The sequence below is a fragment of the Prunus persica genome, chromosome G6 (assembly GCF_000346465.2).
Source record: "Prunus persica cultivar Lovell chromosome G6, Prunus_persica_NCBIv2, whole genome shotgun sequence".
Classification (NCBI taxonomy): Eukaryota; Viridiplantae; Streptophyta; class Magnoliopsida; order Rosales; family Rosaceae; genus Prunus; species Prunus persica.
In genome coordinates, this window is record NC_034014.1 from 13,121,499 (window position 1) to 13,193,189 (window position 71,691).

General features: G+C 37.3%; 6 protein-coding genes across 7 annotated transcripts; 2 read left to right on the forward strand and 4 right to left on the reverse strand.

Annotated features, from left to right (window-relative positions):
* Nucleotides 20,288-22,353, forward strand: LOC18773653 (protein RESTRICTED TEV MOVEMENT 2). Its single transcript, XM_007206496.2, has 2 exons — nt 20,288-20,532; nt 21,306-22,353. Exons 1-2 carry the CDS (start codon nt 20,421-20,423, stop codon nt 22,187-22,189), a joined length of 996 nt encoding a protein of 331 aa, XP_007206558.1. The 5' UTR covers nt 20,288-20,420; the 3' UTR covers nt 22,190-22,353.
* LOC109949627 (double-stranded RNA-binding protein 1-like) lies at nt 22,561-24,716 on the reverse strand. The gene is made up of 5 exons (XM_020565709.1): nt 24,485-24,716; nt 23,925-24,130; nt 23,606-23,825; nt 23,034-23,192; nt 22,561-22,919 (listed from the first exon to the last, which is right to left on the reverse strand). Exons 1-5 carry the CDS (start codon nt 24,714-24,716, stop codon nt 22,561-22,563), a joined length of 1,176 nt encoding a protein of 391 aa, XP_020421298.1.
* On the forward strand, nt 25,597-29,416 carry LOC18773473 (protein AE7). 2 transcript variants are annotated; one of them, XM_020567495.1, is made up of 6 exons: nt 25,597-25,894; nt 26,146-26,277; nt 26,488-26,588; nt 26,686-26,785; nt 28,133-28,178; nt 29,057-29,416. In XM_020567495.1, the coding sequence occupies exons 2-6, from the start codon at nt 26,170-26,172 to the stop codon at nt 29,155-29,157; spliced, it is 456 nt and encodes a 151-aa protein (XP_020423084.1). In that variant the 5' UTR covers nt 25,597-25,894; nt 26,146-26,169; the 3' UTR covers nt 29,158-29,416. The 2 variants fall into 2 exon arrangements, with proteins under 2 accessions (XP_020423084.1, XP_007206060.1); XM_007205998.2 differs by having other exon boundaries at nt 25,605-25,894; nt 26,483-26,588.
* LOC18772986 (5-methyltetrahydropteroyltriglutamate--homocysteine methyltransferase) lies at nt 32,028-38,003 on the reverse strand. The gene is made up of 12 exons (XM_007207568.2): nt 36,874-38,003; nt 36,137-36,490; nt 35,948-36,035; nt 35,423-35,550; nt 34,942-35,333; nt 34,696-34,859; nt 34,014-34,094; nt 33,757-33,923; nt 33,560-33,665; nt 33,200-33,450; nt 32,915-33,116; nt 32,028-32,637 (listed from the first exon to the last, which is right to left on the reverse strand). Exons 1-12 carry the CDS (start codon nt 36,984-36,986, stop codon nt 32,269-32,271), a joined length of 2,415 nt encoding a protein of 804 aa, XP_007207630.2. The 5' UTR covers nt 36,987-38,003; the 3' UTR covers nt 32,028-32,268.
* On the reverse strand, nt 45,047-48,048 carry LOC18774519. Its single transcript, XM_020565710.1, has 4 exons — nt 47,040-48,048; nt 46,639-46,943; nt 46,191-46,460; nt 45,047-45,379 (listed from the first exon to the last, which is right to left on the reverse strand). Exons 1-4 carry the CDS (start codon nt 48,046-48,048, stop codon nt 45,047-45,049), a joined length of 1,917 nt encoding a protein of 638 aa, XP_020421299.1.
* LOC18773396 ((+)-neomenthol dehydrogenase) lies at nt 48,946-51,440 on the reverse strand. Its single transcript, XM_007205552.2, has 5 exons — nt 51,360-51,440; nt 51,035-51,281; nt 50,173-50,250; nt 49,897-50,082; nt 48,946-49,468 (listed from the first exon to the last, which is right to left on the reverse strand). The coding sequence occupies exons 1-5, from the start codon at nt 51,389-51,391 to the stop codon at nt 49,091-49,093; spliced, it is 921 nt and encodes a 306-aa protein (XP_007205614.1). The 5' UTR covers nt 51,392-51,440; the 3' UTR covers nt 48,946-49,090.

Consider the following 71,691-nt stretch of genomic DNA (forward strand, 5'->3'; position numbering starts at 1 on the left):
CACGAGCTTTCTCTGATTCTACATAATTGGATTTACAAGGTAAGAGCTTTGACCATATAGTTTCTATATTTGGTTACTCAAACTTTTTGAGAAACATTGATTGTAGGGGAGCTTGTTTTTATTTTTATTTTTAATTATTTATTAAAGACAACAGTCTAAATTTTTTGATTTTTTGGTGTGGGTTTTGTAGATTCTACCTTTTGGGTTCAAATTGGGAGACAAGAAGGAAGATTCAGTCCAATTGAATGGTAAGTATCTTATTTGGATTTTCAAACATTCTTTTCATATGCATGTTTTCAAACATTTTGGATTTTCAAAATGCCTTATAGAGGCTCTTTTGTTTTGATGTGTTGCGCAACTAATGTGTGCCTCATATAGGCTCTTTTGTTGTTGTCTTGGTTTCCAGATGCTCTTTCGGTAAGCATTCAGTTTGAATTTTATAAATAAATAAAAATTCTTTCGAAATACATTATAAATGGCGTAGTTTTACAATCAGAAACAAAGATTAGGTTTCGTCTTTTTGAGAGAGTTCTTATATACATTAACCCCAAAAAGCTCAGTATACCGAGTCTGTAAGTGCAATCTATAAGATAGAAGAAGCTCAAATTGGTATTATAGATAGAAGTTGAGTAGGACTTGTATAAAAGCTCAATATTAACAGACTCTGTATAAAAAGCTCAACACATGCAAATTGGTCCTTATATACTTTAACCCCAAAAAGCTCAAATTGGTATTACAGACCGAAGTTCAGTAGGACTTGTGTGTTTCTATTTTCCTTTATGTGTTCTAATTGTTTATGAATGTTACTACACTTAAAGGATTTAGATGTTAACAAGCTTGAACCATAACAGATTGTTTTGTGGGATGCTATCATGAATTTCCACGTAAATCTTGAACCATAACATATTATTTTTGTTTTGCTGATGTGTGTATTTTTAATGCAGCCAACATTCTGAGGTGTGCATTTTTAATAAGTATTTGAGGGTGTGAAATTCTATTGGAGATTCTGTAATCACAAAAGGAAGGGTTTTTTTTTTTTCTTCCTATTAATGGATCCTCAAGATTATATTGATTTTGGTGAGCATTCTGATAATAATTTTGAACATCTTAATCCTAATGACATGCCTAATCATGAGAATAACTTAACCTCTAATGATGTGGAGCAACTTATGAAGGGAATATTGTGGGAATGGTGTTGTGTAGAGATTTCTAAAAACTCTACAACCAAACTTTGAGAGTATAAATCACCTAGCAAGCCATATCTAATATGAAATCAAAGTAAGAGCGGATGCATTAAATAAACTAGGGATTTATGCAAGTCTCATTTGGTCCCAATTTGAGAGAAAATAAGATGTTCATACCCTTGGAGCAAATCTTGAAACCAAGAATGGTGTTCAAGTAGAGGGAGTGATCCCTTTGTTGTTGGCTCTCCCTTTGATGTTGAGTCTCCACCTTGTAGCTCTTCAAATAGGTACAAAGATATGCACTTCCCCATAGCTCTTCACCAAGGATTGAATGGGATGAGAGAATGAGTAGACGACAAGTGAAGAGTGGTGCTAGCACCCTCACTTGATGTGATAGATTGAAGGGGTTAGGGAGAGAAAGCTTGATGTTTTCTCTCTTCCAATTTCACCAACTTGAAAACCTTAGGATGATAGGATTAGCTACACACTTATAGGATCAAAAATGTCACAAGAGTGACAAAAATGCCTCTAAACCCTAGTGTAGCCACACCCCCACTTTGTGTGTTGCTATCTTGGTCCAACACATCCTATAATGTATCACATATGTGCCTAAGTTCATATAGTCAAATCCCTTTTGAATTTTCAAGTCATATGAGACCTTTAATTAAAGTTTCATAACTTAAATTGAATAATTAATTAAATTAATCTAATCAATTTAATTACTCTAGTGATTTGATTAATTCAATCACTCACTTGTCGAACGAGTGTTAGTCCCCGTCATCCTTAGTTGACCGTGTCAAGTGTCGGGTCAACTGTTTGACCTTTGACCTTTGATTTTTGACTTTGACCTTTGACTTTCGCATTGACTTTGACTAAGTCACAAAATCATTCATTCTCTTCATAATTTCCCAATCGATTCTTTTTCGGTGTGCGATCTTATAGGAACTAATTAGCGAGGCAGTGAGTATGAATGATTCACTCTGAATCAAGTGTGAATTGTATCCTTCCATACAGTTCTCCCTATTGGTGAAAGCTAATTATAATTAGTCCTTACAGGGTTTTTCACAAAGCCATTAGTGACATCTAGGAGTATGTCATGGCTACCCAAGCTAAAAAGAATTCATTTAGAGAACTTAGTCAATTTGTGATGACAATGCAATTCGATCCTTCTCTAATTCAATACTTTATGTCATATTCTCGAGTTATGTTAAACTTGTTTCAAAATTCCTAATATGACATCTCTAGATTATATGATTCAATATGATGAAATTTCAAATGTTCTTGTTTCAATTTCCATCCAATACTTTGTCCAAAGATTCACGAATCATATTTTTAGAGTATTCTATCTTCTTACTAAGAGCAAAGATTCCTTGTTGTACATTCACCTATCTCTGCATACAAACTGAGAATCCTGAGGAACACCTTTAAGTCACATCATTTTGATATGACCGTATAGTGCTCTCAAAGAGAAACAACATGTACACAAGACAACTGTGATATCTTAGGTCTAATGATTAATTTTCATTATCACAACTTAGAATTCTTTGTTTGACACTTGTGAGTAAGACTTCCATATAAGAATTCTAGAGTTGATCCAATTCAGGGGACTCCATCTTCTATAGAGCACCTACACATCTGTCTCAGTGTCTCTGCACGAATGACTTGAGACTAGTCATCCTCCTAATTGAGCAGACATAGTGTGTACCAATCTTTGCTGGTCACCATTGTTCAATTGGTGATCCTGTAACTAGAAACATTTTAGGATACGATATTTATATGTATGGAAAGGTCTCGTGCACCTAACTTCTTTAGACCACTTTCCATTTATATCTTAATCCATGGACTTGTTACTTTGTGTACGTTATGTATCTAAAGCAATATATTCTTACCCCTTTGATTATTATATATTATTTTCTTAGAATGATCCATTTTATGTTGGCTTCTCGGGCATATATCTAACGACCTATGCATGCTGATATGCCTCTTGAATCAAATACTCAAGAAGAAAACATTGATCAAATTGAGGTTAAAAAAAGAGAAAAAATTTATGAAGTTTGGAAACATTTTAAAGTTTGTGACCAAAAACTTGATGATGAGACTATTCTTCCAAAGGCTATGTGTATTTATTGCAAGCATGCTTTGACTTGTAAAACTACAAATTGTACTAGGCATTTTCACAGACATTTTAATGCATGTCTTAAAAAAATGGTCATAATCATGCTAGGCAGTCTCTATAAATACTGAAATCTCCTCATTTAAGTACTCTCAAGTTAAAATGAGAGTTGAGTTAGCTAGATTTATTGCATGTGTTGAATTGCCTTTTCTTTTTGCTGAAAATCGTTGTTTTGAAAGATTTGTTTAAGTGGCTTTACAACCAGAATTTAAGAAAGTTTCTCGCAATATTAATAGGGGTGATGTTGTGAAACTTTTTGATGAGGAAAAGAAAAAATTGATAAATGTTTTCTCTAATTTGAAGGGTTCTATTGCTGTGACTTCTGACATGCAGGATGGTGGTAATAATTTGCCTTTTATTTGTGTTATTGCTCATTATATTGATGAAAATTGGTTGTTGCGGAAAAGAATTATTGCGTTTCGTCTTCTTGAATTTCCACATACTGGTAGTTCTATTTTTCATGCTATGATGAATGTGTTTGAGGAGTATAACATTACTCATAAAATATTTTCTATTACTTTTGACAATGCTTCCAATAATTCTTTCGCTATTGAGCAGTTTAAAAATGTTTTGCATCCTTCTTACGGAAGAATTTTTTTTTCATATGAGGTGTGTATCACATAATTAATCTAATGGTGCAAGATGGATTAAAAGTTATTAAAACCCAGCTTCAATTGATTAGGGATGCTATTGGTTATATTTCATCTAGTAGCTCCAGGCAGCAAGACTTTGCTCACCTTTGTATGTTTCATGGCTTGAAACCTATAAAATTGAAAAAAGACATGCATATTCGTTGGAACTCAACTTATCACATGCTTAAAAGTTGTAAAGGTTACACCAATGTCAACAATTTTTATTACAATAATAAAATGAGTGACAATCTATTGAGGGACGAAGAGTGGAATGTATGCTTTACTTTGGTAGACTTTTTCAAAGTTTTTTATAATGCTACATGTAACTGTTATGGTGTTTATTATCCAACATCTCCTATTGCACTTCATGATTTATTTCAATTAGTGTTACCGTTGATAAATACAAATTTGATACTACATGTAATTTTACAAAGATTTGTGAGCAAATGGAAACTAAATATAAAAAGTATTGGACATAGATTCCTTATACTTTTTGTTTTGGTGCAATAATGGATCCTAGAATTAAAGTAAGTGGTTTGAAAGTAATATTGACTGAAATTTCAAGAAATTTATCAATTAGTTTACCACTTACAATATCCAATATTTAGAAGACATTCAATGATACTTGTTTGTTGTATGAGAAGAAATATAGTGTTGGTACAATAGCTACACAAATTGCTCCAACTGTTCATTTATTTGGTTCATCTTCATTTAATAGTGTAGCAGTTTTTGGTATGCTTGCTAGCAACAGAAAACAAAGGAGTGTAATAAGTTCTCGTACTGAAGTTTTTAAGTATTTGGATACTGCATTTGTTGAATTTATGACTGAGGAAGAAACAAATAATTTCAATATTTTGGATTGGTGGAAAGCACATGAAATTTTTTTTCCTGTGCTTTCCATTATGGCACGTGATTTACTAGCAACTCCGGTGTCCATAGTAGCTTCGGAGTCTGCTTTAGTGCAGGTGGTCGTGTGCTGGATGAAAAGAGGACGAGACTTACTCCTTAAATATGCGAGGCACTTAGGTGTTTTAAGGATTGGGAAGATGTTGATTTTCGAACTCAAAGTTTTGTAGATGAAGATCTCTTATATTTGGAAGATGACAACACAAGTTCCCTTAATGAAGAAAGTAAGTTGAGGTTGGTACTTTATTTTTGCTGGCATGTTGATACACAAACCTATTAAGCAAACAAAACACCTACCTATAAGATATTGTATGATAGTCTAAGTATCTCTTTTACCCCAGAAAATAATTGTTTTTTTTCGGTTGACTGATGTAGGAATGTGAAGTAAAAGCTAAACACCAACAACTGATTAGTAGGGTATGTTTGTTTACTGGTAGAACAACCATCCTGTTGTAATTTTGTTACTGATACTCATAAAATTAACTGAATTGTAATATCTTAATCCTCAGGTTTCTATACTTTCATACTTGCATTGGCATGTCTTTAAACTTGTATTCTTCACTTATTTTTTTCTTATTGAAATTTGAGCGTTCAACTTCATTTCATTGTTGAAAATTTTATAAAATAATTGATGGGAATGTCGTCATTCTTTTTTGATCAAATCAGCAAACAGTAGCAATCAAAATGTTTAATGAGATTTTCTTTGTTGGTGTCTGCTAGTATAGAGGAATATTTAATTGACTGCATATTGTACTGTAGAAGTTGATATTAATACAAGATATTGTGCTAATCTCTTACATTCTCTGTTAGCCTATGCATAACTGACTTAATGATTCTTTCTATATTTAGAAGCCTTTTGTGTGTAGGTGTGTGTGTGCAGGCAGACACTCCAAATTCAGGCTTTGCAGATGGTTTCCTATGGCAGTTGATAAGGTTTAGTATGCTTCAACTTTTGAGGAATCTAAGATCTCGCTCTCGGGAAAAGGAGATGACAAATGCTGATATTTTACCCGGTGTCCTAAATTAATTTTGTTTTCCTTTTTGCGTAATTTGGGAGGGCAGTAGTACTCTTTTTCCTTGACCGGATTTTCCTCCTTTGGGGGTTTTTAAAGGCAAGGTTTTAACGAGGCCACATTTTTGCCCTCCATCCTTTCATATTGTTTGGATGTTTGATTGATTAAGGTTTTCAGATAGTTCATCATTTCTTGCTTCTAATTATATTTTTTATGTTTATAATTTGAATTATCTAGTGGGAAAAAAAAATCAAGTGAAAAAAATTCAAATTAAATGGACTTGTTCTTAGACCCAAGTATGGCCCGAACACGAGCACAGGCTCGGCCCAAGACCAGCATGGCTCGTTTCAATGTGGACTTGGGCTTTGGGCCGGGCTGAGATCATTGATTTTACTAAATGGGCCAGCACAACGCGGCCCAATAAATTAAATGGGCCGGCCTGGCCTGGCCTAACACGAATACATTAAGGGCACGAGTTTAATGGGTTGGGCTAGCCTGGCACGGCCTATTTGACACCTCTATTTTCCATGCATGATTAGAAGAATTGACTGCATGCATTGGCAGTGGAAGAATTGCTTAACTGCTTGGCAAAGAGATTATGGTAATAGGAAGGGCCAAAAAAGTATAATTCTGGAGGTCGTTGCACCATTCAGGGGTCGTTTGGCACAGCGGACTGTCATGGACTGGATTAAATTCTGGGACTGTCTCGGATTAGCTCGGATTGGCCTAAGCTGGATTAAGTACTGACCTACGTTTGGTGCTGCGTTGGACTAAGAAGCTGGATTGTAAAAATAGTCAAGACCTACGTTTGGTGCTGTGTCGTCGGATTAAAAAATAATTATTGTAATATTTAAATTTAAAACAATAATTTTACATAAAAAAGACAACAAAAATTCTAAATTTTTTTAAAAGCTAAAATTATCTTATACAAAAAAACTCATTACCTAAAAAACTCATTAGATGTAGACCCAACTCAACCTCCCCATTCTTTTTAATTTCTTTTTATCTTTCTTTTTTTCCTCTCTATTTTTTGTTTTGTTTAAGATAATTAGGTTCATTGCATTGGAAGACAGATAGAAAAAACAAAGGTTTTGCCTCCTATGGATCAAATCATCAATGCCTGCTGCGATTCCCCTACCCCACTGAAGCCATCTTCTCTTGCTCCCTAGGATTGATAGATTCATTCTTGCCTCTCTCTCTCTCCCCCATCATAACCCACTTCCACATCCCCTTTTTCCCCAGTTCTCATTCTCCCCTTTTGACTCGTTTTTTTTTTTTTTTAAATTCAATCAAGAAAGCTTCAAACATAGGCTTTAGCAAAGGTGTTCTCCCAAGCATGCCGCACATCCTCTTCGATCTTGGCAAGCCAGTGATCTAGGTTTGTTTGGTTGCAGAATTAGATAACTTCATGAGGAATCAAAGCAGATAGAAAGGGCTCTCTGGGTCAACTGATTGGGTGTTCAATTGGGTGTTGTTGTTGCTGTCGATAGGGTTGGTGGGGGTGATAGTGAGGTTGAGCGATGATAGTGCGAAGGTTTAGTTCTGCGATGGTTTAGTTCGAACTCCCGAGTTCAATATAGTGTGGGTGTTATATTGCGAGCTGCTTTTCAACCTCGCTAAATTGGAGCAACGAGTGAGGGAGATTTTTCACTGTTGGACTATATAATCTCATTTAAGTTAGTCCCTTATCTTAACAAACGTGGGTTTCAAGTACTATTTAAGATAGTCCAATCCAGTGAAGCCTACCAAACACACCCTCAATACCTTGGTTTATCCTGCCTTTTTGGGAGTTGCCGATCTCAAAACGACCTCAATGTGCTTGGTCAATCATCGGTATTCAATGATGTCTTAAGAGGTCATTCCTCCCAGATCACGTATCAAATCAACAATACCATATACTTGGGTGCATACTTCCTAGCAGACGAAATTTATCCCAGGTGGACGACATTCGTTAAAACAATTCTGAATCCCCAATTGGAGAAGGAAAAAAGCTTTGCTGCCTTTCAAGATGGTTATAGGAAAGATGTGGAAATGTGTTTTGGTATCCTGCAAGCTCGTTGGGCAATTATTAAGGGTGCTGCTCGTATGTTTGATGAAAAGGTGTTTTAGAGCATTATAATGCCTTGCATCAGCCTCCATAACATGATTGTGGAGGATGAGTATGTTTAGGATGCTCCAGAGATGTTCGAACTTGATCCAATGAACACGGTATTGACAAGAATTTATGAACGGCCTATGGGAGCAAATGGACAACCATTGGAGTATGAACCGTTGATTAGGGACGGTCGATACAACAACCCTATGATTGACCGTTATCAGAACACGAGATACATCAAGTTGACTTGATATAGCACTTATTGGAGATGAAAGGCAATCACTGTGGATGAAATCAAGTTTAATGCTTTGTTTGGAATTATGCTTTGTTTTGTGTGTGGTTTGTAATGAATTAAGATTTGTTTTTAATTATGCTTTGTTTTGTCTGTGGTTTGTAATGAATTAAGGTTTGTTTTGATGTATGAAATGTTTTTAATAAATAGCTATATTATTTAATGCTTTCTTTATTCAATAAAAGAGAAACAATACAACAAATTAATACATATGGCAACTCTTTCAATACAACCTAATGGTTTTGATCATTTAACCAATCTGTGTTGCTAGGTCCATGGTCATGGAAAAGCTTTCTTCTCATAATATCCCTTCGTTTTAGCTTCCAATAAGATTTTGTTTTGGGAGACATATGGCTTGTATCCATGGCCATGATTTTCATCTCTCTATCCTCCATTTCTTGTTCTTGTGCATGTTGCCTTTCAATTGCATATGCTTCATATTGTGCCTTGTTTGCTTCTTCTCTTTTCAAGTCTCTCTCAATTCTCAGTGCGCCGTTCTTAGCAATTTGGTCCAAAATTTTTGCACATTCTATTTTTGAAGTGCTCCATCTCTTGACCTTTGCCGCATTTCTCCCAATAGACCTCGGCTGATGTTGGATTGGTGAGTCTTGATCCATTAGGGAGTCCAATAGCGAATCAGTTGCTAGTGAATCGTGGATTGGCGTCTCATTCAACACAACCATCTGACCAGTGGAAATAGTTTTGAATCTCAAACAATTCTTCACAATGTCCCAACATTGGTGATTGATGAAATTTTTTTTACCTTGGCTAATGGCACCGAACCACATTTGTGCCTGAATAATCTTTTTTAAAAAATGAAAATGCAAGAAAATATAATTAAAAAAATGGAAATGCAAGAAAATATTTAAAAATGTGACATTAAATTGAATAAATCGGCATTTCTAAATATTTTACCTCGTCGGCAAGATTTTGACGGCTTCGAATGTTGTCCCTCGGTTTTGCCAACGCATCTCTCCATTTTCTTAACTCTTTATTCAAAATTTTCCACCTACTAGCCAGTGTCATTTCCGTACAAGCCGAACCTGATATTTCACAAAATTTTCCGTGAATTTTTCTCCACATATGAGATGACTTCATCTCATTGCCCGTGATAGGGCGATGACCAACTTTGACCTAACACTCACATAACAAAATATCTTCTACGGTTGTCCATGTGCCTTCGGCTTCGATGGAAATGTCATTTGTATTTTTACACAAATGGAATTTAGTAGAGAAAATTTTGTGTAGAAAGTGAAAAATATTGGCAGGAGATGAATTTGTATTAAGATTTGGTGTGGAAAGTGAATAATATTTATAGGTATTTACAGAAAAAAATTTCCAGAATTTTTTGATATTTTTTTTTATTTTTGATTTCAAGGTTTTTTAGCCAAAATTTGGACAGCCGTTGAATTTTACAAGATTTTTGGATCGAAGGCTCCAGGAGAAGCCACGTGGCTTGTAGCTGTTGGTTTCTGATAACTATGGGTCAGCGCTGACGTTAGCAACCTGAAGGCAAGGTGACGGGCCATATCTCCCTTTGGGCTTGCCAAGGCTCGTGGATCCCAAGCCTTGCCCGAGCTGGATGTTGCAGGCTGGAGTTGCTCCCGGGGCCTAGGGCCTCCTCCTGCCTGGGCTAGCCTCTTGCGCTGGAGATGCTCTTATCACCAGTTGGCTCTGGTTCAAAACTCTATCCCTCTCTTTAAAATACAATATCGTTGTAACTCAAAAAAGAGATATAATACATAATGTGGTCTCACTGGCATTACTCTTTACACATATAATAAAATGTTGCAAATGTGGATCGCCCAATACTTTCTTTTTTTTCCTTATTCTATATAGTGTAGCATAGTTTAAATATCATATTCATTTAGTATACCTACTTATTTATTTCATTTTAACTTTCCACAATAGGAATTATGACTCATTTAGTCCAACATCCACATAATTATGTGCCTCGTGCTAGGGTTGGGCATTCAAACAGGGAAACTGGAAAACCTAGCCGAACTGGACCGAAAGAAAATCAGAAAAAACCGAGTTGACGAAAGACTGGACCGAACTGACCAAAAATCGAACCAGACCGGTTTAACTCGGTTCCAATTTTTGTTCTTATATTGAAAAAACCGAACCGATCCAAACCAGACCGGTCATATTAAATATGTATTTTACTTACACATGGCATTCTATTATTTGTGTTTGTATTAAAACATTGTAATTAAAAGGCAAGTTGGGTTTGCATTCATGATGTTGATGTCTTGGGCAGAGAAATAGAATGGTGTTGTAAAGAATAAACATGTGGAGCCCACATGTATGGGGCCCACAAAGAAATTAAGCAAAATATTTTGGAAGCTTATCACATGCACACTCACGGGCATCATTTTCTCTGCCTATAAATAAGGCATTATCTTGCCTTTGCAGTGTGACCAAGAGAAAAAAAAAAGAGAAAAGAGAAAAGAGGAAAGAAAGAAGGGAAAAGAGAAGAGAAGAGAAAAGAGGAAAGAAAGAAGGGAAAAGAGAAAAGAAGAGAAAGGGAAACGGAAAGAAACAAAGAAGAGGAAAAAGTGAAGGGGAAAGAGACAAGAGGAAGAGAAGGAAGAAAGAGGGTGAATGAGTGAAGAGAGAGAGAGCAGAGAGAAAATTCAGTGAGCCACACATGTTGTAAACACTAAAGTTGTAGCCATATTATTTTATATAGTGAAAAGTTACTGCTGCTGCTCTCCGAGGACGTAGGCATAGCCGAACCTCGTTAAATGCTGTGTCTCATCTACTTTACGTGGAAATATATATAATGGAGCCCACCTCCATTTAGGAGATGCTTGCCTATAAGTAAGGCATACCTCCTACTTGTAAGATACACACAATCAGAAGACAAAGATTGAATGAAAATTCAGTTTCTCTACTTTCTCTCTCTCTCAATTTCCTCTCCAATTTCTCTAGATTTATAACACGTTATCAGCACGATTCTCTAACCAGCTGAGTTCTCTGATAAAACCCACCTGAGACCAAAGAAAACCGAAGCTAGGAACCACCAAGGAATCTCTGGTTCTTTGAGTTCCAAGAATTCCTTTCCTTTCCTTTCCAATGAAATTTTCCATCAAATACAAGACATGGGACAAAGAGGGAATTGCTTATCTTTGTGAGCTTTGAATTCTCAAACTTGGATTGTCACCTCCCTATTGTCTTTGCTTGTGGTTTTCCTTTGAATATGGTCCAAAGAAAGGTACCAAGCAAGCTTGGAATCCAAGCTGATCATGTTAAATTTGAGAAGCGGTTGGCAAACCTGAAAACATCTTCTCAGTTCCAGGATGGCAAACATAGGGGAGCTGATTTGAAGGAAAAAAAAAATGAAGAAATCTAGATCAATCAAGCTTTCAGATATTGAGAGCTTGAGATCATCACCTTTGAGAAAGAACATATCCCAACCAGGAAAGCCACCACCACCATCTCTCAATGTTCCAAACACTGCAGCTTTTCCTCAGAAGCAGCCTATGAACAAAACAACTTATGGCTCACCAAACTATATGAAGCCCACCAGCTGTTCTGATGCAAGGAAGGAGCAATCCCAGAAAGAACTTCAACAAGGACGTCTAGTTTGAAGCTGATATGAATGTTCAGAGCATGGGCCGAGCTCGAAGAAGTTGCCGATCATGAAAACAACCACCTTGGAAGCTATGAGTGTAAGCTTTGCTTGACGCTACACAACAACGAGGGCAACTACTTGGCCCATACACAGGAGAAGCGCCATCAAACTAACTTGGCAAAGCGAGCTGCTCGTGAGGCCAAGGAGGCTCCTGCTCAACCCCAGCCTCACAAACGCAAAGTCAACTTGCGAAAGACAGGTGTGTATTTCATATTTGTTTCACACGAATTTTGTCGAACAGTTAGTGGGCATCACCTTCCAGTTCTCTGCAAGATCCAATCCAACCATGGCTGACGAGCCCTCAGTGGCACCACCTCAACACGGTTTCATCTCTGCATAGGCAGCTTTGATGGAAGTGATGCCAGCAAAGAGCTTGGCCAGCAGAGCTTCCATGACTGCTCTGTTTCTGGCTTTGAATTCTTCTTCCTTCTTGTCCAAATGCCTATGCTTTTCGAAATGTTCACGGTCCTCCTTGACTTTGGCCTGTGGCTTCTGGGCAAGAAAGTTTTTTTTTTGAATTTACTGATATGAGTTTCTTGAATTTCTCAAAAAAAAAAAAAAAAGGAGAAGCTGGGTTTTGTTGTTAAGGGGCAAAGACTCACTGGGTAGCCCAAAGTTTGGGTTGTTGAAGCCTTCAAGCATGGTTTTGCTCACAAATGAGCAACTATGGCTCTGTTCTGCGAAAATAGAGTCTGGCTCGATGAATTTGATGGCTGTGTCGAGATCCCAGTTTGCAAATTCCATTTCACGGATCATCAGCCTCACGAAGCTCCTTATGGATCTTAAAGTGTGTTGCTAAAACTGAACAAAAGCTTTTGCTGCTCGTGTCCACTGAGGAAACAAAGCTAACGACCGAAATGATGAAAGCAAAAGAAAAATAACATAAAATAAAAAGATGCTTCAGCACTGCAAAACCCACCAACCCACCGAAAGAAAGAATAATAAATAGCGATAAGATCTCTGCTCCCTGATCTTCCCTATTATTTTCTATTATATTTATCTGCTTTTCTATTACTAACCATTAACAAAAATGGACCCTTGGTAATACTAAACATATTATCAGTGGGAGACCGTTACTAATACTAACATTTTTCTTATTTTATTCGGTGGTGGTTTTAACCCCACATTTATTTACTGTATGGTGTAGGATTATTACCCATACGACAGTATTTATTTAAAAGGGTGGTGCGGGTTTATCGTCCACGCCTTTACTTTTATTTAAATGTATGGAGTAGAATTAGTGCCCATACAAGCACATTTACTTTACCGCACATTTAATTTTATTTAAGGTATGGTGCGGGATTAACGTCCATATAGCAAGCAATTTAAATTATGAATTTACTTTACCGCACATTTATTTTATTTACTGTATGGTGTAGGTTTATTACCCATACAACAATATTTATTTAAAAGGGTGGTGCAGGTTTATCGTCCACGCCTTTATTTTCATTTAAAAGTATGGAGCAGAATTAGTGCCCATACACGCACGTTTAATTTATGAATTTAATTTACCGCACATTTACATTTATTTAAAGTGTGGTGCGGGTTTATCGTCCATACCAGTAATTTATTTACCAGCAATTTATTTTATGGATTAAATGTGCTGTATGATGAGTTTTTACAGTAAGCAGATCAGGACCAGAAGTTCCTTGATCCTCATCATACAATTACATCAGGACTTGAAGATCCTTGATGAGCTGGCAGTCTCTCCGGTACTATTTTTGTAAACATGTGATCGGACTTGAGGGTTCTTGATCCCTGACATGTAAATAAGGACCTGGGGTTCCTTAATGATGTAACAGTACCGTATTGGTTCATAATGTCGTACACATGGATGATAACTGTACTGGCAAATGTACTGTACACATGAATAGTGCCGTATACATGAATAGTGATGTATGCATAAATATTTACCATTTTGGGTAAACTATCACTATTCAAAAAGGGAACCTGCAGTTCCTTAAACTCATGGATGAGCGATTAAATGAGATGCCAGAAGTTCCTCAAAATATGGACAATTATGTAATGGCTTGAAGTCCAGAAATATGTACAGAAAATTGTAAAAAAGTCCATACCATGAGAATATGTGATTTTGGCCCGAAGTTCAAAATCTAAGGGGATTGAATGTCCATACCATGAGAATATGTGATTTTGGCCTGAAGTTCAAAATCTAACAGTGTTGAGAACCTGAAGTTCCAACAATTAAATGGACAACTCTTGAGGTATTATTGCAAATTGTGGTATGCCACATATTTCTTTGGCATAAGAAAATGATGAATTTAATAAAGTTCGATTCTGTTATAATCGACACCTCAAGGAAGAAATATATTTTGTGAATTCCGGTTGTTAAGAATACACCGCGAAATGGATAATATTAATATAAACCTCAAATAATGAATTGAGGCTCCCCACATATTTGTTATATCTGGGCCGAAAGCCCATGGATCCAAATATATGAGAGATCCTGAACTTGAAGTTGTGGGTATATAGTAGTTAATGCTCTTCACTACTATATTACGATATTATCGTAGCTTTTACTCAATTCATATTTCATGTCCATTTCAAAAGGGCAAATAAATTCTGAGTTTGTGTTTAGCCCAGGCCAAAAGTTCCGGGCTCCCATACGTTGAAATATCAAATTTGGGAGAGTCGATGTGGTTATTTGAACCTATAAGGCACAAGGTTCCAAACCGTCATTTTGAAAAGACGTAAAAACCACAAGTGCAAATTTTAAGAATGTGCGCAATTATTATAACAGGAAAGGAGCAAGTTGAAATGCAATTGCTCCAATCAAGTTTTGCAAAGGCCATATCTATAGGAGGAAATATGGCTACAGTTTCCATGATCCCAATATTATCTCAGATCCCCATATTATCTTTTTCTTTCCTAGAGTCCAAAACTTCACGTGGCCTCTGATAATGCTTGTCGGCACTTTCGGCGTTTTCAAGTATTATTTTCGTCAAAGCTGATCTTGCTTTACGGATTTCACGGAGCTACTTTTTCAAAAGTGCCCTGAGAATCTCGCAATTTTCCTATGGTTAATTTGAAATTCACCGGTTCTACCTATTCATTGTATTTGTGTATAAATGTGTTACTAACGAAATTTTCTTTGCAGAAGACATCCAGTTTACTCCATACCTAGTGATGCGATATCTACTTATTTTTCTTATCAGTGAACATTCAATATGCCCGAGAAGCAAGACTATCTCTGATCATCCATTCAGGAAGCGAGACTATCCCTGATCACGTTTCCGCCACATCCGGGAACTGTGAAGGCGACCTTATGCTCTAATCTCCTGAGGTCCTTCTAGACTAGGAGAAATGAGAGCTTGTTGTTTGCTCCCACCAGCTTCCTTCCTTGATTGCTTACCTTACCTTGCAATCAATATCACAATCTTTGTATCTTTTCTTTCTTTTTATAACTCTCTGTTCATAAGGGTTTTTATTTCTTTAGAACGAACATCCGAAGAAAGAATCCATACGGTGATCCTAACTCTGAGGGTTATTTATTTATTTTTGACAGAGGGAAGAATTGTGACTTTTTGCTCTTGCAGGATATCACTAGATCATCAAGCGTTACTGGGCCGATACGAGCTTGAATGATAATTGAGAAAAGTTTCTCCCACCTAAGGATGTAAGCAATACTTGTGTTATTTTATGCTTATATACCTATTTGATATTTTATCTTGAAAGGTAACCAAATGGGGAGATAAGTTCGTTCCAAAAGACTGGCTTGTATGTATCCATGAATTATTAACGCAGATTTTACAGATTGTAAGTTTGATACATTGATAATACACTGCACAGATTAAAATCTCATAAGAACAGAATATAGGTATAGCAGTGATCAATATGATGCACGCCTGTTGCGTAGCAAATGATGTGGATTGAAGTCCCGAAAGGACAATCCTTTGACATGTCAATATTGATATTGTGCACGCCTAATGCATAGCAAATTATATGGGTTAAAGTCCCATAATATGGGTTAAGGTCCCAGAAATTAATTGACATGTATGTATTAATCTGTGGCATGCCTTCAGTATGACAGATATATGGGTTCTAAATGTTCCAACTCCCTAAATCGAGATTATCCACGCCCTACTGCTAAATAACGCTCCAATGGAGGTTATAATCCACATTCTCACATAATAAAAGCCCCATGAAGTGGCTTGGGTACCCAAAAGCAAGGAAATGCTTATAATTGATGCATGCGCATGCACATGAGAATGGTGGGATCATGAATTGATGAATGACAATTTTTGATCATGAATTGATGAATGACAATTTTTGATTTTGGAGTAGCTACTCAAATCATCAATGGGCTGTGTTGATTGGAACCACGTTCAATTATTAAATGTCGACAATATTATTGGCCAAAATGGAATGAGGTAATTCCATTATAGATGAGAATGAACGTGAAAGAACAAACCCACAGTACGAACCCCAAAAGATGTTAATACTGAAATTTATACTTGGGTGTTCGGAATAAAAGGGAATATACCTGCTTTGTATGACACACTGTTTCTGGCAGAAACAAGGAATGTTGGGTTTTTCTCCATATTTACAGATTCAATTGTGCCCCCCCTTATTACACAATTACGGAGACCAACATATTATCTTTAAGGGTTATTAAATGCACGGAGCATATCGCCAGAAGCAATTTCCTAAAGATGTATAAATAGTTGGGTTAAAGCTATATAATGTGTCATAAAGTTTAATCCCTTTTAGACAAAATCCGTTGAGAGGATTGACATTGCATAAAGCAAGTCCCTAAAGGACATGTGCTTGAAGCACAAAATTTGTACTCAATATTAATATGCATAAATTACCTCAGTGAGTACATTGATTATAATGTGATTGCAACACATTAAAGCTTCTGCAGAATTCACGAAATATTTGTCTCGATCGAGCATTATGCCAACGAGATTCTTGCTTATACTAAGAGAGTCTTATCCGTTGGTCCTTAAATGTTTTTCCGGAAGTATACTAGACCAGATAGAGCTCAGCTCCATCACCACCACTTTGGGGTGGCTGGTCATAAATTTTTCAGGGGGAGATATTCACAAATGGGAGCGTGGTTTTAATAAAGACCTCCATACACTGTACTCTTTTTCCTTCATCCAGGTTTTTATCCCACTGGATTTTTCCTGGTAAGGTTTTAACGAGGCAGTGTGGCTCAAGATTGACTCACAGAAGCAGTGTCAACTACGATATTCAGAAAGGTGGTCAACAGTATGACCTAAAGATATTTTGCCAAGCATCAGGGGGAGCGTGCCATCAATAAAAATCTTCACACACTGTACTCTTTTTCCTTCGTCCAGGTTTTTATCTCACTGGGTTTTTCCTGGCAAGGTTTTAACGAGGCAGTGTCGCACGCGCGTCAATATACATAGAATTTTATGTTACACATGATTATGTACTCTTTTTTTCTTTGACCAGTTTTTGTCCCACTGGGTTTTTACTGGCAAAGTTTTTAACGAGACATATTCCATATCGTTTGTGGTCTCCAAGGGGGAGTGTTGTAAATATATATAGTGGAGCCCACCTCCATTTAGGAGATGCTTGCCTATAAGTAAGGCATACCCCCTACTTGTAAGATACACACAATCAGAAGACAAAGATTGAATGAAAATTCAATTTCTCTACTTTCTCTCTCTCTCAATTTCCTCTCCAATTTCTCTAGATTTATAACAAATGGTTCTTTTTTATTTTTTCTATGAAACCTGTCTTACTTTTTGTTTGAGGTCCATGCCTATTCTCTCACTTTCTCTGATCCCATGCCTATTTGTATTAAAATATTGTAATTAAAAAGCAAGTTGGGTTTGCATTCATGATGTTGATGTCTTGGGCAGAGAAATAGAATGGCTCTTTTTCATTTTTTCTATGAAACCTGTCTTACTTTTTGTTTGAGGTCCATGCCTATTCTCTCACTTTCTCTGATCCCATGCCTATTTGAATTAAAATATTGTAATTAAAAAGCAAGTTGGGTGGGCATTCATGATGTTGATGTCTTCGGCAGAGAGAAGAGAACGGCTTTTTAAATTTTTTTTAATGAAATCTTTCATATTTTTTGACGTCTCTTGTTTATCCCTCTCATTTCTCTGATTTCTTCTTTCTCTCTCATTCTTTCTTTCCTCTCTTCTTTGTCACCAGTTCTTTCTTTCTCTCTTTTCTCTGATTTCTTTCTTTTCTCTAGTCTCATCCCATTTATTCTTTCTTTCCTCTCTTCTTTCTCATTGATTATTTCTTCATCTCTTTCTCTTATTATTATTATTTTTTATTTCTCACCAGGTCTTTATTTCTTCTTCTCTTCTTCTCCTCTTTGTCTGATTTCTCTTTTTGTTTCTTACTTTCCTTTGGTGCATCAATTGGATATGTTTTGCTGGATAGTTTTTTTTTGTTTTTTTGGTATGTATCTTTTAAGGTTCAGATATGGTTTTTCTTGTATGAATTCGGCGATTTGCTCCATTGCTTTGTGTAAAAATATCAGTTAGGCTAAGAGCCAGTCCAAAGCGTGAAAAACCAAAACCGAACCGGACCTAAACCGGCCCAGGTTGGTCTGGTTTTCTTTGGCATTTTAGTTAAAACCCGAACCAGATGAACAGTACCAGTTATGATTCTAGTTTTGCTTGAAAATCGGGCTGAACCGGACCGTGCCCAGCCCTACCTCCTGCTATAAGTTTTTCTCTAAATGAATGCATATCATATTTGAATTTGAGATATTTAGTTATATACCTCATTCTGAACACTAGTGTTATAGATAAACATCAGTCCTGATCTCTTGGACCCCTGTAGTCCAAGAGATTTATGGTCACCCACCATTGGATGTAAATTCAACGGTTGACTTGAATCGGGTAATAATCATTTATGTCATATTGCATTTATATATATCATTTTGAACCATTGGATTAATATCCAACGGTGGGTGACCACAATCTCTTGGACTCCTGTGGTCCAAGAGATCGGGACACTATACCATTTAATTTGTATAAACAAACCCAAAAAAAAACTCTACTATTGCCAGCTATCCTATTTTTGAGTTTACTTAATATATTAATTTTCGGTTTTACCCTTTTACTTTGAATGTTTTGGGTTTTTTTTTTGGTGAGGTTTTGAAGTTGGACTTGTTTTAAGAAAACTAATGGCAGTTTTGTAAATTATAGGAGTTCAAAGCTTCTTAATTATGTTGTAAATGAGTTTTGGGTGTATTTTTAAAGTCCATTTCATGTAAGTTTTATTTTATTTTATTAATAATTTAGGCCCCTATATTGAGCATAATAGTGAAAAAACTTCCTTTTAATTTTCAATCAAAGTTAGACTATTGTTAATTCTCAGCATACATAACTTCACAATTTTACAGTTTAACAATTTTTTTAAATCAAACAAAAAAAAACAACAATTTTTCGTTATATGAAATAACAAATCTCAAAAGCCGAATAATTTGTACAATTCCTAGAGGCTCATTCCCCCGGAGAAGTAATCATTTGCATAGGCCATATGCATGAAAATCAAAGAAGCAACAATCCATAGAGGCCCAATCATTTACACTATCCAAAAGAGCAAATCATTTGCAAGGATTAATGATGACGTGCTACGTTCATATGCTCTAAAATATAGAAAATATGTAGCCTAACATGTTCTTTTCTTTTGTGACACTCACATTTTGATACTCAATAAATTATCATTGAATAAGGTTGAGGTCACACTCACATTTGTAAAACTCTCTTAACCTAAAATAACTCTACATTCATTCATGTAAATGTGAAGTTTTTGTGACATAGCACGGAAACACGATAAATAAAAAATTTAGGGAAAACAAGTGTTAACTCTAACATTGATAAACTACTGAAATACATGAGGAAACTAATAACGAAAAGTACGTGAGTTCCATATCACATTTCATAATACAATACGTGAAAAAATAGAAATTAGATTAATTTCTACCATCCCACATAATCTAACACACAAATGAACATGCAATTACATTTTTTTTTTTTAACCCTAGAGCGTGGTCAGAATTTTCACATCCAATGTGAACCCATCTTTGAGAAATCCCCATTCAATTTTTTCACCAACCATAAACATTCACAAGGAGGTAGGAAAGCCGTAAATTCAAAATCCAAGTCTCTGTCCAAGAAGATGCTGAAATTGTAGCAAGAAAGTATTTGTAAAGAGTATATGAAAGAGACAAGGAACCTTCACTTTGCCAATGCATGAAGCCACCAATTTATGATGCGTATAACCAATCAAAGCATAATTGAACATCTTAAACAAAGAAAAGCTAGCAACCAGAAAAAGGAATAACTAAATCCAAAGAAAACACAAGGCCAGAAGGACCTCTCGGTTTCCAATCTCTTCATGCCAATGTGTGTACTATAAATCCAGCCAACCCTAGAGCTTCCATCACATCGCTCACAAGGTTTCAAACAGAAATCTAATCATACACAGAAAAGAGAGAGACCACTGCAAATTAATAAGGCTAATTTAGATGGAGGGAAAGCCATTTGCTGCCAATACCAATCGTGTTTTCCAAGACATTGAGCCATTAGAAGAATGGGTACGAGAGCAAGCATCCGACGCTTTCCTCGTCCATCTGTCGGGTTTGTTGCTTATGAATTTCATTTTGTCATGTTGATATTTTTTTCTATATTATTCTTGTTATTTTTTCAAAACCAAGATGTTGGCAATGTAGAATCCTCTTTGTTTTCTACATCTTGGACGTCTCCACTTATAGCCAATTATTTAGTTTTGTATGGAGCTAGATTCACATGTTAGCAGTTCGACACAGAAAATGGGGGAAAAGAAATAGGGTCAAATCCATATACTTTGCTAGGGTTTTCAATTTGGTCCATGCATTTTTAAAACATGCAATCATACTCGTATAATTAATTTACATTAGGTTGCAATCAAGCCCAAAAATCTTGAATTTGATAGGTTTTCATGTTCTTTTTATTTAGTTAAAGGTTTGGATTGGACCAAGAATTTGACATTATTGTACTTCTTCAACGTGAATATTGTTGTATCTAAAAAATGTTTAAAATGTGGGTTAGGTCAGTTGGCTAAGACAGTGTGCGAGTCCCTTTAGCACCCAAGTTCGATCCCGTGCAGAATATCACTTCGTCAAAAAAAAGAAGTTATGTAACAAAGTGGTCACTTTTGCGATTCCACTCATGATTGGAACCTAAATCTTAAACATTTTTTTTATTATATATAAAAAAAAAAAAAAAAAAAAACCAGAAAATCTTACCAAATTCTAGCCAAAGAATAACGTACAAAAGATTACCTGTGTGTGAAGTTTTGAGTTGATTTTCTTGCTCTCTATATTTTGGAATTGATGGAAGAATATTGGATTGGCGTTGATTTATTGTGACAGGATATAAAAAGGAGAATCTGAAGATCCAAGTAACATCAGCTCGATACGTAAGGGTGCTTGGTGAACGCCCACTTGGTGACAACAAATGGGAGCGCTTCCGCAAGGAATTCCCAATTCCCTCAAACTGTGATCCCAATGACATTTCTGCCAAATTTGAGAACAGCGTTCTTACTGTCAAGCTCCCCAAAATGATAGCTCCAGCAGTTGATACAAAAGTATCAAGAACCCCCACCACAGAAGCCCCAAAGCCACCCACCCAAGAAGCTCCTAAGCCACCCGCCAAGGAAGCTCCTAAGCCACCCGCCACGGAAGCTCCTAAGCCACCCACCACGGAAGCTACAAAGCTTCCTAAACCCATGAGCACCGGTGGGCCGCAGCCTCAAAAGACTGGTGCTAATAACCAAGAGCAGATCAAGAAAAGCAACGAAGCAACTTCACAGGGGAAAAATAGTAATTACGCGCCTCCGCAGACAACGGAAAAGGAACCAAGTAGGGTGAGTAAGAGTAGCAACCAAGTGGAAGCTGAGGCTAGCAATGCTGCTCAGAAAACAATGCGCAAGGACAAGAGTGGTGATGGGTTGGACAAGATTGCTGCTAAAAGCACCGAAAAACTTGAGGAAGATCGCGGGAAAAAGGTTGAGGATTCGACAAAGGAGGAGCTTAGAAGAGCAATATTTGGGCATCCTGAGGACAATGCTGGTGTTGAGAAGTGCTCTTTTAGCTGTAACTATAAGCAGGTGGTGTATGGGCTGGTTATGGAGATGAAACAGCAGCCAAGGAAAATGGTGAAATTGGGTTTAGCATTTTTATTTGTTCTGGTGCTTTGGTTGTATGTCAAGCATACAATCAAATCAATTCAGGAAATTAAACGCCAAGAACTGTAAATCTGTAATGACTGCTCATGCATGCATATGAAAAATGCATGAATTGAATAAAAGGGCTTGACCATTGGAAGGTTATCCCTAATTCATTTACTTACATTTTCATTGTAAAATTAGATTTACCAGTTAAAAATTATTATTATGTTCTAAATGTTATTTCATGTTTGATAATTTTCCCAAAAGTAATTTTATACTAAATTGTTTCAATCATATCTTATAAGTTCATAAGACTAGTGCAAATAGGATCAGCATCCGGCATGAGAAGCAGATACATGCCATAAGTTTAGGTTAAACATAACTGAAAGTCCAGTTGGATATCATGGTAAAACTAGGTCTTATCAAAGACAATATTCTGGCAACACCAGCAACTCAACTTAATTGCTTTCTTCATTTGGGAACTCCAACCTGAAAGCCACCCACTTGTCATCACTAACGGGCAGCACCGTTATGCGATTAGGGAATGCAATATCAGGAAATTGTGTGTAAACTCTAACCCTGTTGCACAGCAAGTAACTCCTCACCCCTGTACCTATCCCTACATTTGTGACAGCAGGAAGATTGGGTTGTATAAATGCTGGCGAGGAAGGGCTTTCTTCAGTTGAAGGGAACATCAATTCAGAGCATGAAGAAGGATTTCCGGTTTCTTTTATGTTATCCATTTCTAGTACTGCTTGAAATGAATCACAGACCTCAGCTTCGAGATTGGCGTTGGCTGATAAATCGTGTAATGTGCCTGTTTCATAAATGCAAAAACAAAGAATATAAAGTTTTTTTGGACAAAACAACAAGGTTTTTAACATTCCTCCTAGGTATCCGATGAAGATGTCACCTTTCATTTGTTTAGTACATTCCTCATACTTGATATCTGGAGATGAAACCAATTGTTCTTCATGTATGAGATTCTTGACTGAATCAACAGTCATTCTCAAGTCAGAGCTTTGAGTGGTCTTGAGAGCACCTTCTCTCAGATGGCAGGAAGTTATCTCAGTAGCCCGGCTCAATCCACCTAAACAGAAATTAACCTTGTCAATGCAAATTCATTGGCTTTCTTCCATGGAAATGTGCACAAGCAGCACATAACTCAAACGTAGGATACAAATATTGGCATTGCAACAATGTGCAGCAGAGTAAAGATTACCAAACGTAACGCAAAAAATGTCTTGTCAATTAACTAAAGATTTCTCTGAGTAAGCAATGAACAGAAACCTATCCTCAATTATTCAGCTACCTAATGAAATCATTTATGTGCCTACTGTCTATCATGGTCTAATAAAATTTTTGAAAGACAACTTCATATGTAGCAGAAGAACATACAAAATGTGTTCTAATTTATGCTCAGATTAAATGATATACAAAAGAAGCTTCCTTCCGCAAAAAACTTAAACTATATCAGAAGAGGAAGAATACTAACTAACTTACGCTCTTTTAAAGCAATGTAGGCAACTTTAGCAGCACTCAGCTCTGCCTGTTTCTTGGATTTCCCTGCTTTCCCATAGAATTCCTCTCCTTCAACTTCCACAGTGGAGGAGAACGTTGGCAGGTGAGATGCACCGGATCTCGCAGTTTTATATTGTGGCATGTAAAATCCTTCTCTCTGAGCTAACTCCTGTAAGAGATTCTTGCAATGACCAGATTCAACCTGTACAAGGACATAAAGAAATTAACTCTGTACTCTATTAAATGAATAAATAAAAAAAATCATATCTAGGATGTCGCGTAAAATGAACACACGCATCACCATAAGATATTGTTCATTTTGGCAACCACCAAAAAGTGAGAGATAAATAACAAGAAAGTTAAGGGAACTTGCACTGGTTTGGGCACCGTCTTGTGACGATGACATTGAAACAGCGTTCGCAGCCGCATGCTCTGGCCCCTTCAAAGTGTTGAAGAACTCTTTGCTTTCAATAGTATGCTCATGATCAGCTGTAACAGTAGGCTCAACTACAAGAGGTGGTCATTGATGATAAAGAAAATCGGCTGTATATTGGAAAGGCGTATGAAATATTCAATCCATTTAAACTATAGATTAAGTTTGCCAAGTTGAAATGTGCTTCATTCCTATGAACTTCATATAACTATATCTGATTTAAATCTTTCCCTTTTTGTGATAGTGAAGTGAGTGATATAACAACACTAGCCTCATGCAAGTTTAAGAGTTTCCAAATAGATGCAGAGCAATATTTTTTTTCACTTAATAATCTGTAGGGAAGCATACAAGAAAAGTACTAGATTGGAAGAAAAGAAACTAAGAAAGAGATCAAATAGAAGCCAGATGAGAAATATAACAAAACATACCAGAAGAAAAAGAAGAAGGTGGAGAGGTGAAGTGGAGGAAAGCGAGCATGGCGGCTTGGTTCTGCGCTTTTTTGGAAGATTTGCAAGCAGCAGGCGAGTCAAAGGAGAAGCCATTTACAGATACAGAGGCCTTGAAGGCAGGGTTGTGATCCGGTCCATCCTTCATGGTCGTGTATCTTGGCAACCCCCACTTCTTCCCATGGCACAGCTCCTGCAGCTTACTCTTGTACATTATATTAATTCTAACTAATTTCTTCCTCTTTCTCTAAAACAAAACTGATCCGAGATGATGAACTCTCAAGGGGAAGAGCTGAAGAATTAGTAGTGTTGTTGGCTTGAGGAAGGAAACTCATCTTTGTGGTTTGGTTTTCTAAAGGCAACATGCAATGCTTCAAGCGTGAATTTTTGGAGGAAGATTTTCCAATTAGGTGCATTCATTTGGTGTGGAGGCAACAAAACTAAGGCAAATGATCATAATCTCTGCATGTTAAAAGCATGAGGGGATTAGTAACCAAAAAAAGCATGAGGGAATAATCTGCATTATCTAATGTGTATCTAATATGATACGTTTGAAGGCAGAAATAATATGATTAGTTCGATTGTATGTATCTAATATGATAATATAATTTGTTGTTGATATAGTGAAGTTTATTGACAAATACAATTACGAAAAATATTCACACTAAAGTTCTACCATGTTTGGCGACTTGGATTGAATTGAATTATGAGGTAGAATTGGATTGGATTGGATTACATTGGATTGGAAATGATAATACTAATCCAATGATCTGCTTGGTATTACACACGATTAAAGGGTCGGATTTAATGAAATGTGCAATTACATGTCTTGGTAGGATTAGACATAATCCAAACCAACTTAATCCTAACATTTTGGTTTCGTAGGATTAAACATAGTCCAATTTATGTTATTTTTAGGCCCACCAAACATTTGACTAGGATTATGAATAATATCCAACTACATAATCCAACTCACCAAACAGATAATGTAACAATAGCTTTACGGGTACCAACTTATTTATCAACAGATTGATAACAGCATATAAAACCTGGTTACAAATGGTGAAAACGTAGGCTGGTATTTTAGTAGAAATCAAATGGACTTTAACAGAGTTAACTTCCTAGGAGGAAACGCGTGTCAAAATCGCGAGGAGGACATGGTGGGTGCAGGATTTTTGGTTTAGGGTTTAGGGACAGCAGAGTTTTACTCTTTCGATAACCCCTCTCTCTCTCTCTCCTCTCACGCTATCATATTTTCTCCCAACAACCCCTGCTATTCGGTTTGCTAAAAAACCGAACCCATCAATTACCGCTCGATTACGTCTCTTCAAAGTTCAAACCATTAGCTTCTGCAATTTGACAGCCTGAAGAAAGAGAAGATCACAAAAAGAGGTCAGAATTCTTTCTGGGTTGCCTTTCTCATGTTATTTTCGTGAAACTTCTTCTTTCAATTTTGTCTAGAATATGATAAATAAATTGGATTCTCAGCAATCTGAACCTCTGATAAACCTGCATATGCATATTGGGAATTTTTTATTCTTAAATATTTCAGCCGTCTCATATCCATGTTTTGTTCTTAACAGGTTGGTGTATTTTTGTTTCTAATTTTGTTACTTAATTTGTTCTCTCTCTGTTTTCTGAAGGAAAAATGGTGTCTGAGCTAATAAATGCTAATCCGGTCATCTACGAAAAGAAAGAGCGTCGGGTTCGTAGTGTCCCAACTGCTGCTGCAGATGAATATGCTGTTGAACCCATTGACCAACAAGAAATTTTTGATATCCTTTCTGTATGATTACATGTATGCTTGTAATCTTATATGTACATGAAGCATCTGTGCATATTCTGATGATTTTATCAATGCACATTAAACTCTTGATGAACTTAATTACTATAGCTTAACCTTGTGAGTTTGGTTTAAAAGTAGTTTTGTATTTCGTTTTGCATGCCGAGAAGAATTTGGTCTTTCTTAACAATTGTTACATCACATTAGAGATATAAAAGACCCAGAACACCCTTACTCGTTGGAGGAGCTCAAAGTAATTACAGAAGATGCAATTGAAGTAGACGATAGTCGTGGTTACATCAGGTAGACAAATCTTTATATGCTCATTTAAATAGTTTTTCCTAATTCAGTTTGGGTTTTAAACTCTGTTGATTGAATAAATGATAATTGTTTTCTTCAGGGTCACATTTACTCCTACTGTCGAACATTGTAGTATGGCAACGGTTATTGGTCTTTGCTTACGTGTTAAACTCTTAAGGAGCCTGCCTTCTCGTTACAAGGTATGACCTTTATTTTCTTGTGATTGTTTTTGTCTTACAACATTCTTTATGTACCATTTAATATAGGTGAAAGTGGGAGTGAATTTTGTGATTGCATAAAAACTGTTCGTACCATTTATTACTAGAATTTTTGTATGACTTTATAAGAAATAAACTGTTTGAACATACTTGCAAAGTGTCACGCACCATTTCTGAAGGTGTGTGAATTTAGTGTGGAAGCAGGGAACATTCCAAGATGTTCTGCTCGACAACAGTAAAATATTTTGATGAACAAAGCCTGTGCTGTTATTTTGCTATTTTGTGTCTTGATGCTAGACTGGCTAACAAACCTCCTAGGTTACTACATATAGCGCAAATAAATAACAATGGTAGAAAAAATATTGGAGATAGAGAGACTCTGGATATGGTTGATTGAATTCAAGGTCAATATAAAATGAAGCAAAGAATGTTTTAATTAATCACTAGAAGTTGGAAGAACTGTATAGGTTCTCAAATTTTGTGGAGAGTCATCAACAATTCCATTACGTCTTTCTTATTTACATCGTGAAGTTTGCTAAGATCTTGTAAAAGCATTATTCGTATAGTTAGTCACTTAAAAAAATGATCCATTAATGGCATCTTGGAGATAGCTTTGGTTAAAATCATGGAGTGTTAGAAGTGATAATTGCTAGATGTAGCAGCTGTATCTTCTGATCTGGCCACACTCCACATACAAGTCGGTGTGCTTTTGTGATGCCATTCAGAGAGAATTCTTTTGCTAACCATTTTGTTCCAAATATTGGCACCGTGTATCATCTTAAATCTTCTCACTCTGTATTGTCTGCCACCTGTGATGCGCAACCATTTATTGATTTCATGTTACTTAGTTCTTTCTGTTTTCCACTACATTGCTTGATTTACCTGCTAAAATTCATACTATTTGTGCAATTAGGATTCTCCTAACTAGAGTCAACATGTGAGTTTCCCTTGTAACACACCCACCCCCCGCCCAGCTCCAACACAACTAGCATGGGACACATGGAATCCCATGTGAATCACCAAGTACCACCTTTGTAAAGGCTAAATATGATAGACGGCATAGCAAATGTCAGGTCCCAACCCTTCCCCTCCTTTTCTAGATATCTTTTTGTTAGTTGTCTATGGTGCATCTAATTGATTGTTGAATTCTTTATTATTTTTTGGTGGCATTGCCTGATGTACTGGTTGAAGTCTCAGCTATTCAAAAGCAGATGCAGAAGTTCTGTTTCCGAAAGCATGATGCAAAAATAATTATTAATTTTGCGAACAACCAATGCAAACAAAATGGTCATGGATTTTTTTTTTTTTTTTTTTTTTTTTGGTGGTTAGGTGGATATTAGGGTGGCACCAGGATCTCATGCAACTGAAGCTGCCGGTACTCTCTCCCTCTCTCTCCCCCTCTCTCTCTCTCTCCCTCTCTCTCTCTCTCTCTCTCTCTCTCTCTCTCTCTCTCTCGCTGTGTTTCTTGGCCACACAACTCATGATTCGTTAATATGATTCTTAGCAATTCACAATATAGTTTATAGCCAGGCATTCCATCTAGCTTGCCGGTCCCGTTTGGTTCACGGAATGAATTTGAGGGGAAATCATTTCCCATGTCATTTCCCAAGGGGTGGGAAATGGAAGATTCCTTTCCCACGTTTGGTAATGCTGGGAAAGTGACCGAAGATAGCACTTTATTTCCTTTCCCATGTTTGTTTTGAGTAGGAATGGAAAACATAGTTTGTATAAATTTTCAATTATACCCATATTAAATTAAATAAAAAAAGAATACATTTAATGATATATTGTAATTCTAAATTATTAATGAGGACAAAATTGTCATGAAAAATGTATATTTAATGTTGGTTCATTTCTCCAAACTTTCCCAAGAGGAGGGAAAACAAAACCTAAGTTGGGAGGATGGCTTCACTTTCCCCCTTACTTTCCCATGGACCAGGCAACGATTTCCCATGCCTGGACTTACCAAACATGAAAAAGTAATTGATTTCCCATCCCCAAGTCTCCTTTCCCATGAATCAAACGGGGCCTTTCCGACATCTGTTAAAAATCATTTCTCCGACTTATTTTAACTTATTGCTAATAGAGAAAGTGAAGTCAGTCATACCTTTCATCTTGGTGATAGCTTCTAGTACACAAACACTGGACGTTTTGAAGCATCTATTGGACTACAGGACCTTAACATGTAGCAAATACGTGACCTGAGCTTAGTATCATCTAACATGTGTGCTTCTATTTTTCTACTGTGTGCAGTTAATAAGCAATTGAATGATAAGGAACGGGTGGCAGCGGCACTGGAAAACACAAACCTTTTGGATATGGTTGATGAATGCATTTCTCCTACATATGAATGAATATGTGGACTAATTCTAATCGACTGATCCAGTCATCGGTATAATACTTTTCTTCCATGTTATTTATGCATTTTGTTGCCGTTTCTGTTTTTCTTATTTGAGTGGCCAGTTAGATGGGAATGATAGAATAAAAGAAATGATGTCCATTGCTCAAAATTGTGAGCATTTGATTCTTGCCCTATGAAATTTGTATTGTAATACCACAGAATAGCATTATTTTATGTGATATGATTTAATTTAATTATCCAACTATTGTATATTTAGGGTTTGATGAATTTTTGTTGGTTGAAAAACTAAACTCGGGGGGGAGGAGTAAGAAGAGAGAGGGATGAGATAGAAATGGAGAAATTAGAGATAATTTTCAGTTGGTTTTTGTTTCCAAGGGCATCTAATTATTTTCCCCAAATTGAGCACCGTTAATGTCTAAAATCCTAGAGTGGAAATCTAAATCCTAAGCCGTATGGTATTTACATCCTAAAAGTTAGCAACACACTAGGGAAAAAAAATACTGTCTATCCCATGTTTCATACACCTTTATCTCTGTCTCTATCATCACGTGGCTCATGATAGATAAGAAAGGGGTATGAAACATGTTACATGGAAAGTTTACTCAAAAGTGAGGGCTGCATTGGCTTGATGGAACAAAAAAAAAAAGTACACGAAATCAACCTACATCTAGCAGCACAAGGCACTAGGGAACGTAACTCAATTGAGGTATTTTCTTGAGTTGAGAGGCAAAGCTTCCCACGATGCATTGGAAAGTTCAGGGGCCCTAAAATTGATTGTCTTGGGATACGCATCGCACAAATGGAGTGAAATGATTTGCAAATCTGTGATTAGGTTGTTACTTAGGGGATTTGGAGGAATGGACACTGGAAGAAAGGGCAATGATGAAGCTGAAGCCCTCAAACAAATCCTTAAAACCAAAATTAACTGTTCGAAGCAGCTTATAAACTATATTGCAATGTCGAAAAATAAACTAGCCTAGCACCAAAAAATAAGAAGAAAAAATGACAGGCCACACAACACCTAAATAACTGTTCAAAGTATGGCTGTTGCTTACATTTTGATTTAATAAAATCATACTGTAAGATGAATTTTTGTTCTGCAACATGCTCCGAGATCATTACAAAAAAGTGGGGCAGAAAAGAGAGCTAATTGCTTTTACTTCATAACGTTACAGGTTTTTCCTGCAATCTAAAACATAAAGGAGAAGCAAAATACACAAGGGCTGATAGGAGATTTTGAAGATAATAATGCCAAAGCAAAATTGTAGCAATCGTCCCTGGACTAAGACCAAACTTTACTTTTCATCCCTCATATTGTTAAATTGTTACAGTGGTACTTTAATTATGCCTTCACTTTCAAAAATCGTCTTTTCCGTCATCTCAGTCAACGTTTCTGTTAAAAATAATGATATGGCAATGACAAGTCTTACTTGACATTAGGGGTGGGCATCGGGACCGGAAAACCGGAACACCGAACCGAACCGGTGAAAAAAAACCGGTTGACCAAAAAAGTCAACAAACCGGACCGGAACCGGACCGAACCGGTTCCGGTTCTGGTTTTACATCTCTCCGCATCGGACCGGACCGAACCGGACCGGTCATATATTTTATATTTATATTTTTACAAAATTTTAAAATCTAATGCCATTTTTTAACTTTTATAATCACTAATTTTCCAAGTTCAACTTCAAAAAATTTCTAAATGTATGAATTGGATTATTTGTTCATTTTTAAGCTAAAAAAATAAGTTATTTATTATAATTTTTTTATTTAAAAAATTAAAAAAAAAAAATTTAAAAAAAAAAATTTAAAAATTAATAATCCGGTTCAAAACCGGAACCGGTCAGAACCGGTTAGAACCGAACCGGCCGGTTTTCGAAATTTTTTTTGCTTAAACCGGACCGAACCGGACCGATTAAATAATACCGGTTTCGGTTCCGGTTTGAGGTGAGAACCGGACCGAACCGGACCGCGCCCACCCCTACTTGACATGGGTAAAAATGTCTTTTCACACAATTTTTAAAAAAAATAAATCAAATATCTCTCTCTCTCTCTCTCTCTCTCTCTCTCTCTTTCTCGCCCCAATTCCCCCCCACCCCATCAACACCAATTCTTCTCTTCTTTTAATTTATAGTTCTCCTTCCTTCAACTGCAATGCAATTTTGCACTGCCCAGCTTTTTAGTGGCATAGGAACTGTTAAGCTTCAGGGGACGCACAACTAAATTACTCTCAGCATCTCCAGTTGCAACTCTAACCTCTTCATCTGTCCAGCAATGCTTCAACAATCTGAAAATGAAAACATTCAAGGCAACATAAGACATATATTTCTCACCCGTATTTCTTCCCCCCCACCAATTTCTTCACCCACCCAAATTTCTTCCCAACCCCAAATTTCTTTGCTGACAAAGCCAAGCATGACTTAGCTAAGTACATGAAATTGAAACTTGTATGAGGAGCGATCTTCAGTGCAGCCAAAAACCCAAAAGGTGATGGAAAGCGATCCATCCTCCCACTAAGGAGACGGACAATGCAAGTGGCCCACCTAGATACCCATCAACCCTCTGCTTCTCTGTTTTGACCAGATCTGGGGTGGAGGATGGGGGCTGGGGTTCTAGGTTCGTGGGTGTTGGGGTTGTGAGCTACGGTAGATGGTGGCTATGGAATAGGTTTGAGGGTTGGAGCTTGCAGGTGGTAGTCATGGGGGAAGAAGAAATCGTCGAGGGAAGAGGGAGAGCACACAGGAGGGGAGGAGAGAGAGAGAGAGAGAGAGAGAGAGAGAGAGAGAGAGGAAAAAAATTATGAATTTCCCAATTTGCCCTTAATTTTGACAGAAAATTTAACCAAGTTGACGGAAAGACCAATGATGCAACATGAGATCTAATTAAAACATCACTGTAACAATTTAACAATATGAGGGGCGAAAAGTAAAGTTTGATCTTAGTCCGGGACTATTGCTACATTTTGCCTAAAGCCAAAAAAGCATGTACAGAAACTACTACTAGGCTATCACCTACCCTAATGAAAATATATAGCAAAGCAATTCCAACAAAAAAATTTCCTTTCCCCAAGATAAGACCAAATTGGTCCTGAGCTCACTGGTCATCAGTCTAAACGCCTCAACATCTGCCGATTGTATTTGGCAGCAGCAACCATGTTGCTGAGGGCAGGCTGGACTTCAGAGTATTTGCGTGTCTTGAGACCACAGTCCGGGTTAACCCAGACCATGTTGTTCTCAAGGACCTTAATGATATTCTTAATTTTGACACAAAGTTCTGTGTCAGACGGGATCCTGGGTGAGTGGACATCATAGACACCAGGACCAATGCCAGAACCAAACTTCAGTCCCTCAGGGAGGACTGAGAGCAGCTTCTCATCTGATTTGGAGTTCTCGATGGTGATAACATCCGCATCCATGTCAATGATCGAGTGAATGATGTCATTGAAATTTGAGTAGCACATGTGGGTGTGGATCTGTCCAAAACAGGAATTCAAGCATTATACTAACGTTTTGATAAAGTAGGCCAATTCATACTATTAATTTGTATTCAGTATATGAGTTTCCAGAAAACATCCCTTTGTATCTGTTAGACAGCCTCGTTAATTCCATTTTATAAATGAATTTTTTATACTGTCATTGACGCATGTTTAGTCAAAGTACTTAAAAGATCTAGCACTGAAGTGAAACAAAAAATGATCTGACACTGTTGACTTATAGACCGGACCAAATGGTAGAGAAGTGAAAAGGAACCTGGGTAGTATCCTGAACACCGCAGTTCGTAATCCTGAAGGAGTGAACAGCCCAACCTAGATAGAGAGCCTGCTCAGCCTTCCTCAAAGGCAAACCTTCTCTTAGAGCAGGCTCATCAATCTGGATTACGGTAATGCCTGCTTTCTCAAGATCCTCAACCTCGTCCTTGATGGCCAAAGCAATCTGATAGCAGGTCTTAAATCTGAAAGCAGGCAGATACCTTGTTTAAAAGCTAGAAAAGAATAACCAAAAAAGATCAGGAAATTGGTATGCTTGTATTCTTACCTGGGCTGGTCATTTCTCACAAAGGACCAGTTCAGAATGGTAACAGGTCCAGTGAGCATGCCCTTAATAGGTCTCTTCGTCATCCCTTGAGCTAGTGAAGACCAGAAGACTGTCATGGGCTTGGGGCGGCTCACATCACCATAGATGATAGGTGGCTTGACACAGCGGGAACCATAAGATTGGACCCACCCATTGGAAGTGAAGGCAAATCCAGATAATTGCTCCCCAAAGTACTCAACCATGTCATTCCTCTGGGTTGGCAATATATTGACAAATATAATCAGGAATCAAAAACCCTCTTTGCACAACAAAAGCATGGCCTAGTTGAACGAACAAGCATTCTATCTATTGAAAGCTCACCTCGGGCTCTCCATGTACCAACACATCAATGTCCAGCTCTTCCTGGAGCTTGACAACTTTGTTTATTTCCTCCTTCATTGCATTGACATAATCTTCCTCAGAGATTCTAGGAAGATGAAGAGAGCAGTTTAATATTTGCACTAAAAAGAATGAACAGAATTCTGAGGTCACACAACTTCCACAACAAGAATGCTCACTTCTTATCCTTGAATTCCCGGCGCACTCTTCTTACATCTATTGTTTGAGGGAAAGATCCAATGGTGGTTGTTGGAAGAATAGGAAGGTTCAGCTTCTTTTGCTGAGCATCTAACCTTGCAGTCACATTTGTAGCCCGACGGAGGTCAGAGCCCTTCAGTGCAGCAGCCTATGCAAGAAAATGATAACCCCATAAGTGCAAAATAATCACTTACAGGTCACTTTAAAACAGATAAAAATAAAAAACCAAAAAACTTACAGCCTTCTGGACAGCCTCATTCGTCACCTTAGGGGAGGATTTTCTTGAAGCTTGAGCTGCAGCATTGATGGAGAAAAATGCCTGGAAATGATTAGGTTGTGAGAAGTTCAAAAGTACTACAAATGAAAAGATCCTCAAAGTAAGAAAGCTTTAAAGAATTACAGAAAGTTTCCAGTCCCGAATAACACATCTAGTAGGAGATCAATTAAATATGCAGTAATTCACCTGCTTATATAAATAACAATGTCCACAGCACTGCATAGCATAGTCTTAAGTAAAAAAGGGGGAAGAGAGAGAGAGAGAGAGAGAGAGAGAGTGGGAGCATAGGGAGGACATCAAGATGATCAAGTAAAGTTAATGATTATGTCAATGCAATCAGAAACATTCAGTACCGAAATATCAAAACAGTATTTTTTGCACTGTTCGGCGCTCTGAAAGACTCATTTGTTTACATGCTTTATGCATAACATCCCTCCAATTTGAAAAATCGTTAAATGGAATGCTCAAATATCTTAGGACTGTCTAAATGATAATCAGAAGGTACATAAGATTTTATTTTATTTTTAAAAAAAATATTAAAAACCATTATCAAATGCAGAAGTTTTAGATTTACAATATTTTTTTACGCCTAAATATATATATATATTTTAAAAAGAATAAAAAAAGACTAAAAATTAAATACCTCATCCTTGTGTCCGGACAATGCCTTAGCCAAGGCATTTACTTCAACAACTTTTTGGGCTGCAAATGCAAGCCATGATTTAACCTCTTTATCCAACTCAGTCTCATTCACTATATCAACTGCAGTGTGTAGAAGAGAGCAGGATGTGGAGACAACGATCTTGTCTGCAGAAAAAACATATTATATTAGATAAAATTACTTACAGCAAACTGAATACATCCATCACTTAATCACTTATCAATAAACCTTTTCCAACAATGCCCTCAAGAGCTTGCAGGGTACGGAGGGAAGATGCAAGATCGTTGGCCCATATATTCCTTCCATCAACCACTCCAGCAAAAAGGTGTTTTCCAGAAGGAAATCCATCATTAATTAAATCAAGGGTCTTTTCTCCACGAATTAGGTCAAACCCATAACCGGTAACACCCTTCAAAGAGGTAAGTGTCTTGTATGCCTCGGCAGTAACATCAGCAAAGTACGTCTCAATCAGAACATTTAAACCAGATAAAGATGACTCTAGCTCTGAGTAGGCATGAGCAAATGCGTGCAATTGGTTAGCATCAAGATCCCAAACAAGGGTGGGCTCATCAAACTGGATCCAGGTAGCACCAGCTGCCTTAAGTTCTGCCACAACCTCCCTGTATGGTTTTGGTCATCATTAGAGATATTACAAACACAACTAATATAAAAACATATAAATGTCTATGTAATAGGGAAAGTCAGTTACTTGTAAACTGGAAGAATATAGCGAAGTAGGGATAGAGGGGGAAAGGATTGTTCAGTACCCCTTGCTGGTTTTGATAGCAACAAGTAGGATACAGGTCCTATAAGGACGGGAACAGTATCCAATCCAAGCTGCATTGTATCAAAATATGAATGAATCAACAATTCATACAAATATGGGACATTAAATTGAAAACTAAAAAGGAATTAAGTTAGATGCAGAAAAGTGGGCTAATTCTTTCATAACAAACTATTTAAAATAAAATTACAAAAACTTTGGCATCTCCTTTCAAGGCGATATGATAAAAATACATGAAATAAGAAGTCATAGTACTTAAAATGAGATGTTATTCTCAAATCACAACGCAACATGATAAAGTTATAGACCATAAAGTGTGAGATAGCCCTTAAACAGACTATTCATGGCATTTAGGATTCATTAATTTTACTTGGATCCATTTCAATTTATTTAAATATTAAACATGTACTGGGAACAAAAGACGAGATCTTAAAATTGAGGAAGACTTACAGCTTTGGCCTCCTTGAATTCATCCACTGCCTTGTGAGAGGCATAAGAGAACCTAATATGTGGCCCCAATTCAGGGACAATGTAATGGCTGCAGAAAAGGATGTGCCATAGGTGTTCGATTAAGACAATTTACAAACACAAACCAAACTCATTGAAATACTTGAAACATGAGCTGCATATTTCACTTACTAGTTGGTGTCAAACCACTTGGTCATTTCCATAGCACGAACATGTGCATTCCCTCTAGCCATTGAAAAGTAGGTCTCCAAGCCAACCTCGCCGCTTTTCCAACCATATCTAGGGGGTACAGCCCCAAGCATGGCTGTGGTGTCTAACATCTGATCATAGTATGAGAAGGTGTTGCTTGGGATATACTTAATACCAGCATCAGCCAGCTGCTTCCAGATGCATGACCTAAGACCTGCAGCCACGTTTTGCAATTCCTCGGCACTACTCTTCCCATCCCAGAAAGATTCCAAGGCAAACTTGAGCTCTCTCTTCGGTCCTATGCGGGGAAGACCAACAATGTGGGATGCCATTGCTCTGTTCCACCATACACATAGGTCACAAAACAAAGTTAAAAACTAACCTATTTGTCTTATAAAAACAAAAACAAAAAGAGTCCTATCAAGTCTACTCGAACAATATAAGTTAAAAGAGAAATACTAACAAATAAAGCAGTTATAAACCATCCATTAAAACAACAAACTTCCACGGCCTTGTTCATTAATTTGCTAAACAAACCCACCATTCAGTTTGGAAACATAAGATAATAAAAGAATGAAAACCATCAAAACAATACAGAACAAACTATTAAATGAGACAGCACATATAGAAAGTGAGAAATTAAAACCCATAAAAGAAGAGCAACAACCTCTGAATTGAATGAAAGTATGAGTGAGAAGGAGACGAAGAGAGGGTAATACCTGGTACTATGGGACTTGAAGTAGTGGGTAAAGCGAAGAAGAGTGGGACGTTCAGCTGAGAAACAGAGAGACCCATAACAAGGCCCAAAAGTAATTGATGAAACTTGCTTCATTTATACTTGAAGCTACTTTCTGTTTTTCCTCACTCTCTCTCAATATTCTTTTTCCCAACTTTGCAATTAGACTCAAACTAGCTATGGATTATGTAAGGAGGATGGGCTATGGCTTTTTTTCACAGCCACCCCGATTCAAGATATTTATTTGGCCTTGTAGAGCATGTAGCTTCTCAAGTCTTCAGCTGTTTCCCCCCGGCCGCCAAAAAACCACCCCACCCACGACACAGCCCGGCCCCTGCCGCACCCCCTCTCCTCTCTCTCTCTCTCTCTCTCTCTCTCTCTGTGTTACTTTTTATCCCTGTAGTTTGTCACTTTTACCACGGTAACTCCTGTTAGTTCTTGAGGGGCATTTCCGTACAAGGACAAATTATGGAAAAAAAATAATTCAAAAAAGAAGAAAAGGAGGCATTCAGTTCAGCCCAATCCAGGGGAAGCTGTCGGTTGAGGTAGGAGGGCGGAGATGGGGACCTTGGAACGAGACCCAAGCGCGAGACCCAGACGATATGGGAGAAGAGAGAGAGGCAGAGAAGGGGGAGGCAGGCGAAAAGGAGGCGTTCGAGCACTAGAACGATCGAAGGGTTCTCAATTTGAATCTACTTGAACTGGAGCGAGACCCAGACGCCAATGAGGAAATTGGTCTCGACGCAGAGGACGGCGGCGAGGGCTGCGAGGCTTTTGATTCACATTTCAACCAGTAGGCAACTTAGCGCATGGTTTTTGTTTTGATGAATCAAGGTTTTTAATGGAGGGCACTGATGAAACTGGTAGTGTCAAGCAACGACCCAATTCAACAGTTGGCTCATCATCATTTTCAGTTCCTAAACCAAACAGCAATTTAGAGATACCCAATTCCAATTCAGCTCATTTTGGGCTGGTGATTTCCTTCCCATTGTAGAGGCCACATGCGCTCCAACAGTGATATCCCATTAGGATTCTCAGCTGGGGATACGGCTAAGGCTAGGGTTTTGGGATGAATCTCTCTCTCTCTTTTTTTCCATCTTGAATTGCTTAAATTGAAAAGTACGGGACAAAATTGACCAAATTAAAATGACATAGACCAAAAAGATAAAAATGGCAAACTGTAATGACCAAAAGTGACTTTTTATCTTTCTCGTATATGGGTGCGATTAGTAAAAAAAAAATTTCAAGACTTTTTGTGTCCCTCTATTTCTCATATATGTTTGGTGGTAACGAGGGGCAGAGAGGCAGTGGGTGTCTTTCATATGCTTGTTTGGGTACTGGTCATGGCTGAGTGTTTTAGTAGTTTTGGGGAGAAATGGGGAGGTATAAGAGCAACTCCACCCATTTGCCCTTAGCCATGGCAAGGGTGGAGCTAGGGCAAGCACTATTCACGTGAATAGTGGTTGCCCTTGCAAATAGTAAATCGTTTCTCCACCCGTTGCCCTTAGCCATGGCAATTACTATTCACTTTTTTGTTTTTTCCTCCTATTTTTTAATGAAAATAATTAATTTGGGTAATATTTTCAGATAAGATTTTCGGATTCCTACGTGTCAAGACTATTCATAATCAGATAAAATTTTCGGATAAGATATTTGGATTCAAATTTCGGATTAATTTCAAAGTTCAAATTTCAGATAAATTTTTGGGTTCAAATTTCGAATGAATTTCAAAATTCAAAATTCAGATAAATTTGGGTTCAAATTTCGGATGAATTTCAAAATGCTAGATGAAAAAGAGGAAAATGTTGTGTAAAAAGAGTGAATATTAGTAGAAGTATAATGAAATGTAAGAGTATTGGTGTTGAAAGTGAAGGGTATTGATAGGTATTTATAGAAAAAAATATCAGAATTTTTTAGAATTTTTTAGAATTTTTTTTCATATTTTTTTCACCCAAAAAAGCCTCAGCCGTTGGATTAGAAAGGAGAAGCAGATCGGAAGGCACTGAGCGCGACACGTGGCAGCGTACCAGCTAGCTGACGTCAGCGTGACGCCAGCGCTGACGTCAGCACCCTCGTTTTGGACCTGGGGCTGGTTTGGCCTTCGGGCTGGCCCGAGTTGGTGGGTCCCACACCAAACCCGGGCCTGGGCTGCACGCTGGAGCGGAATTTTTTTTTTTTTCTGCCCTTGCCTCGGGCTAGGCTCCTTCGCTGGAGCCACTCTAAGAGCAAGTCTAGCAGCTAAGGTTGGACTCGGCCTTGGGGGGGGGGTGTTTGGGAGAAAAAGGTGTTTCCAGCAACAAAAGGCAGCCCGGGCAGGAGGTGGGGGCCACCAGATTGGGCTGGCCCGAGGTGGAGTTTGGCCCGAGAGCGAGCCCAAGGGTTGGTGATGCCATTGCTGATGCCAACCTGGCGTCAGCCCTTCAGCTTTGAATTTGTTTTAAAAAAATTGCACGCTCGCGCTACAGTAGCCACCAACGGCTAGCTTCCACGTGTCGGCGTCTGGGCTCTCTGATCTGATTTTTTTCCTTCAATCCAATAGCACCCAATTTTTCTACAATAAAAAAATGAGAAAAAGAGTTTAATTAGTTGATTTATTAGCGAACAAGGAAAAATATTATCTAGACAGGTAAATAGGTTGACCAAATCAAAATGTTTTTGAAAAAAATACCAAAAAAATTACTGAATTTTTTTTTTCTCTATACCTTATTTCCATTTTCAACATTTATTTTCATATTACTACATTTACTTAAGTTTACAGTGTAAATAAGGAAGTACCCCCCATTTGGATTCAAATAAAAATACTAAAAAATTAAATTCCTACCAAATCAAAATATGAAAAATCGGTTTTAGTGCAAAATACGATTTAGGCTAAAAATGATGGCTTATTAAGTCAATAAATACTTCTCATAAAATCAAGTTTTCTTATTTAATGTGTAAGGAATAAAAGCCACCAAAATTATCTTGAGAAAATGATTATTCCGAAAAATCATTTTTCATACTTAGCCAATATTGCACCTCTGCTAAAAAAATTCTGGGTCCGCCAGTGTCTATAAATACCAACCAATACTCTTCACTTTTAACACCAAATCCTCATACTTTTTTTTTTCTATAAATACCAACCAATACAACTAATAAAATAAAATCTTATCCGAAAATATTATCCGATATGAATAGCATTGACACGTAGGACCCCAAAAATCTTATCCGAAAATATTATCCAAATTAATTGTTTAAGTAAAAAAAAGTTGTGAAAAAAACAAAAAAATGAATAGTATTTGCCATGGCAAAGGGCAACTGCTGAAAACACACTTTGCTTGGGGGGCTAAGGCAGCTACTATTCACATGAATAGTAGCTGCCCTAGGGCTCCCCTTGCCATGGCAAGGGGCAAACTGCTAGAAATGCTCTAACAAGCTATCCTGTTGGGTTAGGGGCTAGAAGGATTGAGAGGGAGATGAGGAGAGAGAATATTTTTTAAATTGAAGAAAATATGGAAATCATTATATTTAATATGAGAAAATTTGGAAAACAAAAACTAACTTATTAAATGAATTAATAACTTTTTTTTAGAACATTTTTTATTGAGAATGGTTCAGAAGTGGAACCAATACTATTCATCTTGCCTGGTTTGCTATGATTTCAACCCAAAAAAAATTATAAAACTAGTTTGGTCAGTGTGTCCATAAGTCCCTTTTTTTTATTTTTGGACCGGATTTTTATTTTGTAAAAAAATTTGAAGGTTTTTTTGGGTACAAAACACAATTAAAATGTTATTTTTGTGGCTTAAAAATTTACAAATAACCCAATTTCATGCAAATGAAAGTGATTGAGCCTAGAAAAGAGAGGTGATTTGGAGTTGGACTTGGGGAAAGATTAGTTATGGACTTAGAAATTTAGTATTTAGCTTAAAACTTTTATTAAAAAATTAAAAAATACACAACTAGTTTGGTTCGGCCCAGTCTAATTTTTTCACTATAAGAACTGGAATCGAAATTTGACCAAACCGATCTGGTTTGGTTTTTGGTCAACCCTGTTTTTTCTGATTTTTTTTTTCTCCGGCCCAAATCAACTAGGTTTTCAGGTTTGAATGTCCATCCCTAAAACTCACACACACTAAATGAATACAAGAACTTAAACCCAGGGCCTTGCCTAGATGAGCAATTTCTCCAATGGGTCCTTTGCATTAATGACATTTTTTTTAGGACATTTCCTATTGAGAGGGTCGATAATATACTAAACTCACACACTACATAGATGATAAGACTTCTAGGACCTTTCCTGGGGGAGCAATTACTCCAAACCACTATACTAGTGGGTCCTTTGCTTAATGACATTGTTTTAAGTGTAAAGAAAATGACACATATCATGACAAGAAGGGAAAATGTTAAAGAGAAGTTTGCTAGCATTCCCCAATATAAGAAAGGGGAGAGGAAGAAAGGTGGCGTGGATCGAGAAAGTTTAGGATTTTATGATTATCGGATACAAGCAGATTATTTCTTTGGTTTTTCTTAATCTTAAGTTTGATCTTATATGCTTCGTAACTAGCTCAAGTTCCATATATCGATCTCTGATGTCAAAGAATCAAGTGGCATCGGCATGACTGCTATGAGAAGAAAGCAACAGTCATTGGGTTCTCATCCTTTTTTTCTCGTAGACATCCATAAAAGCATCAAGGTCCTTAAGAAAATTCAAAACCAGGAGCCCCAAATTCTTGTGAAAAGTGTGTGGTTTTTACTATGGATAATTAGTAGGGTTAAAATTTTTTTTGGTCATTATATCTTTATGAAATTCCAATTTGGTCACTGAGAAAAAAATTTAGCCAATTTGGTCACTATGATTTACAAAGTTTACAATTTATAGACATTCTGTCAATTTGTTATTAACATATATTAAAATATTTAAAAACAATTAAAAATAATTTAAGAAATTTAAAAACAATTTGTTATTAACATTTCGCCTTCTGTGTAATCAATCTCGCCTGTCGATATCACTTACCAATCAAGCAATCAATGGTCGAGATACAACCATGTGTTAGCACATCTTCCTTCGCTTTTAGTGGAAGTTGCGTCAGCTCCGCGTGGCCCAATCAGACGTTGCCACATGGTCCCCTATCAATCTTTGCTAGTTAATGTTAGCGCCTCTCGTTCGTCAGATGTGCTCTGTCAGCACCGCGTGGATGGCCAAAATCTCGCCACGTGTCATGCCTAATTAAAATTCAATTTCTAATTTCCAAAACTTCTAAAATTCACCAAACATACCTATGAGCTCTGAAAAATTTCCTGAAAATTCTTACGGACTCGTAAATACCTCTACAATTTTCTATAAACTCCACTTTTCTAAAATCCTTCAAAATATTTTTCAAATACTTTTCTAACACATCCAATAAATCCAAATCACCTCCAAAAATTCAATTTAATCTCTGGAAATTGACCAAAATTCCATATTTCACTACTTTGAGCTCCAAAAAATTTCTTTTTCTCATATATCACTCCTACTAAAAATACAAAACTTTTTAGGGGCTCACACATACTGCTTAAAGATTATTATGTAAGGTACACGGTTCAACTTTTTTTTTTTTTTTGGATTAAGTACGGGGACAAAGCCCCAAGAAACAGACTACACACATTGGTCTAAGCAGACCAATCTAGAATGAACAATTCCAAGCAGATCATCAACAAGATAAGCACTTAACCAACTAGGGGCCTGCTCAAACACGCATAGCCTAAGATCCACTTGATAACTCCAATTAGCCAATCGGTCAGCAACAATATTCTTCTCACAAAAAACATGTTGAAGGGCACAATTGGAAAACTGCTGCATAAGGTCACAACAGCTCCTAACCAAAGCAGCTAAGGGATGCAGAGCAAGCATAGAAGAATTCTGACAGAGATTGACTACAATAGCAAAGTCCATCTCAATAAAGAAACTACTGATGCCCTTCTCAATTGCTAACTTCAAACCAAAGAAAAGGCCCCATATCTCAGCCTTAAGAACTTGACCTTTTCCCAGATTAACAGCAAAACCGCTTACCTAGTCACCAAAAGGGTCACGAATGACTCCCCCAGCACTAATGCAACTAGTAATGCTTCTCCTTGAACCATCCACATTCAGTTTCAATTTCCCAGGCCTAGGAGGCTCCCAGGTAACATGAATTTGAACTTTATTTACCCTTATAGTGCGATTAGAAGTTGACTTAATCCACTCTTGGGTTGCTCCACAAATAACTTGTCTTGGACTAAAGAGGACTGTATCCTCATTCTGAAAAACATGCTTATTTCTCCAACACCATAAATGCCAGCAAGTAAACACAAAAACAGTACTCCAAGGAACATCACTATTCCATTTCTCCGTGGAAAGCACGTTGACCTTCATCCAAGGTTGAGCATCTAAATGGAAAAAATTATGAGCATAGGCAGGGAGAATAGCATTCTCGAGCTAGCTCACAATCACGAAGAATGTGAAGAACAGTTTCAGTAGGCCAAGAATAAAAGCCACATGAAGGGTCAGAAGCCAACTGCCTTCGAACACACTGATCATTAGATAAAATTTTGCCTTGAGAAGCCAGCCACATAAAGTATTGTAGCTTAGGAGGAACATTTAAACTCCACAAGGATTTCCAGCAGGAGTCAGGAGTAGAATAGCCTTGAAAGAATAAACTATAAGCTAATAGAAAAGTTGCCATTAGCACTACCCTTCCAAATTTGAGTATCAGGTAAAGAGCCCAACAACCCCACAGGAACACTAATGACCTGCTGAACAAGGTCTTCACAAAGAACAACTCTCAACTTATCAATATCCCACCAGCCATTCTTAGAAAAACTTGAAATAGAACATTTGCTATCATGAATGGTGAGAACTCCAGCCTGCTGCATTAAAGGGACATCAGTAACCTAATTATCCTCCCAGAATTTTACATTGTCTCCCCGACCTATTCTCCAACACATCCCTTGCATAAGCAACTGAAAACCATGTATAATACTCCTCCAAGTAGTGGAGCAAACCTACCTTGTTCCAAGAGAATTATCAAAAATAGAAGTCCCTTTAAGATACTTAGCCTCATAAATTTTTGCCCATAAACCATTGTCCTTAGGATGCAATCTCCACCCAATCTTAGCAAGAAGAGCCTAATTCATACTTGCAGTCTTTTTAAACCCCAAACCTCCTTTACCTTTAGGTTTACAAGCCAAATCTCATTGACAAAGATGGATCTTATATTTCTTCTCACTACTGCCCCAGAAGAAATTACGATTAAGCCGATCTAAATCATTACAGACACTAACAGGAAGTTTAGTAGTTTGCATAGCATAAATAGGGATAGAAGCTGTAACCGCTTGAATTAAAGTAGCTCTTCCAGCTAAAGATAGGAGCTTACTCTTCCAAGATGCCAGTCGATTATGCACCTTATCAACTAAAGAACTATAAGTGTGCTTTCCGATTGTAGAATGCAAAAGAGGCATTCCTAGATAGTTACCAAGGTCATTAGTGAGAGGAGAGCCACAAATCAAACTTATCTCCTTAGCAACCTCTTTACAAGTGTTAGGAAAGCAGAAGACAGCAGACTTATCAAAATTAACTACTTGTCCAGAAGCAGAGCAAAACAAATATAGACAACTCTTCATAATTTTAGCTTGATTAGCACTCCGCAAACAACACAAGATCATTAGCAAAAAAAAGATGGGAGATCGCAGGGCCAGACTGAGAAGATTTCACGGGCCGCCACTTTTTCTTACTAACAGCATCACAGATAACATGAGAGAGCTTTTCAATACAGAGAACAAAGAGATAGGGAGATAAGAGATCTCCCTGTCTAATACCATTCATTGGACTAAAAGGAGCAGTCAATTCCCCATTCACATTAATCGGATATCTCAGACTGAACAGTTCATTATCAACTTAACAAACGGAGCAGGCAGCCTCAATTCAAGAAGTACATACTCAACAAAATGCCAATTCAACCTGTTATAGGCCTTAGAGAGGTCTATTTTCCAAGCGACAAACCTTTTTTTTCCCTTTAGTCAACTTAAATTTATGCATTAACTCCTGTGCAATAAGGATATTATCTGTAATATGTCGTCCATGGACAAAACTAACTTGGTTGGGACTTATAGGATTAGGAAAAATAGGCCTTAACCTAGCCACAAGGATTTTAGAAATAACCTTAGCATAAGCTTATAGGCCTAAACTGGACCATAGACTGGGGGCTTTGCACTTTAGGCACCAAAGTTATTAAAGTGTAATTCAGCTTGTCAGGGATGTTGCACTTCTTAAAAGCTTGAGTCACCATTGCAAAAATATCATCAGCACATTTATTCCATTGAGCTTGGTAGAAACAAGCTGGAAACCCATCTACACCAGGAGCTTTCAAACCTCCAATCCCAAACAAACTTCGCTTAATCTCAGCCATATCAATTTCCTTCTCAAGCAACTCCAAATCAGCCGAATCAATAACAGGGAACAACTTAGGTAATGTCAGGTCTCTATGCTCCACAATCTCTTAAGAAAACAACTGCTCAAAATACGCCATAGCCAAACCTTTAATGTCTTGAGCTTCCTCAACCCAAACACCCTCATTATTCTTTAATCTCTCTATTTTATTCCTCCGCCGCCTAATAATAGTAGTAAGATGAAAGAATTTGGTGTTTCAATCACCCTCCTGAAGCCACTATAATCTGGATTTTTGTTTCCAGAACATAGCCTCTTGCTTGCACACAATTATACTCCTCAATCAAAGAAATTTTCAAGTTACTCAAAAAAATATTTGAGCCCCTGCACAAAGCTTTTTGAATACCATTAAGACGAGCCAACAAACAGGCCTTCCGCTTCTTAAGATGTCCAAAAACATTAACATTCCAATCTTTTAGAGGCTAAACCAACTGATAAGTTTTATCCAAGGCTGAGCCAGCAACTTGTCCCCAAACATCATAAATAAACTCATTGAATTATTTATGTTGCAACCACATTGCTTCAAACCTAAAAGGCCTTAAGTGCGGAGAAACAACAAAACGAGAGTTAAACTTAATCTTGATTGGATTGTGATAGAAATAGTCCTAGGCAAATGTTGAACATTAGCCTCAGGAAATAACCTTCTCCATTGCATATTACAAATAGCTCGATCTAACCTCGCATAGACTCTCTTATTATTCCATGTAAATTTAGGTCCAGAATAACCCAAATCAATCATCTCATTACCATCAACCCAGTTTCTAAAACCTTTAGATTTGCACTCTAAAACTCCACCAAACTTCTCATCAGCAGTAAGTAACTCATTAAAATTCCGGCAATCAACCAAGGCATATTATGACTTGCAGCAACAGAGGATAGTCCCACATTTTTGCTCGCTTGACAGCATTAGGACTAGCATAAACACCAGTAAAAAGCCAAGGGTCTTGACCATTGCAAGCCACACAAACAGAAATCGTTTGATCAGAGGTGCCAACAACTTCTACATGAACTCCAGAATCATCCCATAACAGCCACAATCCACCAGAGAACCTCACAGCGTCAACAATTTCAAAGCAAGGAAAGTCGAGAGACTTAACTACAGAAATAGCCTTTGCTCCACTTATACGAGGCTCACAAAGAAAAAGCATATCCAATCGATGAGTGCAAATCAAATCAAGCACATTAGACTTAAATTTGGATCTCGCTGCTCCTCTAACATTCCAGCACAAATATCCATAAAAAAAACCCATCAAAGAACAGAGTAACCTTAAGGGCTAAAACCCTTTTATTAAGACTCAAAAGTCATACCTTCACCAGGCTTGAAGGTATTACTTGCCAAGTGTCCACATGTGAACTAACGTGTCCTTCCGAAAAGTCCATTTTCTCTATGGGATCCAAACGCTTACTATCAGAAGGGATTAGCACTTCATCATCACTGTCATAACCAGAGTTGTCATCCCTACTAGTAGCCATCTCCCCTATATTGGGTGGCTGATGCCCAAAGATATACAACCCTTTTTCCTTTTGAACTGGTTGTCCACTACCCCAACTCGCAAATTGCTCAGGTAGAGAACCAGCAGCAACACTTTTCTTGCCTTGAAATCCCACCCTTCCTATAGAACCAGATATACCAACAGTACTTTTACTTGCCACACTAGCAGCCTGGCGACTTCCAAAGGTATTTCTAATTGCCACACCAGTATTCTAACGATTTTCCTTCACACGATTCTTCACATGCAAGCTCTTGTTTGAAATATCCTCCAAAGCCTGCCTTGCAACAGACTTTTTACTCTTAGACTTTGTCCAAACCTTATTTCCCATATTCAAATCAGTCAAGAAAGGCTGCATTCGTCTGTTACCAGTCTGATAAAAAAACTCATCAATATTCCCCTCATCCTTTCCAAAATTCTCACCAACTTGCCTAAGAGCATCAAACCTTAAGCCCTTATTTTTTACCCCAGAATCCTTGCCTCCCACTCCCTTAAAATTAGACTGAGGCCTACGCCTAGGGAGAACATTCATCCATGGCCCTCTCAAGCTCTGGTCAGACTCATAGTGAGCCCTGTTAATTCCCACCGAACTACTCCCCTCAACATTAGCACCCATGGCAATAGTAGTCTCACCATTAACAGTTTCAACATCTTTAACATTCACTTCACACTTCTCTCGTTTACGGTCATACCTCCCACATAGATAGCATATATCTGGCAGCCCCTCATACTCTATGTTATACCAGTTATGGTTGATTTGGACGAAAGCATCTAAAGGCTTAGTGAGATCTAATTCCACACACATCCAAGCAAACTTGCCCTTATTTTGAGCAGTGGTAAGAGAATCAATCTTTAACAATTTCCCCAATAAATTCCCAACTCGTTTCAACGACCAAACATCAAAACACTCAAGTTGAATAGCAGAGACACGAAGACAAACAACCATTCGAGTGATATGTGCAGTAGCTGGACAGAAGCCATGCCTCCATTTTTGCATGACTAAATATTGACTAGCTATTATCCAAGGACCACCAGTGAGAACAAAATTTAAGTCCTCCTCAAGCTCAAATTTTACCACAAAATAATCATTCACCAAATCTATCAATTTCCACTCTCCTTTCAAACTCCATTTTTGGTGTAATCGATCATGTAAATAATTATAAGTATGAGACCTGCCCAAGAGCTTAATAATCAGAGCATTCTTCCAAGGTCGGCATAACCTATCCATTGCCCTATCAGAAAATTGAATACTAGGGCCTCCGATCACCCCGAGAAATAACCACATCTTCATCATCATTGAGATCCTCATAAGCATCATCCAAACAATTCACATCTACACCCACATTCTTAGTCAAATTCACCTTGTTCATAAGCTTTTCATGAAAACTATCAGAACCAAGGTAAAAACGAGATACGTGCTCAAAGTCAACAATAGGTGTCTGGTCCTGGATCAGACATGAATTTGAATAAGCATCCATATCACACTTAGGTTCAGCATTCTCTGATGCTCGACTTCGCTTAGGCAAGCGATGAGGATTCAAGAAAACTCCAGGTGAGCCTTCCGCCATGACCAACAGAAAATCAGAGGGAAATCAGCCAGAAACGAAAGAGAAACTGCCTGGAAACCATCACAACTGGCAATTTCCTGGATCTGAAAAGCAAAGAAAAATCCTTCTCGTGTGAGGCGCGTACAAAAAAGGCAGCTTGTCTGCGAATGTACACGGTTCAACTTCATTGCTATAGTTCTAGCCAAAAGAAATGGTTGGACAGAAGCCATCCCTAGGAGTAGGATCTGGTACATGAGGTTAATAAACCCTACGAATGTACAGCAAATTTACTTCAAATTGCTTATTCATCTATAGTGATAGCTTAAATCCAATAGTTCATGCTCTTTCATAAAATCATATGTTCTATTCTCTCTCTCCATTATGGTTAAACCACAAAAGATAAGGTAGTATCGAAGAAAAAAGAAAATATAAAAGAAGGCTTTGCATCTTCTGAAAACTCTTTAGGACTTCTTGATCCTTTTAAGTGGGTTTGCACTGTTGCACAAGCATATATATATATATATATATGCTTTTCTGGTATATAATCCAAGTCTAATGAGTCAGAATTCTCAACCTTGTTGCAAGTCTTGATGGCCACAAAAAGGAAATAGAATCATTCTAACTCCCACAAGCGCTTAATATTTCAAATTTTATCAAAATAACTTGATATAGTTATTACTTAACACCCAGGCGGAAATGCATAACTTATAACATATATATGAACTAGAAGTCTGCAACTTCAGTTTGATCAAAATAGCAGCCTGTAGGGCCTCCATTTGGTAGAAGAGCCAACTTGACTGGACCTGCAGCCCCTTCTTCCACAGTCATTGTTCCTGTATGCCAATTGATATCTGTATTGACAAAGCCTGGATGCACACAGTTGATATACATCTTTGGATACTTTTTGGCAAGGATTCTTGTGTAGGCATTGAGGGTGACCTTGGAAATGCTGTATGCAGGCAGCATCAGTGTCCATCCATTGGCTTCAAGTGTATTTTGTTTAAAATCAACCAGAAACTTTGTCAAAAGTGCATCTACTTTCTCCTCTGTCAAGGTTTCCACATCCCCAAGCTCATTTCTTATTTCTTCACTTGGTATCCTCTGCATGGAATATTGATAACTTTGGTTATGCAGTTTACAATTTTTTCAGGAGCTACTAGGACTTGGAAGGAGAGATCATATCGACTCAAGGGCTATTTTCTGAGTAGCAAGAAGTAGATGAGAGAAAAGAATGACAACTTGTGACGGATGGAATATGAGGGAATTATTACCATCCCGATTTGTCATGTGTTTTGGGGAATGTTCTCTTGCTAGACTTATCTAGCAGAAGAACATCACCTTTAAAAGTAGGGTTGATAGCACATCTGGTGTTGAAGAATGTAAAGTATCATGTTGGAAAATGACAAAATAAAATACAACATATAATGGGTCATTCTACTACTAATAATAAGTGTTATGTTAATTAATAATGACGAAGTGATTAACGATGAATGGCATGCGATATATAGGCAGGCTATGGTTTTTTATACCTTAAGTTCACTCCTTAGAGAGGAGACATTCACAATCCTTCCTCCCTGAGGGGACAGCTTCAAGAGTGGGAGAAGAGCCTCAGTTAGTCTTTTAGCACCATAGTAATTTGTGTTCAAGCATTCTTCAGCCTTCTCATAAGTGAATTTTATTGCACATTGAATTTTGTTGACCGCTTTGCCTGAAAGCTGCACAAACACAACTAGTCCATTACTTAGGTGCTGGGATTTTTGGTTGTGGCTACATATGAGTGAGAGAAACAGCCTTAACCAACTTACCCAAGTTGTGGGATCAATGTTTAGGGATTTTAAAGCTTCCTCATCAACCACTGCTCCACTGGCTCCAGCATTATTAACCTGCAGGAATCAAACTGTCAGATCACTTCGTTTTTACCCACCAAAGGTGGAAACAGTTCCTACTGAATTTTACAGAACAATACAAACAAGTTATTTTTATCTTTTTTCCTTTTTGGCCAAAGTTAGGATGGGGAAGGGAGAAAACTCACACACGGGTAGCACGGGGGCTTGAACCTAAGACAACTTGGAAGCACGCCAAAGGCCTAGGCCAATCCAAATAACACCTCATTGATTACAAAGAAAGTTCTTTGGTACCTATGTTTTTCTATTGGTTTGCTCATGAACCTTCTCGAGTTTGATAAATTATACAAGTGTGTTAGAGCATCTACAATTATGCTCCCTATTTTTTAGTTAAAATTTAGCTAAAAACACAGAAAAGTTATTTTAGAGCTCTATATAAAATTTGAACTTCAATCATACTCTCTAATTTATGAGAAAAACTTGCGTGCCATGGGGATGCCAAGGTAAGCTTTCCACCTCAGTATCCCCAGCCAATTGCCTCTTGACAGCTGGACATAGGTCTCACAGCCAATTGCCTCCTCGCTCCTGCTGGCTGCCCTTAGATCTGAGTGGTTGAGGGAGCCTTTGGGAAGGAGGAGGGGTCGGTGGTGAAATTTTTGAATGACCAAATTGATAAATTTTCCACTATATATTAAAACAATTATGGATTAAAAAAAAAGAGAAAAGAAAATTACTAAGTCCAGAGAATCACTCTTTTGGAAATATGAGAATTTAAACAGAAAAAAAAAAACCCAAAAAACACAGAGTAGAAACCCTCCCCTACCAGGATATCAAGCCTGCCAAATCTGTTGTCTATGAAGTTGGCCAAAGACTGGATGCTAAAAGGGTCCAAAACATCAAGCTGATGGAAGAGCACATTTGAGAAACCCAAGTGATGGAGCTGTGACGTGGCATCTCTTCCCCTTTTCTCATCTCTAGCCGTTAAAACCACCACCACCCCTTGACATGCAGCAAGTTGCCGCACCACCTCATATCCAATTCCCTTGTTTGCTCCCGATACCACCGCATACCTACCCAGCAGAAAACCCCATTTATTTTCACTAATTACATTCTAATTAAATGATACTAATATTAATAGAGTTAATTACCTCTCTGCTCCATATCCTTCATTGCTTCCCATTGTTGCAATAATGCTTGGATGTGCTGCTTTCTGATGATCTTGTTTTCTTTCTGAAAGGGAGGGTCCACATCGTGTCAGTTTTTTTTGTCAAGATTTATATAAATATAAATATTTTTACTAGTGGTTTGAGTTTTTTTTTAATTATGATAATTTCTAGTTGGCTTAATATCATAAAACGTCTTTAAGGTTTACGAAACTATCAGATTGTATTTTTATTGTTTTTTTTATATCACTTGTGGTCCTCAAGTAGGGATGGCAATAGGTCGAATCGGGGGTGGGTATGTCATTCCCATCCTCATCTCCGTTAAGCTTTTTTCCCCCATTCCCGCCTTCATACCAGTAATATTTATATCGGGAATTTTCCATCCCCACCTTCATTGGGGAATGGATTCCCCGACCCACCCCATTATAGAAGAAAAAATCAATATATAACTACTTTATTGAAAGAAAAAAAAAACGTACTAAGGCAAGATAATGAATATAAATAATACATACTTACAAGACAATATAAGAATGTTTATCTATGTATTGGAAGTTAACTAAATAAATAAGTATTATGGCTTAAGATTTGTATAAATTATATAAGTATATAATATAATAATATAAAATATAAAACTTAGTCGGTACAATTACTTTAATAGCATATTTATATATACTATAATATATATTTATATACCTCATCAATATATATATTCTAAACGGGGAGAGTTTGAGTTGGGGATTAAAATATCGTTCCTGTCCCTCCCCAAACACTATACCCAAAAAATTCCCCGTACCCATCCCCATACCTGTTTTTTGTCCTTCATACCAGACCCATTAGGGTCGAATTCTCGCAAAGACTCTTACCCGCAGGGAAAATTATCATTTCTATCCTCAAAGTTAATATGTGTGATCACAAATGATCCCTATTATTAGGTTCGTTCAAAAATTTTATTAATTTGCTGACGTGGCATATATATATGTCAAAAATTTAATAGTGCAATTTTAATAACATTTATTTTTTAGATAATGATAGACAGAAACGACGTTAATTGATCATGAGTTTTACTGTTGAAACTTGAAAAGAAATGAAATAATATATGGGCCTGCTGCTGATATCTACACCAAAATAATTGAATTTGTTTTGGGAATAATGATCTGTCATCAGAAAAGAATTTTTAAAGCAGGCTCCATGATCTGGAAATATAATGAATTGTATATATTGGTTACCAAGTCAAGCGAATCAGAAAAGATTTTTTATTAATAAATTATAGGAAGATGGTAAGCTTGAGCCTGAGTGACATAGGATACTGGGATAAATCAATCAAGGCATAAGTAATTTGATTTGATGATAAATTGCTTTTCGACTTTGGATAAAAGCAATACTGGGATAAATCAATCAAAGGCATAAGTAATGCTCCACACCAGGCCCCATGTCTATTTTTCATTGATTTATTAATCAGGATGAGAGATTAGACAAGAAGTATCGCTAAATTTATAGCTAGTTGATATTAAGTAAATTGCCCCCACCCCAACACTGAGTTGAATTATATTGACTAAACATGACTTGATAATTGATATAAGATTAACATGCCGGTCTGTTGACAAACTAACTTTTTGGTTTAATAGTGTACTTTGGAAGTGATGTTAATTTCGTATCCCTCATCCCCATTTATCTGAAGAAATTTTTAAAAAATTTCTCACAAATTCAACCTCCTTCAAGGGCGGATCTACACTTGGGTTGGAGTGGGCTAGAGAACTGCACGAGTATAGTCCGCTTAAGTAAAGCCTAACACGGCATTGCCTGTATCTTTGAGCGGGCCGAGACAAGATAATTAGGCCCAATAGGCCAGGCCAACTCGTTTCAAGTCCATTTATTAAATTATATTTGTTTTAAAAAAAAAATTACATAATATTATTTTATATATATATTTATATAATCTATATATTAAAATTCAAATCTATGATATGTGAGGTGCTTATCGTAATAGGAATTCTTTTTTTCTTCTCTTTTGCCCAATAGGAAATTCTATTGGTACGTTTTTAAATTTTAAAATTCAATTTACTCACAAACTTGTTCTTGATAAATTTTACTTTAAAAAAAAAGAAAAAGAAATTCTAAGTTCGAATCCTATACTTTCAAAAGTCCAATATACCCTATTTATCACTGTACCTCCCATTGCCGGTGACTCCCCCTTCCCCTAATATCCTCCCTGTCGCCCAGCCCCTCCCCTAACAAGTAACAAGTACTACAACCCTTCCCTCTCTCTCTCTCTCTCTCTCTCTCTCTTTGGCCGACCTTTCAGGCCAATTAAGGGAGTGATAAAGAGAAAAAAGTGGATTGAGTTGGGGGCAATGAGGAAGGGGGAAGGTGATAGAGGTAGACAACAAAGTCCACGATGACCATTGGTGGAGGAGCTAAGCTCTTCTCTGTGTCTGGTATTTAATATAAAAAAATAACTTTAATACGAAAATGAGGTGAGAAAGAAATTCGAACTCTTAGACTTGAGTGCATGAATGCTCTTTATTGCGTTACAATTCCCTTTTTGGTGCACTACCATGTGGTATCCCAGCATGATGTTATGAATATATATATTATTATATGTGTACATTTATTAATGTTATATGCTCGTTGCCCACCACAGATTATTATATGAGTGGATTAGTCATGATACGTTGTGTATAATCTGGTGTTACGACACACTCAGTATTATTAAGATGTGAAGCATTCAACTCCAAACTAATTGACTATTAATAAGATTCAACATATAAATACTTACGTAACATATTACGTAGTGGCAGTGCTTACGTAATGCGTGCATGTTGCTATAAGAAAACTCTTCTCCAAATATCCATACAATATATTTCCAAAAATAACCATTATAAAACGAGGGGAGGTTAGTCTAAGAACAGTAATTTATTCGACACAGCTTGCAAGAAGAAATATGTATTGTAAACAATCATAAATACTTACAAAAGTTTTATGAAGCTGGCCAAAAGCAATGAGACGTTGGTGATCCCCACAAACTCAACAACTTAAACTTATCAAAGCATTAGAGTGAAGGAGAAAACCTAGCTGCTATCTAGTTTTAAAAAAAAGTGTACGTGCATGTCTTTATATACGAAAACAGACATCGTTGGAAATGCCGAAGCTGATGGAAGATGCTTCGAATAATTGTGAGATGCTGCAGCTCGTACACGGTACAGCCAATTCCACATTTCAGCTTTGGTTGGTGAAATCGCCGCATAAGTTTTCGGATAGATTAATCATTTCCTTCTTATATTCTAATAATTTATGGCTCGTTTGATAACGTTCTTATTTTTTGTGCTAAAGTACAGAGGAAAATGAGAGTAAGAATGTGAATGATGAAGAGAATGAGAAAGAGGAGGGAAGGAGAGGATGGGAGGGAGGGGTAACAAAAGTGAAAACAATTTCAAATAGATTTCTGTTTTTGTTTTCACTTGTGTTACTCCTCTCTCCCATACTCCCCTCCCAATTCCATCTCCACTCTCATTATCACTTCCATTTTCCCTCTTTCCTCTATATTATTCTAGCACAAAAAATAATTACTACTAAAAACTAAAATTAAAATGATTATCAAACGAACCCTTATAATTTTATTTAAATTTCCCAGGGATTGATGAGAGAAAAAGAACAAAAATAAAACATCCTACAGCATGAAAGAGTTCAATCCTAATGTGCTGTATGCGATTTAATAACAAAAGTTTGGCTCTAGCAAGGATATTGGATTTAAGGTATATTCCAACTTTCTTTGTAAAACTATTCTGCAAAAAAATTCCATATATCGAAACTGCATGTTTGTCACTGTGATGAAAAGTTAGCTATATAGATAAAATCTTCGTCATCTTGTTTAGACAAATACAGTCCCTCGCGTAGAAAATGAATTTATTTTTATAGCAATTAAATGACAAAAATCACTCGCACAACACAACGTATGAGATGAATTTCTAATCCTTCGTTTAGATGAAGGAATTGAAAATTACATAGAATTCTAAAATAATAGAATTTAGATTTCCATAATTTTAATTTCTGGCAATTGAAGATTTTAGTGTTTAGATTTATATATGTTGAATTTTGTAAATGACACTATAAAAATTGTGAAATGACACTATTTTAGTGGAAATTAAATTTGGGAATTTGATACCTCAATTTCCACGATTTTTTCCGCACGTCATTTAATAAATTCCGCCCTTAACTTATGAAACAAGGGGATTGTCAATTTCTCCTCTTAAATTCCTGAATTTTTAACTAAATTTCGAGTTATTTTTCCTCATTCAAACGGAGGGTAAGAGTTTAGTGCCCATTTGATAATCATTTCAATTTTAGTTTTTAGTTTTCATTTTTTGTGCTAGAGTATAGAGGATAATGAGAATGAGAATGGGAGTGAGGATGAGATTGAGAGAAAGGATGAGAGGAAGGATGAGAGGGAGGAATAACAAAAGTGAAAACAAAAACTTAAAAGTAAAACAATTTCAAATAGATTTTAATTTTTAGTTTTAGTTTTCACTTTTGTTACTCCTCGCCTAAACAAGCTATCTTATCATCCACAATGCATAAGAAGATTATCCTAAAAGCCAAGGTTCTAAGATGCATGTTATATATGAACATGAAATGCATGCATGAAACAAAAATATCTTAAGCAAATAACCAAAGGTCTTCAATGAGCTTGAATTCCGACCAACGACAAACCCTATGAACGTTATGTTGGCGAGATATCCTAGTTATATTAGGATATTTCTTCTTATTCTATTAGAATTTTATTTATTTCCTTTTTTGTATAGATATTATGTAATTAGGATTTTTCTTATTTCCTAGTATAACCCTATTAGGGTTTGTAACCTTGTATTATAAATACCTCCTATCGGATAATGAAATACATATGAAAATATTATACCCATATTGTTTGACTTGGCATCAGAGTCGACTTTCTAGGGATATGTGTATGTGTTGTGCCCACTCGTGTTTTAGGGTTCTTGTGTCCGTGCCTATGCTGTGTTTGTTGTATCTACTTCGTGTTGTGCCTTTTCCGCTGCTATCATGGGTGATGATTCCAAAATCATGGTGAGTAATAGTGTGTTTGCAACAAATGACAGAACGTCCCTCGTGTGATTACTCTACCCCGATTACTTCTGACAAATTGGATGGCTCCAATTATGCCTCTTGGTCTCCTAGTGTGCGTATTACAATTACTAGTCGTCGTATGGCAAGTTGGATCAATGGGAATATGCATGCTCTGTCTTCAGATACTGCTGCCTATGCCGAATGGGAAGAAGATAATTGCCTGGTGCAGTCATGACTTCTCAATTCCATGACTAAGCTAGTTCGTGCCTTGTTTGAACATGGTGTTACTGCTTATGATATATGGAAGACAGCCCGGAAGACCTATACTATGACTCAGAATAGTTCTCGTCTATTTCAACTCCGACGGCAGTCCATCCTTACGTGTCAGAATGGTGAATCTGTCAAAGTGTTCTATGAGAAACTGCATGCTGTATGGCAGGAGATTGATTGTATGCGCTCACATAAATATAGTTGTGCTGATGATGGGGCTCGTCGTCTGAAAGAACTTGAAGTCGATCGAGTTGATGACTTTCTTGGAGGACTTGATTCACCATATGATGGTGTCCATAGTCGTATCCTTGCTCTTAGTCATGTCCCGACCCCTCTCGAAGCCTATGCCATGGTCATGGAGGAAGACACCCGTCAATCCGCTATGCTTGGAGGAGGTTCAATGGCCCTCAAAGTTGACCCAGCACGTCAACAACCAGTTGCACAGCACGATACGACCAGTCGCCCTTCATCCAGAAATTTTTTTCCTTCTGCTGGGTCGCGTCTAGCTGGCTCTACCCCTAACTCTCTTGATGGTCCTCCTAAATGTCGTCATTGTAATGGGAATCACTACTATGAGAAGTGTTTTAAAGAGCATGGTTATCCCGATTGGTTTGCTGACTACAAAGCTCATATGTACAGTCCCAAGGCCACCTACACTATGACTCAAGATGAGACCCGTCTTCCGGCCCCGTCTACAAATCTGTGTGCTTTCGATACCATGCTAGGTATGAGTTCTAATACTTGGATAATTGACACTGGTGCTTCTGATCATATGACTTATGATGATAATATGTTTGATGAGTTGTCTAGTAACCCTCGTGACCCCTATATTACTAGCGCTAATGGTTTACCTTCCCCAGTTACCGGTGAAGATACCATCCACCTCACTCATTCTTTACCTCTGTCCCATGCCCTTTTGGTTCCAAATATTCGTTGCAATTTGTTGTATGTTGGGCGTTTACTTGATACACTTAATGCTTCTGCTACTTTCTATTCTACCCATTGTTTTTTTCAGGATCTCAAGACTCACGGGAAGATTAGGCATGGTAAACGGATAGAGGGGTTGTATTACTTATAGTTACCGGCTGCAGCAGTTCGTAGGTGTGTCGCTAGTAAAGTCTAGGGTGGCAGTGTCAAAGACAAGCAACAACTTTGGTTGTGGCATCATTGCTTAGGACATTCATCATTTAGTTATCTTAAGCATTTGTTTCCTTCATTATTTAGTTCGTGTGATGAGTATAGCTTCCAATGTGAGACTTGGGTAATGGCCAAGAGCCATCGTACTGTTTTTCCTTTGAGTAATAATAAAGCTGCATTGCCTTTTGAGTTAGTACATTCTGATGTATGGGGTCCTGCCCGTGTGACTTCTCATGATTTTCGTTGGTTTGTCACGTTTATTGATGACTGCACTCGCTTAACATGGGTATATTTGATGAAGAATAAACATAATGTTGCCTCTATTCTTCCTATTTTTTGTGCTATGGTGTCTACTCGGTTTCATGCCAGTATTAAAGTATTTCGAACTGATAACGGAGGTGAATATGTGAATCATACCTTGACCCAGTTCTTCCGTGATCAAGGTATCATTCATCAAACTACCACTCCATTCACTCCTCAACATAATGGTGTGTCTGAACATAAGAATCGTCAGTTACTTGAAGTTGCTCGCTCCCTTATGTTGGATATGTCTGTTCCCCACCATCTTTGGGGACATGGTGTTTTGGCCGCTGCCTATCTGATTAATCGTACTCCTAGTTGGGTTCTGAATTTCAAGACTCCGCTTGATGTATTATATGCTCATACTCCTTCGGTTTCGGTCTCTAAGCTACCTCCAAAGGTGTTTAGGTGTGTTGCTTATATTCATGTCTACTCCCATCAACGGAGTAAACTTGACCCATGTGCTCTCTGTTGCATCTTCATTGGCTATTCTACCAGTCAAAAGGGTTACAAGTGCTACCACCCACCTTCACAAAAGGTACATGTTACTTTGGATATCACCTTTCATGAAGAAATACCGCATTATATGTCTTCTTCATCTCCAATTCAGGGGGAGAGGGGGAGTGAATTGAAGAATTTCGAAATGGAAGATCTTGGATGAAAAAATGCATGTGAAAATCTTGGAATGGGAAATCTTGGATGTATAGAGGCATCTGAAGGAATCTCTGAAAGAGTGCCAATGACCGGTCGCCTAGAGGACGCGACCGGTAGCCTAGCAATCTGTACAAAACCGACTGGTAGCACAGCACGATGCATGATGACTGCATGGAAATGACTGATCGCCCAAAGGATGAGACCGGTCGTCGAGCAATCTGTGCAAAACCGACCAGTTTCCCAGAAGGTGACGACTGGTCGCCCGTTAAATTCCTTGATGAGATTCGCCCTTCGCTAGAAGAATGTGACAGTGATATTGGTGACTCCTGTGAAGATGAAATCGATATAAGACCCCCATCTACCCTACAACTATCCTAATCAACTCGTGATGATGATGAGGTACTTTCTAATGATGTGTCTACTTATCCATTACCCCCACGCACTACTCGTGGTAAACCTAAAGTGCAATATTCCTCTGATATACATGCCAAATCTAAATATCCCATTAACCATTATGTGTCAACTCATCGTCTGTCTAAGTCATATGCATCATATTTGTGTCAATTATCTAGTGTATGTGTGTCAATTAAGTTGCAGGATGCTCTATCAAATTCAAAATGAGTAGACGCAATACATGTTGAGATGGAAGCCTTAAAGAAAAGGAAGTTGGGTGCAGATGGGTGTTTTCTCTGAAACACAAGGCTGATGGTTCCATTGACCGTTACAAGGCAAGATTGGTAGCAAAAAGTTATACTCAGACCTATGGAGTGGATTACACGGAGACCTTTGCTCCAGTAGCAAAGCTCAATACTGTACGCATACTCTTGTCCTTGGCTGCTAATCATGATTGGCCTCTGTTACAATTTGATGTCAAAAATGCATTCCTCCATGGTGACCTTAAGGAAGAAATATACATGGATCCTCCGCAGGGTATCCCTGTAACCTTTAAGGAGGGTATGGTGCGCAAACTACGGAAATCCTTATATGGATTAAAGCAATCTCCAAGAGCTTGGTTTGGGAGGTTTGCTGCATCTATGAGGAAGTCTGGGTATGTACAAAGTAATTCGTATCATACTTTGTTTTTGGAGCGTCGCAAAGGTAAATTGACAGCTTTAATAATTTATATTGATGATATGATTGTAATTGGAGATGACAAGGCAGAAATACAGAGTCTCCAGGAATATCTGGCGTTCGAATTTGAGATGAAATCATTAGATGACTTGAAGTACTTTCTCGGGATTGAAGTGGCCAGATCTAAGCATGGTATTTTCTTGTCTCAAAGGAAGTATGTTTTGGATTTACTTGCAGAAACTGGAATGTTGGATTGTAAACCAATTGATACTCCTAGTGAGCAGAATCACAAGTTGGGGTTATATCCTGATCAAGTTCCTACTGATAAGGAGCGCTATCAACGACTTGTGTGAAAATTAATTTATTTAGCTCATACACGTCCTGACATTGCGTATGCAATAAGTGTAGTTAGTCAGTTTATGCACTCACTTAATGAAGATCACATGGGAGCTGTGACGCATATTTTGAGATATCTCAAAGTAACTCCTAGCAAGGGGTTAATGTTTTCTAAGTATGGTCATACAGATGTGGAAAGATACACAAATGCTGATTGGGCAGGTTTAGCTACTGATAGGCGTTCTACGTCTGGGTACTTTACATTTGTTGGTGGTAATCTTGTTACTTGGAGAAGCAAGAAAAAAAAAGTGGTGTCTCAATCTAGTGCTGAGGCCGAGTATCGTGGAATGGCCCATGGTGTATGTGAGTTACTGTGGTTGAGGAGATTATTAAGAGATCTTGGCTTTGGGCCTAAGCAACCTATGGATTTATATTGCGATAATAAGACTGCAATTGCAATTGCTCATAACCCAGTACAATATGATCGTACAAAGCATGTGGAGGTTGATCGAAATTTTATTAAAGAAAAGTTGGATGCGGAGATTGTTTCCTTCCCATTCATCAGTTCTGAGTATCAGTTAGCAGATGTCCGTACGAAGGCTGTTTCTACTAGTATCTTTCACAACTCGCTTGACAAGTTGGGTATGCGTGACGTCTTTGCTCCAACTTGAAGGGGAGTGTTGGCGAGATATCCTAGTCATATTAGGATATTTCTTTCTTATTCTATTAGGATTTTATTTATTTCCTTTTTGTATAGATATTATGTAATTAGGACTTTTTTTATTTCCTAGTATAACCCTACTAGGGTTTGTAACCTTGTATTATAAATACCTCTTTTCGGAGAATGAAATACATCTGAAAATATTCTACCTATATTGTTTGACTCATTATGAATTCTGAAATCAAACCAAAAATTTCAATAGCTTTTCAATTTCTTTCAAACCCAAACCAAAAATTTGAGTTCTGGAAGTTTGTAATGATAGTTAGAAACCTTGTTTTGAATTTAAAACCATGAAAAGAAAAGTTGAAACTAAAATTTTATCAAGACACCCGAAAAAATTTGACTGGAAAACTAATTCCACAACATTCAAGAGGGTTTAGATTCAAGGACGTTGTTGGAGCTCAACAAGAAAGGGCTCCTACGCATGGAAACAGGGCCGGATCGGTCTGATTCCGCAAGCCAATAAAAAAGGGCTCCCACGCGTGGTTGCCAGGGGAGCACACATAATTAGCCTGGTCTGGAAAAGGGGGATTAATTTTCCACAAAGTACTGTAGCCCAAGTGAAATTTGGGTCGTTCCATACATGTGTATCATGGCCTATCTCTGCTTGGGTACTGAACATGTGTTGCGTTCGCATGTGTCGTGTGTGCTTGGCTTGAAGTGATTGGTTAGGGGGAGGCTACTATTCTTACATATTTTAAACAGGCATGTAAAATTGATCCACATTAGAATTGCCCAAGGACTCTATTTCAATTAAAGCATATATGCACGAAATCATGTGGCATGCTAAAGATGTTGATGTAAGGAAAATAAGGGATGCACACTATTATCATCTTCTATGTCGACATTCACTACAGATAACCCCAGATATTGCTCAATTATTGGTATAATAAGGATTTATTCTGAGCTAAGGGAGTTCTATTCAAATTAAAGTACTCGAGCTTATATGGATGATGAAGACTACTTGGCATATAAGTTAAGTCTCGTAGGGAGTCTTTGATGAGAAGAACACTACGAGACATATCACTACTACAAAAAAGCAAAAAGACGACGGTAAATAACCGTCGTGTATTCGGTTTTTCAATGGTCGTGGAATCCACCGTCATCTTTTTCCTCATAAACCACGACGCTAAATCACCGTCGTTGTTACAATATACAACGTCATCAACAAATACAAAACGACGTCTTTGTACTGCAAAAAGATCTAAAAAAGCAGTCGAGGATGAGAATAGACGACCAACTCTCTAAACAAACCGTCGTTAAAAAGGAAAAATATGACACATATTAACAGAACAAGGCCGCAAGATAGACATACAACGACGAAAATTAAAATAAGACGCCGTTAAATATCATTTTCACGACAATAAAAAATATGACGTCTTTAAATACATTAGAAGACGACGTTATTGATACCTACTACGTCGCCTATATAAAAAAAGCCGTCGTAAAATAAATTTTTCACTTCGATTTTTCTATAAAAGATGACGTGGAAATAGTTGTCAGTGTCATTATTTACGACGTATGTATTTATAGAGTAGACGTTGAACAACGAAACAACGTCGGTTACAAATATATGAGAGTCGTATTACAAAATTTATACGTCCTATTTTCAGAAACAAACAACGACGATAAATATTAGACGTTGTTAAATAAAACAACGTCGAAAACAAATAAAAACAGACGTGTTTAGTCTGCTAAAGTTCTAAAAAATAGTCGAGGATGAGAATAGACGACTAACTCAAACAAATCACCGTCGTTAAAAAGGAAAAATATGACACATATTAAAAAAACAAGGCCTCAAGATAGACATACAACGACGACAACTAAAACACTACGCCATCAAATACAATTTTCACGACAAGAAAAAATATGACGTCTTTAAATACATGAGAAGACGACGTTATTGAAATCTACTACGTCTCTTATTTACAAACAACCGTCGTGAAATAAATTTTCCACTTCGATTTTTCTAAAAAAGATGACGTGGAAATAGTTGTCAGTGTCATTATTTACGACGTATGTATTTATATAGTTGACGTTGAATGCGAAACAACGTCGGTGGCATTTATGTAGTCGACGTTGTATTTATATGTATTCATTACTCACGACGCACTTATTAATATAGACGACGTTGAACTTCTAAACAACGTCGTTTCCAAATAAATGAGAGCCGTATTACAGAACATATAGACGGCGTTGATTATGATGAGAGCCGTATTACAAATAACGTCGTTTAATTGATATTAAACGGCGGTTATAATGAATTACCGTCGGAATTCATTTCGTTCCTCTTCGTTTATAAAAGAACTTGCGACGTGGAAAATGTATGATGACGTCGTATTTTTTAACGTTCAGATTATATATCTCGTTTTTTAGACGTCCGTATTATGGGATTGGAGTCGTGTTATTTTGAATTACATGACGGTTCTTAATCCTTCCCCGACGTGATATCCTGAATAATTGCTTCACAATAGCGTCATGGTTCTTCATTGTTACGTTGCTTTAAGACGTCGGTAAATATGCTGAATAACTGGTTCACAATAACGTCGTGTTTTATTTGAACGTAGAAAATGAAGAAATCACATTACAATATATTACAAAATTAATGTCATACACTGCCAATTACATAAGCATCATTCAATCCATATATCTTCACACCCATCTCGAATATTTTGACCGCCTAACTCACCCACCAGTTCATCAAATGTGTCAACATTTGGCATCCCTCTAGTAAATGACTCACACTCAATTATCACATCACCTAAGACTTCATCACCAATAACATCATTATATTCTCTATTAGGCATTGATAACACTACCGACCAACCACGATGCATCGGGTCGTCAACAAAAAATATTTGTTTGACTTGAGAAGCAAAAACAAATTGATCATTCCTATGTCCAATTTTACTCAAATCTACAAGGGTAAATCCAAGTTCGTCGACTACAAGACCAGAACTATCTATCCAATCACACCTAAAGACTGGGATTGTAAACTTTTGGTAGTCAAGGTCCCAAATTTCTTGAATGACACCATAGAAACCCATATTTGAGAGACTTGGGTTTTTATCCTTGGCATTAGCAACTTGCATGGTATGTGCAAGTAAATAAACTCCACTATTTTGAGTTGTCCGCACATCATCTTGTGCCTTGATATTGAATTTAATACCTTTAATAAGATAGCTCCTATATAATGGCACTGCCATGTTTGGACCAGCTGCTAGCCACCTTAAATTTTCTGATACGCCATGATTGTCTTCCTCAAGTTCACTTTGAACCTGCAAATTAATCATATCTTAATTCAATCTAACATAGAAATAAGAAGAAAATTAAAAGAGAAATATGTTATTCAACAACATATACCTTGAAGCGTAGCCATTGAATGAAAGTGCTATTGTGCTTATCCTGCAGCCACTTTGTTCTCTTTCTAAATTTTGGATAAGCAGTCTTGATGTGGATCATATGTTGCCTACATGGCACGAAAAATTCAAGCATTACGGTCCCAAATATAGAAGATAAACATAAGAAATAATTTAAAGTGGAAACTTAAAGAATAAAACTCATACGTACTCGATATAAGGTAGGACTTCCTCCGTATTCTCCAAGACATATAGATGTGCTTGATTCAACAGGTCCTGATCAACTACGCTCACTGTGCAACCTGATAATGGCTTTGAAAGTCCCATCTTTTGGCTTGAAGGCACTCCAACTGTACTAACATCAGATAAATGCTGAGTACAAAACTCTACCGCTTCTTCAGCTATATACCGCTCAGCAATGCAACCTTCGGGACGAGTACGATTCTGAACATACCCCTTTAGAACTTTCATATATCTTTCAAACAGATACATCCACCTAAAATATACTGGCCCACATAGACGAACTTCTCTGACAAGATGTACTACTAGATGAACCATGATATCAAAGAATGAAGGGGGAAAGTACTTCTCAAGCAAACACAGAGTAACTACTACATCTTCTTCCAACTTATCTAGCTTGGAAACATCAACAGTCTTTGCACATATAGCATTGAAGAAGAAGCACAAACGAGTTATTGCATACCTTGTAGGCTTCTCCAAAATAGAACGAATTGCCACAGGGAGCAATTGTTGCATTAAGGTATGACAATCATGTGATTTAAGGCCAAGAAGTCTTGAATCTTGTAAAGATACAAGATTTTTAATATTTGAAGAATAACCTTCAGGGACCTTCATACCATAGAAAGAATTGCAAACCTCTCTCTTCTCTGCTCTTGACAAATTCCAAGGCCCAAGAGGCAAACGAGTACGTCTTTCTCCATACTCGAGTTGCAAATCAGTTTTGACCCCCATGTTCAATAAATCTAATCGAGCAGCAATCCCATCTTTATTTTTTCCAGGGATCTCCAGCAATGTACCAATCATACTATCGCAAACATTCTTCTCAATGTGCATAACATCTAGGGCATGCCTCACAGGAAGGTATTTCCAATACTCGAGATCAAAGAATATTGATTTCTTCTTCCAACAAACTCTGTCACCATTTTCAACCATATGCAGCACTTCTTCTCCGGTTAATGGCTCGGGAGGTATGCCATATTCAGGTTTCCCATTAAAAACTGCACGTTGCCTCCTATATGGATGATTGATTGGTAACCATTTTCTATGCCCAATGTAACAAATTTTGTGGCCATTTTTCAACCTGTGAGTAGGTGTATTATCGCCGCATATTGGACAAGCTTTATATCCTTTAACAACACAACCAGATAAGTTTCCATAGGCGGGGAAATCATTAATTGTCCACATTAATGCAGCTCTGAGTGTAAAGTATTCTCCATTATGTGCATCATACACTCCTCTAATCCCATCCCACAAAGATTTTAAATCATCAATCAAAGGCTCCAAGTAGACGTCTATATCATTTCCGGGTTGTTTAGGACCGGAAATCAATAAGGTTAACATCATGAACTTTCGTTTCATGCACAGCCATGGAGGGAGATTATATGTAACTAAGATAACCGGCCAACAACTATATCTGCTACTTAGAGAACTGTGGGGATTGAATCCATCAGATGAAAGAGCCAATCTCAAGTTTCTCGGCTCATTACCAAACTCAGGCCATTTATCATCAAGAAGTTTCCAAGACGGGGAATCCGCCGGATGAGACATCTGACCGTCAATTGATTTTCTAGCAGCATGCCAAGTCAAACTCTTAGCTATCTTATGTGATTGAAACATCCTTTTAAACCTTGGAATTGGAGGAAAATACCACACCACCTTCGCTGGCACACCCTCTTTCAAGATTGAATCTTTGCCTTCCTTCCACCTTGAGATACCACAAGTACGACAATTAGTTGAATCCTCATACTCCTTCCTATACAAGATGCAATCATTGGGGCATGCGTGCATTTTCTCATAACAGCCCCAATGCACACAAAGTCTTTTTAGCCTCATACATAGAGGTTGGTATTGTATTTCCTTCTGGAAGCAAATCGCCTTGAAGTATCAATAATTCTGTAAAACAGACATCACTCATCCCATGTTTTGCCTTCAAATTATACAACTTCACTAATGCCGATAACTTCGTGTACTTTCTACAACCAGGGTACACTGGTTGATCTCCATCCCCAATCACATTGGCAAACTCATACGGATCGGAACCAAAATCACCAAAATCATTATCATCCATATCAATTTCTTCAGACACAAAACTGTACCTACTATGGCCATCATCTTCTTCAACATTTCTACTAGCATTAGTAGTTGCTTCCCAAGGTTCTCCGTGAAATGTCCAATTCTTATAGCTTTGGTCAATTCCATTAAAGTATAAGTGATCCCTTATAATTCCAACCCCAAACAACTTCAAATTAACACATTTAACACATGGACAACGGATATGTGTTGTAGTTAGAAGATTTTCTACAGCAAAGTTCAAAAATGCTTCCACCCCAAAATCATATGCCTTCGATCTTCTATCCGAGTGCATCCATGACTTATCCATCTCCGACACTATAACCTATTATCTATAATAAAGTGAAAATACAGGCAATGACCATCACTATAACAGATTATACAAAGATCTAATAGCAAGTAATACACAACAGAGACGACGGGTTTTAAACAAAAACAGACGTATTTGGCATATATAGACGACGGCTTTTCAACAGACGTCGTCTAATATAAGTAATACAAATGACGGTTTATGAAAAAACCGTCGTGTATAAGTAATACAACGACGGTTTTTTCATAAACCGTCGTGTAATCGTCGTCGTATGCCTAAAAAGGCGTCGTGTCTCAGTTTATTTTCAAGAACCCAAAACCCATTAAGAACACAACATATATATGAAACCAAGCAAGAAACCAACATATACATGAAACCAAGCATGAAAACAATAAATCCATTCCCAATTCAACATAACATAGGGTGATTAAAAGATCCGACAAAATTAAATCCATTCCCAATTCAACATAACAGATAATGTAATCCATGAACCCATTAAACAGAAAATCCATGAACCCATACCTATAAGCACATTATTAACAGATCGCAAAGTATATACCTAAAACCCTTTAACAAAACAACCTAATATCATTCAATGAATTTAAAAGGGGAAGATAGGGTTTGTACTTACAGGGTTGGACGAGCTCACAGATTCGACGGAGTCTGGAGAGTGCAACTTTTAATTTGAGCAGAAGTGAGAGAGCGGATGTTATGTTGCGCGAAATCTGAAAATTTTAGGGTTCAGGGTTAGAAGTATAAGAATAAGAGCCAAATATAAAAAAATTTAGCGCCGCGAAAATTTTAAGAGCGCGCGCTCTTTAAAACGTCGAAAGAAAAACCATGGCGAAAGTTCTACAAGAACCGACGTAAATGTAATATTCCACGACCAAAACACTGAACGTAACGCCGTTTCTTTTGACGCTTCATTTTTCGGATTAATTTTAAATTAATTTTGAATATTTTGATATAAAGACGACTGAAAAACCACGTCGAAGTTAAGAAATTGAAAACGTTGTAAATTATAATACACGACTTACATATTAAAATGACGTCGTTTAAAGTGGAAACCATGTCGGATTTTTTACTGCACGACGTAACATATGTATTCCACGACTCAACCACCGTCCTTAACAATTAATACCCTAAACCCTTAAAACTAAATTATATAATTTTAAAAATTAAGTTTATAAAAGGGTTTATGGTTTTACAGCCTAATATATACCCTAAACTACCCAAAAATTATACTTTAAAAATAAACTCCAATAAATAACAACCCTAATCTCTAAACCCTAAACCATAAAACTAGAAGTGATTTTATGACTCATCAAAACAATTTTATTTTGGATGGTCATTTTAAATTTTTGTTATTCAAAATGAATTTTTTCAAGGTTTAGGGGAAGAAAATATATCAATGACTTCATAGGAGTTGACTTTGCATTTTTCTGATTTATTTTAAATTTATTTTGAATATTTTGATATAAAAATAATAAAATATTCTTATCACAACAACAAACCACGTCGGTGTTAATAAATTGTAGACGTTGTAAATTGTAATAGACGACTAAGTTGTTAAAATGACGTCGTTTAAAAGAGAAACCATGGCGGATATTTAACTATCCGACGTAAAATATATATTCCACGACTTAACCGCTGTCGTTACAAAGTACTACCCTGAACCCTTAAGAAATTGAAGACGTTGTAAACTATAAACGACTCAATTGTTCAAAGAACGTCGTCTAAATATCATTTTACGTCGGATTTGTTTAAAACGAAACAACAAAAAACGACGGCTTTTGACTTTATTACGTCGTTGGAAATGTATTACACGTCGTTTACGCAATTTGTATGTTTGTTTTTTTTTTTTTTTAATTTAAGAAAACCTCAACAAATTTTTACATTATATATTATAGACAAAATTTGTACATTATACATAAATATCAAGTGTTCAATAATTCCCCTGTTCCAAGTGAAGGCAAACAAACTCTGCCCATTCATTCCGGACTTCATCAATTGCTTCTTGGGGGTATGGCGCTTCCTGTTTTCCCTTGGCATACTGCATAAACAATGACTATTAGGGTTTATAAATAAAAAGAAATTAAATCACAGACGACGATATTTTTCATAACCGACGTACTATATCTATTCAACGACGGTAATTTTACATGACCGTCGTTGATAATACATAAAACGACGTAAAATGTATGAAGGTAATTTCTTTTTACCTTCTTCTCAAACCCCAAGGAAGGATCCATGATGATGTCCCTCATGAAGCGCATCACATAATACCCGCATTCGACACTGCTGGGTTGCTTTGGTGTGCCTGACAGAGTTTTTCAAATGACTGCCTTACGGCCTGGTCTAGCTATGTGAGAATTATAAATTTTTATAGCACTGTTCACAATGTTTTTGGCCTCTTCATCGACCACACGATTTCCTGGCAGAGAATCCAGAAAATAGACGGTTTCTCTCTTTGCTCTTACAATCAGCAAGATCCAATGACGGCTGCACAAAATTAATATAAAAACGACGGTTATTTACAAAAACGACGTATTATAATATTTCACACGACGAAATAAAGAAGCAATCGACGACATTATACATTTATCACGACGATAAATAACTACCGACGTGGTTAGTAGTTTCAAACGACTCAATAAAATAAAACACCGACGTGGTTAGTTTATACGCTGTCATTTATTGAAAATCATAAAAACAAAATACTGTTAAGGAGACTAACCCTGGATTGTAAGGCATCAGGAAAATCTGTTCACCGTCAGTCCTCTGAAGTCGAGCTGCCAGTAGGCGTGATCTGTCAGCTATTGTGCCAGAGCTGTCACTAACTGTAGCAGGGTCGATAAAGCCAACCATGGAGCACATATTTGCTCGTTTCAAAACATCGTGTAAGTACCTAGATATATAAAATAATATAAACAAGTCAGCACAAAAAAACACACGACGGTTATGTATAACAAAACGACGTATTAAAAAATTTCACACGACGTACTGAAATAGACAACGACGTTATAATATATTTATCACGACGGTACATACTAACGACGTGGTTAGTTTGTTAAGACGACGCAATAAATAAACCAACGACGTATTATTTTAGAATGACAAACCTCATATATACAAAAAAACACACGACGGTTATGTATAACAAAACGACGTATTATAAAATTTCACACGACGTACTGAAATAGACAACGACGTTATAATATATTTATCACGACGGTACATACTAACGACGTGGTTAGTTTGTTAAGACGACGCAATAAATAAACTAACGACGTATTATTTTAGAATGACAAACCTCATATATACAGCAATGACGGTGGCTCCTATTTCTTCCATGCCTGCAAATTGTGTAATATCTTCAGGCAGGAGGAAGGTATCGCGCTCTAGACCAAACACCTCCTTATCAATTGTAAAGTGCAGGGTCTTATCCTGAGGCACGAGTGTCGTTTCCACATAACGACAAAGGGATTTTAAAGAAGATGGCGCCTCCATATTTGAATAATTAACACCTTGAATAACCTGTTTAAAGAAATAAAAAAAATGACGTGGTAATTCAATAAAAACGACGGTTTAAGGAATACAACGTCGTCTGAAAAGAATTTAAACGACGGTGAAGAAACCGTCGTGGTGAATAATTTATTACGTCTTAGAAAAACATTCCGCCGTCTAAGTTGTAAACAAACGACGGTTTAAAGAAAAATATCGACGTCTGGAATTTTGAAAAACAAATAAAAAAGGCAAAGTTATGTGAACATACCTAGTCGTCATCTTCTTTCTCCTTTACATCTTGTTTTTCTTCTCTCTTCTCTTCATCTATTACGGCGGGAATGACTAACTCCGTCGTCTAAAAACCACAAAGTTTTAAAAATAACGACGTTTAATGGCGTGTAAAACAAGTAAACTAAATACGACGTGGTATTGAAATACAAACGACGGTTTATTTTTAAAATCGTCGTGGTATGTATTTCAAACGACGGTTTTATTAATAATAACGACGTCTAATGGTTTTTAAAAAAACAGAGAATTCAAAGTTCAGATATGTTACCTTTTCTTCCTGATGTTTCCTATTTTTGGCAGTATCATCCTCAAAATGCTGGGATCTCACATCACCTCCAGAGCAGCTTGCTTTGTCAGACATTGGATTTTTGGGACTTTGGCTAATTCTGGGTTTAAGCATGCTTGGATCAAAATTGGGAATTAATTGGGAAAGCTGACTCAGGAAATGCTCCCTCTCAGCCTCTACCAATTGTTTCGTTCTGGCCTCCATTCTTAAAGCCTCTTCCCTTGCCTTAGCCTCCATCTTTTTAGTCTCTTCTTGAAGGAGAACTCTTAAACTGTCCTTCAAACGGTCGTCAAAGCTCACTCTCTGTGGTTTGGGTAAATTGAAATATTGCCTTGGTGAGATCCCAGCACCTACTCCTCTCACTCTGCCTGGATGCTCGGGGCCCAAAGCCATGGTCAGCACATCATTGCTGCCAGAAACAGTGACTTTGCCTTCCGAGACTTGTTTTTTCAATTCATCCTAAAACAAAGATATATAAAAAATGTAAGAACAAAAACACACGACGGTTATTTATATACAAACGACGTATTATATAATTTCACACGACGCAATAACATATAAATCGATGTTATTATAATTTATCACGACGGTAGTTATACCGACGTGGTTAGTTTTTAAAACGACGAAATGAATAAACCACCGACGTCTTATGCTTTATTTACAGATAACAGAGGGATGATTCAATATTC

Excerpts from the sequence above, each read along its gene's own strand:
- LOC18773473 (XM_007205998.2), top strand. The coding sequence starts at position 26,151 with ATGGTGTCTGAGCTAATAAATGCTAATCCGGTCATCTACGAAAAGAAA. Across the intron at positions 26,589-26,685 it reads GATAGTCGTGGTTACATCAG|GGTCACATTTACTCCTACTG; the intron begins GTAGACAAATCT and ends TGTTTTCTTCAG. Across the intron at positions 26,786-28,132 it reads GCCTGCCTTCTCGTTACAAG|GTGGATATTAGGGTGGCACC; the intron begins GTATGACCTTTA and ends TTTGGTGGTTAG.
- LOC18773396 (XM_007205552.2), bottom strand. The coding sequence starts at position 51,391 with ATGGGAAGCAATGAAGGATATGGAGCAGAGAG. Across the intron at positions 51,282-51,359 it reads GAAGGATATGGAGCAGAGAG|GTATGCGGTGGTATCGGGAG; the intron begins GTAATTAACTCT and ends TCTGCTGGGTAG. Across the intron at positions 50,251-51,034 it reads TTGGCAGGCTTGATATCCTG|GTTAATAATGCTGGAGCCAG; the intron begins GTAGGGGAGGGT and ends TGATTCCTGCAG.
- LOC18774519 (XM_020565710.1), bottom strand. The coding sequence starts at position 48,048 with ATGGATAGGTTATGCCGACCTTGGAAGAATGCTCTGATTATTAAGCTC. Across the intron at positions 46,944-47,039 it reads GAATCGTGTGAAGGAAAATC|GAAGGGTGGGATTTCAAGGC; the intron begins GTTAGAATACTG and ends CTGGTTCTATAG. Across the intron at positions 45,380-46,190 it reads ACTATCCTCTGTTGCTGCAA|ATTGTGGAGCATAGAGACCT; the intron begins GTCATAATATGC and ends TTTTCTTAAGAG.
- LOC18772986 (XM_007207568.2), bottom strand. The coding sequence starts at position 36,986 with ATGAAGCAAGTTTCATCAATTACTTTTGGGCCTTGTTATGGGTCTCTC. Across the intron at positions 36,036-36,136 it reads AAGTGGTTTGACACCAACTA|CCATTACATTGTCCCTGAAT; the intron begins GTAAGTGAAATA and ends CCTTTTCTGCAG. Across the intron at positions 35,551-35,947 it reads AATTCAAGGAGGCCAAAGCT|CTTGGATTGGATACTGTTCC; the intron begins GTAAGTCTTCCT and ends GATACAATGCAG.
- LOC109949627 (XM_020565709.1), bottom strand. The coding sequence starts at position 24,716 with ATGTACAAGAGTAAGCTGCAGGAGCTGTGCCATGGGAAGAAGTGGGGG. Across the intron at positions 24,131-24,484 it reads ACCTTCTTCTTTTTCTTCTG|TTGAGCCTACTGTTACAGCT; the intron begins GTATGTTTTGTT and ends CACCTCTTGTAG. Across the intron at positions 23,826-23,924 it reads AAAATGAACAATATCTTATG|GTTGAATCTGGTCATTGCAA; the intron begins GTGATGCGTGTG and ends GTCCTTGTACAG.
- LOC18773653 (XM_007206496.2), top strand. The coding sequence starts at position 20,421 with ATGGAGGGAAAGCCATTTGCTGCCAATACCAATCGTGTTTTCCAAGAC. Across the intron at positions 20,533-21,305 it reads TTTCCTCGTCCATCTGTCGG|GATATAAAAAGGAGAATCTG; the intron begins GTTTGTTGCTTA and ends TTATTGTGACAG.